At 44.2% G+C, this 72,089-nt stretch overlaps 1 protein-coding gene across 1 annotated transcript; it reads left to right on the top strand.

The window, feature by feature from the left end:
* Positions 1 to 43,733: 43,733 nt before the first annotated feature.
* Positions 43,734 to 59,649, top strand: LOC311222909 (ammonium transporter Rh type C-like). Its single transcript, XM_084307568.1, has 11 exons — positions 43,734 to 43,997; positions 45,348 to 45,540; positions 46,791 to 46,941; positions 48,454 to 48,601; positions 48,975 to 49,141; positions 50,067 to 50,204; positions 55,184 to 55,320; positions 55,458 to 55,582; positions 58,188 to 58,261; positions 58,419 to 58,507; positions 58,843 to 59,649. Exons 1-11 carry the CDS (start codon positions 43,772 to 43,774, stop codon positions 58,874 to 58,876), a joined length of 1,482 nt encoding a protein of 493 aa, XP_084163694.1. The 5' UTR covers positions 43,734 to 43,771; the 3' UTR covers positions 58,877 to 59,649.
* Positions 59,650 to 72,089: the final 12,440 nt, after the last annotated feature.

Here is a 72,089-nt window from a genome sequence, read left to right as displayed (position 1 = left end):
TCCACAAATCGGTGAATGAAAAAATTATAGGATCAAATGAAAACTACTTACTAAAAATGGATGTTTAAAAGTACTAAAAACCAACAAAAAAATACCAAACACTAACAAACATTCAGCACAGACAATGGGGATGCTGACATCTTAAAGGGGACATGCGTTGCTATTCCTAGCACTATTTGGGCAACTTTACACAATTCCTGTGAGTCTATTGAAGACATCTGTACGTTTTTTTTTTTTTTTAAATGCATTGTTTTATATTTCGAATCAAGTACTCAAAACCATAATTTTTCAGCTTCAAGATTTCAGGCTGTTATGGCCTGGCTCCGCCCATAAGCACTTTGAGTGACAGTCAGTCCACACAGTCTGCGACTGGTAGACAGAGAGAGAGAGAGAGAGAGAGAGGCCGTTATTGATAAGGCCCCCTCTCTCCCTCCCTCCCTCTCTATTCCTCTCCCTCTCTCTCTCCCTCTCGGGTGTGCCGCGCGGCAGCTTGTGGGGGGGGGGTGGGGGCCCTCCCTTCCTCCCTCTCTCTTCCTTTTTTTCCCTCCCTCACTCTCCCGTTCGGCGGTGTGTGCCGCGCGGCAGGTCCCCCCCCTCCCCAAGTGCTCCCGAATGCTCTCTATCTCTCTCTCTCTCTCTCTCTCCCTCCCTCCAGAGTGCATGCAGAGTATGAGGAAGTGGTTTCCACTCGCTGTGTACAGTCAGTCTAGGTAGATTGTGGGCGGGCATTAGCTACAACCACAGAGCCAATCACATCACTGTCTGCTACCCAGAGCCTGAGTAACGTCACGCAGGCCTTCAAATCAGGATGGCCTAATTTACTGGAGCAGGAAATGATCTGAGCAATCCGCCAATATGGTATTTAGACACTAAAACACATTGATACTAACTCCTAGTACTATAATACAATGCTAGAGACTGAAAAATGACATTTATAATGCATGTCACCTTTATGTAAACACATTTTTTTTTTCTTTTCTTTTTAAAGCTCCGGGGCTAGGAGAAAAACATCCGGGGCTAAAGCCCCGGAAGCCCAGGGCTAACGACGCCACTGCTCTAGACTAATTTAGCGCTTTTCCACTGCATGGTACAGTACCTACTCTACTCTACTCTGCCTTTTCGGTTTTCCATTGCCAACATTTTCGGATAGTAGGCCTACCTGGTACCGGGTACTTTTTTAGTACCTGCTTTTTCGAGGTTCCAAGCGGGTAGAAGTGATAACAAAAAAGTGACGTGAAACACTGCACACCACTGATTGGTCAGAAGAGAGAATCGTGACTGTTATCATTGCGCTACACAGGGGAACATCTGCACAAATGAAAACACAAAACCGCCATCTTTAAATAGACTCGCAACTACTAAACATTAGCATTCATTTTTTGTTTGCAGCAATAACTAAGTGCAATAAACAAAAAAGGATACATTCACTGTTTATTCTGCGTCATTTATTGATGAAACAAAACCAACATCAACCCAATTTACCACCAAGAACAAAGAGTTTAGTCTCTCAAAAAGATAGCAATTTTTTAGGGATGTCCGATATTATCGGCCTACCGATATTATCGGCCGATATCGGCATTAAAATGTGATATCGGTTGATATCGGTATTGGAAATTAAGAGTTGGACAATATCGGTATATCGGTATCGGTAAAAAAGCCAATATCGAGCATCCCTACTAATTTTGTTAGCTTACGTGCTAATGTGACTGGGATTTACCATTATAATAGTTAGCATTGCGGCTAGCGTACATAGCGTGCAAGAGATCGCTAATTTTGTTAGCTTACGTGTAGTTAGCTAATAAGGCACTGGTATCATAGAATAGAAATACTTTAATCATCCAAGGGAAATTTTACACTACAAATCGGGATGATTAAAGTATTTCTATTCTATTCTATGATACCAGTGCCTTATTAGCTAACTACACGTAAGACACGTTGCCATGTCTTGCCTGTATACGCTATTATTCCTAAATCAAATCTAGATTATAGCTATTATGTTCCATCATGAATGCATGAAAGGGGGGGGGGGGGCGTTTCTGATTATTTGATTGTCAGATTATTTGATTGGGTGAGTTAAACAATGATTACTCTACATACAAATGTTATCTATAGCACCTTAAATAAAAGTAGAAATACCCAGTACATTTGTATTCTGGTGAAAGTAAAACTCCTCCATTCCAAATTAATTTGATATTGAAAGTAGTTAACCGAGCTCAACCGACCTCTACAGGTTATGTTAAAGTGCTCTATGGTCCAGATATGCTGCTTCTGATCACGTCCTCTTGAATTCTGCAGACTTCAAATTTGAAAGTACATCGTCTTTATCGTCTTTTCTTGTATTCAAACCAGTAACCGATGGGTTCACATAAATGTAGTAGAGTAAAAAGTACAATATTTCCTGTCGAATGTAGTTCCATAAAATTACAATACTCAAGTAAACATTTTTATTTAAAGGTGACATGTACTATAAATGTCATTTTTCAGTCTCTAGCATTGTATTATAGTAATAGGAGTTCGTATCAATGTGTTTTAGTGTCTAAATACTATATTGGCGGATTGCTCTGATTCAGCTCAGCCCCTTTCCTTCTCCAGTAAATCAGGCCATTTTGATTTGAACGGCTGAGTCACGTCATTCGGACGCTGGGTAGCAGACAGTGATGTGATTGGCTCTAGGAGAGGACAGCAGGAGACGCACACACCACTGATGATTAACGAGGCTACCGTGGACAGGGTGAGCAGCTTCAAGTACCTGGGGGTCCACATCTCAGAGGACCTGACATGGTCAATACACATAGACACAGTAGTAAAAAAGGTGAAACAGCGTCTCTACCACCTGAGACAGTTAAGGAAGTTCAGAGTATCGGGAAAGATACTCCAGTCCTTCTACTCAGGAGCTGTAGAGAGCATCCTGACCGGAAACATCACTGCCTGGTATGGAAACAGCACGGCACAGGACAAGAAGGCCCTACAGAGAGTGGTGCGCTCAGCCGAGCGTACCACGGGTATTGCACTACCCCCCCTGCAGGTTCTATACAACAAGAGGTGCAAATCCAGAGCCTGCAGGATAATGAAAGACCCTCACCACCCCAATAACAGCCTGTTTCAGCTGCTGAGGTCAGGCAGACGCATGCAGTTTGGTAGCGATCGGTGCGAGATAAAAAATGTCAACTGGAGGTATTTCTAGAAGTTACTACGTATCATCTGATATTGACCGGATGGGAAGATACTCCAGTCCTTCTACTCCGGAGCTGTAGAGAGCATCTTGACTGGAAACATCACTGCCTGGTATGGAAACAGCACGGCACAGGACAAGAAGGCCCTACAGAGAGTGGTGCGCTCAGCCGAGCGTACCACGGGTATTGCACTACCCCCCCTGCAGGTTCTATACAACAAGAGGTGCAAATCCAGAGCCTGCAGGATAATGAAAGACCCTCACCACCCCAATAACAGCCTGTTCCAGCTGCTGAGGTCAGGCAGACGCCTGCGAACCCCAGCTACTAGGACAGAGCGGCTTAGGCTCAGCTTCTTCCCCCAGGCCATCAGAGCCATGAACAATGAACATTGAGTGCTCAGAACATTGAACTGTCCACACACAAGCACACATGAACACACACACGACACGCACACTGTGCATGCTCACACACGAGCAGCCACTTAACACTTTAACATGAGCGGGCACACACTCATGTCGCACACACGCACACTTATGGCCAAAGGAAAGGACACTTTAAATTAGAATAACAGGAACAGTGTATTGCACTACCAAAGCTAACTAGCATGTCCCATATGCTCTGTAAATAACTATGTACAGATACCGAGATGTCACTCCATGTTACCTGTTACCTGTTACTGCACAATGTTGTTTTCTTCTTTGATTCTATTATATGTACCACTGTATTGCACATCGTTGCGGGCAAGACCACCCGCATTTCATTGTATACCTGTATGCCGTGACAATTAAAACTCTTGACTTGACTTGACTTGACTCTGTGGTTGTAGCTAATGCCCGCCCACATTCTACCTAGACTGACTGTACACAGCGAGTGGAAACCACTTCCTCATACTCTGCATGGGGAGAGAGAGAGATAGAGAGCACTTGGGGGGGGGGGGGGGGGGACCTGCCGCGCGCCACACACCCGCAAACGGGAGATTGAAAGAAAGAAAGAAAAAAACCCACAAGCTGCCGCGCGGACTCTCATCACCGAGAGGGAGAGAAAGGAAGAGAGAGGGAGAGAGGGGGCCTTGTCAATAACGGCCTGTCTTTTTTTCTCTCTCTCTCTCTCTCTCTCTCTCTCTCTCTCTCTCTCTCTCTCTCTCTTCTCTCTTCTCTCTCTCTCTCTCTCTCTCTCTCTCTCTCTCTCTCTCTCTCTCTCTCTCTCTCTCTCTCTCCACCCCCTCTCCTCTCTCTCTCTCTCTCTCTCTCTCTCTCTCTCTCTCTCTCTATCTCTCTCTCTCTCTCTCTGTCTACCAGTGCAGACTGTGTGGACTGACTGTCACTCAAAGTGCTTATGGGCGGAGCCAGGCCATAACAGCCTGAAATCTTGAGGCTGAAAAATGATGGTTTTGAGTACTTGATTAGAAATATAAAACAATGATTTTTTTTGGAAAAAAAAACTTACAAATGTCTTCAATAGACTAACAGGAATTGTGTAAAGTTGCCCAAATAGTGCTAGGAATAGCAGTACATAGCCCCTTTAAATACACTTGAGTAAGGGCGGCTAAGTGCGGCAGTGGGCAAGGCACTCGCCAATAATGCAGGAGATGCTGGGCTCGGCATTGCTACCAGCTTGGCTGGTCGTTCATACTAACGCAATTGGCAGTGTTAGGGGTGGGAAGCTGGTGGGGTGGGGATCGGACGTTGTGGACAGGGACTCCTACAGGTCGGTTGGTGCGCCTGCGCAGCAGAATCAGGAAGCGACGGGGGCGGTGTGACCCTCCCACGCAGACCCTAGCCGTTGAGAGATCGCACTGTGCAGGTGAAAAGATGCGACGGCTGCCTCCTCGTGTACCGGAGGGGACACATGATGCAAGGCTTCGTCCACATTGCAGCCGGCCTGTGGGAGGCATGGCCTAACAGCGTTTGAGACAGGGGAGGGTAGAATTGGACAATACGAAATTGGGATGGGAGAAACATAGAAAATGGGAGAAAAAGTAGATAAAAAAAAAATACACTTGAGTAAAAATACTTAGTTACTTTCCTCCACGATGCTATCCATTCAGTGAATGTTTTTTCAAGCTTATCTTCGATACGAGGGACTTTTCCCCCACTGGACTATCGACATGGACTATGCATGACAAATTGTTGTCACTCAGTCACTCTCTCGCTCACCCACTCACTCTTGCTCTCTCTCACTCTTTCTCTCTCACTCACTCTCTCTCTCCGTGGACTGATGCGTGGGTATTGCTGCGGGTCTCCATGGTTTTCCTGCTTGTTTGTGTTTGCACTTATGTAATCTAACCCTTATTTGACGTCCTAATCTCATGTATGAACTAGACTCACTAGAGAACTCATTACCCAGGAATGCTTCTCACCACTGGAGTGGCCTAACAGGTGACAAGAGGGACAATATGTCTCAGATCGTATCTATTAGGCAGCATTCCAACGCTGCTCTCTGTCACATGGTGAGAATTCTGCCGGAGATGTAGCATCTTATTTTTATGAAGGGCTGTCCATCAAAAAGAGGTGAGATACAGATGAACTGTAAACTGTGCCAAGTTTACTGATCACTCACCACTATCTCTGCCAAGACTCACTATCGCACAAGTATCACTTACTTACTTATATATTACACTACACACTTACAGCAGTTTTCAACACTTGAATATGACAGAAAACTATTACCTACTATTTACATTTACATTTAATCATTTAGCTGAAGCTTTTATCCAAAGCGACAAGTCAGCAGGAGGGGTACATCTCTGGCAGCTGGTCAGTGATATTGTTAATCAAATAGTGTCGAACTTAAGTGCTACATTTGATTGCATAGTAGTATAGACATATTAGCATGATGGGTAGTAGTATAAGGATACATAGTAGATAGTAGTATAGACATATTAGCATGATAGGTAGTAGTATAAGGATAGTAACATAGTAGATAGTAGTATAGACATATTAGCATGATGGGTAGTAGTATAAGGATAGTAACATAGTACATAGTAGTATCAGGTTAGTAACATAGTACATAGTGGTATAGACATATTAGCATACAAATAAGGTTATTATTATTATAAATGAAGGTTCCGACGGCCCGACATTAACACATCCGGTGCCGTTAATGTAGAACTACGTTTCTGTCGCCCAACCGTTGAGTGCCGGAAACGTAGATCTACGTTTTTCTCACGGTATTTCTTTTAATCGCTATTGCCATTCATAATTCAGCGGGGCACCTTGTGCATACTGTTCTGAGTGTGTCTGAGCTGGCAGACGGTCTTATACCGCCCTCTAACGCCTTCTGCCATTATTACACTCCATTAGGAATGGGGTAGTTTCTTTTTTCTATCGAGCTGCGGCGTGGGGGCGGGTCCTAAACACTCCGGCAAAACACCCGCTTGTAGGGATAGTTTGGACAACTGACCCCGCCCGCCCATTATTGTGCAATGCCCAACAACGTCGGAGACAGTATCGGTGTGGATAACTGGAATGGCGATCAGATAATTGGATAATTTTTTTTGCATTACATCAGCTACAAGGTAAGAACACTATATCTAAATTTTATCGTTGGTCTGATATTTATTTCTACCCCGATCGATGCTGTCTCTGTGTGTGTGTGGCTGTGTGCCGTTGGGTGCAGGAGGGGGGGGGGGGGGGGGGAGCCGGTCTAAACCACATTGCATGCTTGCACGAGGAAGGATAATAATGATGACCTAGCGTTGATTTCAGGAAGATTCGATAATCAGGCGAAAAAGTATGTGTTTATTGAATTACACAAAAATGCTGTGTTCGCGACTTTTTCCTGGAATTAGTCAGAAGCACCCAAACTATATTCATATTCAAAACGGTATAAAACGAAAATGTACGGATGAAAAAATTATCCGTTTTTTGCACATTGACTGAAAGCAACTCACTGACACTCGACGGCGTTATTAGACCCATAGCTATTATAAAATATAGGTTTAGCTCTACAAACTACAACTACGTTTACATGGGGTTAATGGACGGCAAGGCCAGGTCACTTCCCGGAAGGGGCGTGGCACTCAATGTGTTAACAGCCGTCTGTTATAATCACCAGATGTAACCCGAGCACCCCTACTGGTTGACAAACCAGGTACCCACGCCGCAGTGCAGAGAGTCCTAAGTGCTACAACTGTAGGTACTAGGTAGTCAGTGGCGAATATTCATGGAAGCCAAGCTTCCCCAAAAATATAAACAGTAAAACATATTTAAAAAAAAATATATATATATATTAATATAAAAAAATTTATATAGTTTACAATAATAATAAAAAATCATTATTTTTCATCTGTGTTATAATAATTTTCTCCCTCTTCTCTTTCTCATTCTCTCTAACACTGTCAGACTCACTGAGGCTGGCAGTCACTGTCTGCTCAGGCAGCATTATTTTGATTGACATTGAGAATTTGAGAAAATTTGAATAGGGCGGGTTGTCTTTTTCTCGCGTCCACATTGTGGTTGGTTGTGGACTCCACAACCCATTATTAGCCAATAAGATTCGAGCTTAATAAAGGGGTTGGGTTAATGCCTACGCCTTAACACTGGGGCAGTCTGGCTGGCAAGCATTCTAGCGTCTTCAAATTTGCCGCCCTGGGCCAGAACGTTTCCACCGATTGACCAATCAAATCACATTAAAAGCCTAACGTGACAACAACAATGTCTGAACGTCATCGCCTCACGGGCACGTTCAAATTCTCTAGTAGTATCAAACTGTCAATCAAACTGTCTGTCAGTGCCATTGTAAGAAAACAACTACCACCATAATGGCAGATCTAGATGTAGTAAATTATTTAGTCACTCATGACTTCACAAAATTGCCTTTTGAAAAACAATTGGACATCAAACATAAAGGAAGGCCTACACCACAGCTGTGTATTGTTCAGCCAAGGGTTGTGAAGGGACAACGCTCATTCAATGCACAGAACTATACGCGAACCGAGTGGCTAACCGGTTCAGCTACCAGGGGACAGTTGTTCTGCTGGAGCTGCCTCCTCTTTGACAAAGCGCCAACTGCGGGTCCTGCTGGACTGAACAATCCCTGGTCCACCACAGGATATTCAGACCTCACCAATCTGTCCAGGTCCATTGACCGGCACGGAAAATCTAAATCGCACATCACTGCGAACCTGAAACTACAACTTTTTGGTAAAGTCAGGATCGACGAGGCTCTCGCCCAGGCGGCAGTGTTTAGTGTTGAAAAACACAACGCCCAAGTAACAAAGAACAGGGACGTTTTGAGGAAGCTCATAACGGCTGTTACATATTTGGGGAGGCAGGAACAGGCGTTCAGAGGACACGATGAATCGACAACAAGCCTCAACAGAGGGAATTTTGTCGAGCTAATCAATACCTTTGCGGACACTGCCATGGCAGAACATCTAGGATCCTCAACGGTGTTTACGGGTATGTCATCTACCATCCAAAATGAAATTATTAAAAGCATCGCAGACGTCATACAAAGAGAGATAGATAGTGAAATCAGTTCTGCACCATTTATATCTGTCCAAGTGGATGACACCACAGACATTTCATGCAAATGCCAGCTGTCGGTCATAGTACGCTATGTAAATGATAAGGGTGTTATCTGCGAGAGATTCTTGGGGTTTATCGATGTGAGCGCCGAGAGAAACGCAGCGGCAATCACTGCTGTTGTCATGGAAACCATAGGCAGATATAACCCAGCAGCCAAACTTATCTGTCAGACATATGATGGGGCAAGCTGTATGAGTGGGCAGCGAGGTAGTGTCCAGGCTCTTGTGAAAACCCATTGTCCATATGCCACTTTTATTCATTGTTATGCCCATAAATTAAATTTGGTTTTAGATCAGGGGGTTAGCAATATCCAAGATGTAAAGGTGTTTTTTGCCGCCGTTGACAGCTTTCATAACTTTTTTACCCGGTCATGCAAAAAAACAGCTATGCTGACCGAGGTTGACAACAGCAATTCGAGTACCACGTGGTTGTGCCACACGGTGGAATTTCAAAAGCAGAGCAGTGCATGCTATACATGAAGGCCAAAGATCACTGAATATTGTTTTTGATAGGATCATTGCTGAGCCTGGTTGGGACAACGAGTCAATCTCCCAGAGCGGTGCTCTCAAACAAAAACTGAATGAGTTTATGTTTATTTTTTTACTTGGGGTTTTCCAGGCCATTTTTGGCATAACAGAACAACTGTTTCAGGCTCTACAGAGCAAGTCTCTGGATGTGAGAAATGCCTGTGTACGAGTGGAGAGTACACAAGATGCTTTGAAGGCTATAAGAAGTACCACAAAGTTCCAAGCGATATATGATGACACTGTCCAGACAGTAGGACATGAAAACCAAAGACGGAAAAGATGTCGCCGTGGATGGGATGACTATGAGTCAGGACTCAACCATCACGCTGACAACAACCCAGGCCCCCAGGACCATTACAGGCGACTGTACTATGAAGTGATCGATGGAATCACACTTCACATGGGAGAGAGATTTGCAGACATGAAGAGCCTCCGCTTTTTCCGTCTTCTGGACCACAGCCTATTCCCCACGTACTTCCAGGAGTTTCCTGCCAGGGATTTCACACAGCTGCTCCAGGCCTACCCAAAGATTTTTGACGACCAGAGGATAAAAAATTTGTTACAGGTTGTCTATGCTGATGTCTCCTTCCACAAACCACCAGGTGAGCTGCTGCAATCACTTGTTAAAGACGAACTGGTCACCTCCTTACCCGAGGTATGCAAACTCCTGAAACTGATGCTCACCATTCCCGTGACAAGTACATCAGCTGAAAGGTCATTCTCCTGTCTGAAACGTGTCAAAACCTACCTACGCAACAGCTGTGGACAAGAGAGACTCACACATTTGGCCAAAATGTCGATGGAAGCGTCTGTGCTGCATGAACTAAAGACCTGCAAAGAGTTATTGACTGTTTTGCCAACATGAAGGAGAGAAGGATACCATTCCTCTACAAATAGGATGGGTGAGTGATTACTTTTTAAATTAAAAACGCACACACACACACACACACACACACCTGTAACAGACATATAAAATCAGTTTTTCACATTAGGATCCATAACATCCCAACAGGCCACCTTGTTTATGGTTTGATTCAGCTTTAAAAATAGACAATAATAAAAAGAGTAAGATAGAATAGACAGAGTAAAATAGTGCAATGGTGCAGTGCAATAAGTAGTAGAATAGAATAGACATGAAATGAGCACATAAAGTGCAGACATATAAAAACTGTTTTTTTTACAGTGCAAGACGGCGGAAGCAACCATGCAAGGTGCCACCCTGCTCATCGACAGCAATTAGGAGTTACGTGTCTTGCTCAAGGACACTTATTAGACACGTTGCCCGGGAGGAGCAGGAATCAAATATAGAACCTCTGGATTACCAGACGACTGATCTACCTGCTGAGCTACTGTATATATACTGTATATGTATGTAAATATCCCTGAGCCACATAGAGTGAGATGGAGGAGTGGGTGACTTCCAATGCAGTAAGATGAGACGTCTAGCCAGGAGAGTAACACGTAGAGTAGCCACCAAATACCAACATTCCACACACACCCCCGTGATAGCCAATCAGAAGCCAACCCCTAAGTGACAGCACTAAATGACAGGGAAAACAAGTGACAGTAGTCAGGTGACAGATGACAGAAATGGTGGGTGGTTCCCGACCGTAGTCAGTAACCAGAACGTAACACATGTGTATGTTTATTAAAGGATCCCCATTAGAGACACATGAAAGAGCCTCTAGTCTTCCTGGGGTCCTGCACAAAACAAATACAATACAAATGTACAACAAAAAATACAAATAAAAACAAAACACATAAATTAAAAGTTAATACAAATTCACATTATAAAATCTAACATTCCAGTCAAACAAAAAAAAAGATAAAATACACAGATAAGTTACATACTTGACAGGTTTGCATGATATCTCTTAATATTTTTTTTGAAAGTAATTTTATTATGTATTGTGGATGAGATGTTTTTCGGCAGAGAATTCCAGAGTACTATTGACCTATATGCTATATATGCGTTTGAGAACATTTTATTTTGGTGCTGTTTTTGGTCTGATGTTACCAGAAGCTGCTGTAACAATGTTCAGAAGTCATTTGTTTTGATTGTGATTTCATTGTGACTGCCGTCGTGCTGCCTGTCACTGAAATAAAGATGTTTGGAAAGTCATAAATGGTCGTTTTCATCTAAAGGAGTACAGAATTAAGGAACTGATGCGATCTGAAAAGTCAGTGTAGTAGTAAGGTTACACATCGTCTCCCTCTGGTGGTAAGCCTACAGTACTTCATAGTGCTAGTATTAGTGTGCTATTAAATTTATGTGGAACCGCGTCTATAGTTCACTGCCATAGCAAGCTACCTTCATAATACAAATTATTTAATATTTGACAGCACAGCAATGCAAATGTGACCTGGCATAGTGGCATGGCTAAATTTAGTAACTGGTGAATGACAAGAGCTACGTGACTGAAATATACACCGGTCATCGCCGGGCGGTGCTAGCTGGCTAACTAGCTAGCGTTAGAGTGTGTCAAAACGAATGGTTTGGTATGACCGTCAAGTTATTTATATTTGACAGTAGCTATTTATGGTAGAATATTCTGATTCTAGCTCACTAGATCACTCAGTCACGTTAAACTGTCCCCCGTTTATAGCTTGCTTGCTAGCTAAGGTAACATAATGTGACTGGTGCGCCGGTGCGGTGTATGTAAACAAAACGACACCTTGCTGGACTACTTCCGGTTCCGGGGCGCATTAACAAAACAGGTTGTGAAAAGAAATCTAGCCCATAGAATAGTAGCTAGCTGTATGTTTACACTTGAAATGTGTATTTTTATTTAGTGTGCATTATTTTTATTTTGTCACAATATTATTTGGCTTAAATATATAAAAAAAAAATGAAAAAAAAGAAAAATGTATTAAAAAAATATTGGCATCTTCTGTTATTTTACCCACGCGACGCCACTGTAGGTAGTAGTATCAGGATAGTACATAGTGGTACATTAGTAAAAGACAGTAAGAAGGTTTGTTTTATAAAATGTTCTACTATTGACCAGTCACAAGTGCTTTCTTGCAGTTTGTGGTTTTCATTGAGATTGTTTCCAATAGAAAACATTGGCGTTTATGTTAGGTATTCTACAATTCAAAAGCCATAACTCTGACTGACCAACCAGAAGCCTGAAAATCATCTTATGATTTCTCAAACGTTACTGGAAACAGTGGTGGGTGAGGCCTATTTTTTAAGGAATTGGAAGCAGCTTCCTGTTAGCCATGCTAGTTTCCTGTTAGCCATGCTAGCTTCCTGTTAGCCATGCTGATACAAGTAAATGTACAACCAAACAATTTATCTAAAACTACAATACAAATCCAGTTCAATTTGCATTACCTTTGTGTAGCAGGGTGGATTATCCCTGCTTCGTGGGAACGGGTGTGCACCGTCACTGGGTAGCGGGACACAGTAGAGCTCCGTCTGACTGCACCCTCGTCTTTGGGCCTGGAGCGTCAAACTGGAGGCCGGCAGTGAGAGTGGATGGGGCCCGGGATTTACCAACCTGGTCTGGTACTCTGGTCTTCCTCGCCTCTCCGGGGCGGTCAGCAGTAATCCCCAACTTGCTCTCACTTCCCCCAATACCTCCGTAACCCTCCCACACCTAGTGACTGATAGATGAATAAATAGATTCGTTCCTCCCGCAAGCAGTACCATCCCTTGATGACCACTAGAAACCTTAATGACTGTAAGGGGAAAGTTGGATAGGAAGGGGTTAATGGTATTAACGTTACCCACACCAAAAGAGTTATTCATAGGCTCAGGAATGGACACGCACACATAACTCCCATCTAATTCTTCATCGTTAATGGTACTGGTCAGTTACAAAGATTTAATGGCAATGGGTCAAATAGAATGGAGCCTTACTATTACCCAATTTGTAACTCAATACCTTCTAGACACTTATATTATACACCAATGTGCTTGACTCATCACCCACGTCTGGGTTAGTACCAGGGATAATACCTCTCTCAGGCTTTAATTATATGGTAGTGAAAATACCTCTCTAAGGCCTTACTTATCATACAACAGGTCGGTAACCTCCCCACAGAGGAAGGGTTAATTAGATGGGAAAATATTATTAAAGAACAAACACGTTATCACACTCAAAGAAAATGAAAAAGGTGGGCCCACTTTACCAAAACAAAAGTCCTATACTAATGCCGGCATGTAATGTTTATGGGGTACCCCTATGAACTGTAGTTAGCAACATTAGCTTCCCCCGTAGGCCGCATCACACTGTGTACTGTGCAATAGGATCCTGAGCACCGAAGCTCTAATGTACTCAACCAAGATGGCGGCCTCGCCGCGCCACCACTGTCCGGGTGGTAAGATGGCGTCGAACGCTCAGCACTTCAGCACTTCTGAATAATAGCCACATATTCAGGGTGCTACATTTGCATAGCATTGTTAGAGGTTGTAACCAGTTTCTCAAAAACTAAAAGGTCTTTCCTCTGTTCTGAACCCTCCCCCACCGACCTCTCAGTCACAGTGGAGAATGTAGCTGTGGCCCCGACCACCAGGAACCTAGGTGACACCTAGTAGGTGTGGTCCTTGATGAGCGGCTGGACTTCTTTGCTCACATCGCCTCGACAACCATAACCTGCAGATTCTTCCTGAGCAACGTGAGAAGGATCCACCCCTTCCTGACAAAAGAAGCAACCCAACTCCTCCTGCAATCAACAGCGGGGACGTTGAAACATTTTGGGAGGCAGGTGCTCAATCAAAAATAAAGGGCACGTCATCAAAGGCACTTTATCTCTTAATCAGCCTCTCTCTCTCTCTCTCTCTCTCTCTCTCTCTCTCTCTCTCTCTCTCTCTCCTTTGCAACTTGTCCTACATTGTTTAGCCCTCAATGCCTGAATTATGGTCAAAAGTATGACGAGGATACAACAGATCACATATTATGAGTTGCTTAAAGCGATCAATAACTCACAACACCCAATACTTCACAAACACTTATCTTATCATGTATCAGGGCACAGGCTATGACAAAATACAGTATGCAAAAAATAGCCAAGCTTACAGTGAGTGAAGTTCCTCTCCATTTCTCTCACAATCACTCGCGCACATATACATGCATGCATGCACACACACACACACACACACACACACACACACACACACACACACACACACACACACACACACACACACACACACACACACACACACACACACACACACACACACACGCAGCAAATTGGGGGGAAATCAATAGCATGCTTGTCCCCCAAACACACACAACCTGAAGCCCCTTTCACACTGGACTCCTGACAATCTGCACATTAATCGGAGGGGCTGTGTGTGTGAACGGGTTCCCAGCACCCAAGTCCTAAATCTGCATAATGACAAACTGAGCTCGTGTCGGAACACAAGCAGATCAAGCAGAGCAAGTGAATGAGCGTATTAATTGACAATGATGTTGCGTACAGATGGCCTTTTTCCTGCTGATTAAATAAAAACGTATGGCTTTGTGAGGTTCCAAACAGTGTGTAGGTGCACGCCAAGAACGAGACTGCAGGAAAGTCGTACATTTATATTAAACGTGTGCCTCCCACAGTATTGTAGCCTGTATGAAACAACTATTAACTCATTGAACGCCAAAAACTAGTATACTCGTTTTTGACTCCCATGCGTTCACCGCCAAAAACTGGTATACTTTTAATTTTTATTTCATTTTATTATACTAAACAGTCAGCCGGACCTTGTTGCGTGATCCTGGTACCTCTGAGTGAATTCGAATTGAAATGACGATCAAATCCCGATAGGTGGCAGTATCGCCTACCTTTTGAACTGGGCTAGTTTACTGTGGAGGGGGGGGGGTTGCTCACTCACTGCTGGGCACAGTAGCCACTATCCTGCGAACTGCCTATGCAATGGCGAGTGAACTATTGGAGATTATTATGAAGAGGACAAAAATGCGCATGTGCAACACAAAACACGCAATATCTCTCGTTTCAGGTAACGAGCCTGGAGTATTTTGAAACAGGACGGTTTTTAGCCTGGGATTGCGTAGGAACGAAGGTATGTAGAAATAAACGGTTTGTTCCCTGTTGGAGTATAAATATTGCCTTTCAAATGAGCCATACTATTGTCTCCATAGCTATAATATAGAATATACGATGGGTCTGCAAACATCGTGAAATTGATGGCACCAGGGAGTACAGATGAAAAACAGCGTGGCAGTCAATGAATTAAAGGGTCATGACTATTGAAATAGGTCACCTTTTGCTCAATAATGCTTTGGAACGAGAGATTTTGGAAATATCAAGTCAAGATGATATGCTGAAACCCATCCAATTTTCCGCCGTTGATTAAAAACAAAATGTTTCAATCAATATCTGAAAATAATTAAATAGTATTACAGTATGCCGATACCTACTTTTCTAATAATATGTATTATTAGAATAATACATACAATATTATTATGTACTGTACTATTCACTCAGAGTGAATCACTCAAGCTCGGCACTGCTAGACAAACCATATCACTTCCACTTGCCAGAGGTGTACCTTCCTGCTGACTTATACACAATTTGTAAATTGCATCAGCTAAATGAGTAAATGTAATATTTGAGATTGAAATACGTCAAGTTTGCTCAGAGCCGGGATTACAGTTTTTCTGCTTATTTTCCATTCATTCAAATGTTCCTGTGTCCTGATACCACCCCATTGATCACATTTGTTGATACTGATAGTGTACAAAATAACAAACAAAGAAAATAAAACGTACAGGAAAAATATTAACATTTGTTGCATGTTTGATAGTACTTGATTTAAGTCTTCATTTCTTTTTTTATGACTTGTACTTTATTGAGTATTTTTTCTTTTTGCACACAGTACTTCAGGACAATACAATGAATGACATATATTTTGCATCAACATGGGTCAGTCCTGAAGGACAACACAGACACCTAGACCACTAACTTCTAGGTTACAATGATAACCCCCATATGGGGGGGAAGACAGAGAAAAAAAAATTAACAATAAAAAGACATAAGAATAAGTAAGACTAAACAAACGAAAAATTCTACCAAAAAAAATTAATAGATAAACTAGACTAAACCGGAAAATAAAATGGGAAGTAATGCTAAAACAAAAAGAAAACAACACAAAACGAAAAAAATAAATCTACATTAAAACATAGAGCCAATCTTGTCGACATTTCTTAAGGTCTAATTTCTTGTCTCCTAGTCAACAACGGATCATGTTCCCAGGCCTGTACCTAGCATTCCACCCACCCATCTGTCACATGTGCTGTTACACCACTCCACATGTGAGCAAAATGTACTGTATGCATCCTAATGACTGCCAAGCGAGTTTTGCTCCAAACCTCCAAACGAATTGGTGTGGCCTTTAGACATCGCACTGTGATTGGCTGAGACACTCTATGCTGACCTGCACCCAGTCTCTACTGTTGGTCAGCGTCAAGCTAGACGCTAACGTTATGCTAGCCAGCCTTATTGTCGCTAGTCTTCTACAGTTGTAAATTAGTGAATAATAATTTGACAGAATGTTTGTTAAAATAGCTAACTAACTACTACATCATTGTCTCAACAGATTTACGTCAGGTTACATTAACATTAGCTCCTATCATCAGTACTGACAGGGTCCACTGACTGACAGCCTCCTGTAAAACAGCAAGGAGTCTGAAACTTGTATACGTTCCTTGTAAAATCATCATTCATCAAAAATGTGGGAATGTTTTCATATTGTGAATGACTGATGTCCTATTTAGTACTGTCGTAGGCCTAGGAATAACATAGTTACCAGGGCAACAACAATAACGTTAGCTCTGTCGTCAGCTAGGGCTTGAATAATGTAGTTACCAGGGCAACAACACTAATGTTAGCTCTGTAGTCAGCCAGAGGCTTGAGAACCAGTAAAAGCACAAACACCCATCTGCAGTTGGCGCTGTGAGGCCAGGCGTCATGACATGTAAGACAATGAACACAGGGGCAGGGTTTGGAGCTAAACTCACTTGCCGATCATTAGGACGCGTACTCTATGCCTAAGATGTTTTAGAAAAATGTATTTGTGAATGTAGGAAGCACATATAGCCTACTGTCTGTAGAGAAACTGAATGATTATTTTACTAATAATTGTGGAGCATTTATTGTTCGATAATAATTTACTGTTGTTAATGATGATGATTATTAATGAATACTTAGGAAATAATGACAACATAATGTTGAGCGGTTGATTAACCATCACTTACTCAAATCTCAGACTTGGACCCATATACACAGTAGCTGCCTATATAAATGCACCATTTACAATGTATGTATAAACCACAGTCAGTTTACCATTCACTGTCAGCTGAGAAGTGCAGAAAATATAACATACTTGCTTTTTGTCATCTGGCTTTGTAAAACAATAGTGATTGGGCCTACTCCAATATCAAAAAGGTGAATTCTATTTTGTGGTGGATTTCCTCTTTATGATGTGTGTGATTAGCAGTAGATGAGATGACATCAGTTGAAGTAATTTGTATATCTTTTGAACACATGGTGGCGCCGGCGTGTTGTCATAGTGGCACTGCGCCCCCATACCATTGTTTAGGGAAAGCCCTGCTATCAGTGTGTAGATATGGCTCTGAATAGATTCTTTCACAATCTTAGAACAACACAACGTAGGTTACTGAATATGGAACCTGATGTCTCAGTGCAAGGAAATCTTTCCAGAATGGCTTCTACTTAGCTTCCCAAAGACACATTCAGAGCCAACATTTTGACTCTAAAATCACCATGTTCTAGCTGCTTACCTCTAATTCTACAAGTTAATTCTAAAATCTGTTAACCACATATGCATCGGTCAAAAATGGGGCTAGTTTTGCGCAACATTTGTTTGTTCTACCGGACAGTCCGGTAGAGAGAGAGAGAGAGAGGAAGAACGGGAGACAGAGCGGGGGGAAGACATTCGGCAAAGGACGCCGGGTCCGGGAATCTAACCCGGGTTGGCCGCTTCGTGACACAGCTCGTTACATGGGTCGCCACTTGGGTGCCCGATTTATTATACTTTATACTTATAGCACATGCACGAGTCTGGTCTATTTTAATTTTTTTGCATTTTTACAGCTTATATTGGTCACGCATGTTAGATACCAGTGTTTCTAGCCTTTAATCATTTCTCTCACTCGTCACCTGCTGTTCCGTGACTGGCCTCCGCGTTGTGTCATTTTACTTGGATATCTCATTAGCTGTCTCACACTGTATCAACCCCTGTTAGAACATCCGTAGTCAGAAGAAACGACACTGCAACGTGATCTCTTTCCTTAGATCCTCATGTTTATTTTCATAATCATAGCTTCGTACCAGATGTAACCAATTCTGTAATGTCCTTGAACAGTCTTAATTCATTCTTCTCCATCTCTTATGCTATTAGTCCAATGGTTCTGGGCCTCGTTGTAGCCAAGAACAATTCCCTGTTAGCCGAAGCTAGCGATGATGACCTTGGCTTGCTTGAGAGCTCAGCTGATAACAGGCCCTCGTCTGCAGCCTCACTGGAGCCAGACATAGTAATAATAATAATAATAATAATACTTTGTTTTATATAGCGCCTTTCAGAGGACCCAAGGTCGCTTTACATAAGGGGGGGGGGGGGGGTGGGAGGGGAGGTAACAAATTAACAAACATAGTGGACAGACACAACATATACATATAAAGTGAGAAAGTTAGGGGTTGAAGGCCAGGTTGAAGAGGTGGGTTTTGAGCAGTTTTTTAAATGAGTCCAGAGTTGGGGTGGTGCGGAGTTCTGCGGGGAGGGAGTTCCAGAGGGTGGGAGCTGCCACACTGAAAGCTCTGTCCCCGAACGTCCGTAGTCTGGTTCGGGGGATGGAGAGCTGACCAGTGTCCGTGGATCGCAGGGACCGTGACTGAGTGTAGGGGTGGAGGAGGTCAGTGAGGTACTGAGGTGCCAGGGCGTGAAGGGATTTGTAGGTGAGCAGGAGGGTTTTGTAGGTGATGCGGGATTTGATGGGGAGCCAGTGGAGTTGGATGAGGATGGGGGTGATGTGCTGCCAGGGTTTGATGCGGGTTAGAACCCTGGCAGCTGAATTTTGAACATACTGGAGCCTGTCCAGGGTTTTGCTTGGGACCCCGGACAGGACCCCGTTGCAGTAGTCCAGGCGGGAGGTGACGAAGGCGTGGATGAGGGTCTCAGCTGTGGTGTGGGAAAGTGATGGTCGGAGTCTGGAAATGTTTCGGAGGTGAAAGAAGGCGGATTTGGTGAGGGAATTGACATGGGATTGATAGGAACGGGTGGAGTCCAGGATAACGCCCAGGTTGCGGACCTTAGGGGATGGGGAGATGGAGCAGCCGTCAATGTTGAGGGTGAGATCCCCAACCTTCCGGAGCAGGGCCTTGGGTGCCACAACCATGAGCTCGGTTTTATTGTTGTTGAGCTTGAGGAGATTAGATGACATCCAGGTTTTTATTTCGTGAAGGCAGTTGATAAGGGAGTGTGGGGGGAGATGGGTGGATGGTTTGGTGGAGAGGTAGAGTTGAGTGTCGTCGGCATAGGAGTGGAAGCTGAGGCCATGGCGGCGGATGATCTGACCGAGGGGGAGCATGTAGATGGTGAATAGGATTGGGCCAAGTACGGAGCCTTGGGGGACGCCTTGGTTGACTGGGGCCGGGGTGGAACTGGAGTCGCCGATGGTGATGAACTGTGTCCGGGTGGTGAGGTAGGATTGAAACCAGGAGAGTGCTGAGCCAGTGATGCCGAGGTTGTTGGATAGGCGGTTGAGGAGGATGGAGTGGGAGACTGTGTCGAATGCTGCAGAAAGGTCAAGGAGGATGAGGATGCTAATGTGGCCAGAGTCAGCTGCAAGGAGGAGGTCATTGGTAATTTTGATGAGGGCGGTCTCTGTGCTGTGTTGAGTTCTGAAGCCGGATTGAAAAGGCTCATAGAGCTCATGGTTGGACATGTATTGTTGGAGTTGGGCGGCCACTGCTCTTTCCAAGATTTTGCTAAGGAAAGGAAGGTTGGAGATCGGACGGAAGTTGTTTAGCTCGTCTGGGTCGAGGCCGGGTTTCTTAATGATGGGGGTGACGGAGGCTGTTTTGAAGCAGGGGGGGACGAGACCAGATTCAAATGAGGAGTTGATGATGTTGACCATGGTGGGGCAGAGAGCAGGGAGGCAGATCTTGACCAGGGTGGTAGGCATGGGGTCAAGTGAGCAGGTGGAGGCTTTGGCTAAGAGCTTGACAACTTGGGGACCATTTACCGGGGAGAAGGAGGAGAGGCTGCATTGGGGAGGGGGGCACCCAGGGGGAGGAGCAGGTGAGGGGGAGGAGGGGGGCACTGCTAGCTGCTGGTAGATGGTATTGACCTTGTCCTGGAAAAAGACATGGAACTTGGAGCAGAGGTCGTGGGCACCAGGTGGGCGGGGGGGGTCGAGGGGGCGGAGTAGCCGGTTGATGGTGGAGAAGAGTGTCCTGGGGTGGTTTTGCTGGTTGCCGATGAGGGTGGAATAGTAATTTGTTTTGGCCTTGGTGAGAGCTAGCTTGTAGGTCTGCACGTGGTCCTTGTAGGCCTCGAGGTGGACAGTGAGGCCAGATCTTCTATGGAGTCTCTCCAATTGGCGACCGACAGCCTTCAGGGAGCGGAGTTCAGGGGTGTACCAGGGGGCAGGACGGGTGTAGGTGACAGTCCGGGTTTTGATGGGGGCGAGAGAGTCCAGGCTGCGGGAAAGGGCGGAGTTGTAGTGGGCAGCCAGACCATCCACCTGGGTGCTGGGGGGAGCTGAGGCCAGGTGGATGGTTAGCAGGTTGGTCAGAGCTGGTGCACTGACTGTTTTGATGTTCCTGTAGGTGATGGTGCGTGCATTCCGAAGCTTGGGTAGGGAAGTAGGGAGGGTGAAAGGGACAGCATGGTGGTCGGACACCGCCAGGTCGAGACACTGTACATCAGATGGTATTATGCCAGTGGAACAGACCAGGTCAAGTGTATGGCCTTTGGTGTGGGTGGGACCATTTGTGTGCTGTGTGATATTGAAACAGTCCAGTAGTGAGAGGAAATCAATGGCTGTGGAGCAGCTGGTGTTGTCCACATGAATATTGAAGTCCCCAAGCAGGAGTGTGGATGAGCACATGGTGCAGACAGTGGTGAGGAGTTCAGACAGGTCAGACATAAAGTAGGTGGAGGCTTTGGGGGGGCGGTAGATGAGGACTACCTGGAGTGGTGTAGGCCCAGGTAGTGAGAAAGCCACGCACTCGAAGGAGGTGACAGTGGGTACTGGGAGCTCTTTGACTAGGAAGTCAGCCCGATGTATTACAGCCAGCCCACCACCACGACCCTGAGTACGTGGCTTTTGGATGTAAACATAGCCTGGGGGTGTGGCTTGGTTGAGTGAAATGAAGTCCTGTTGATATTGCCATGTCTCAGTAAGACATAAAAAATCAATATCTCTGTCAGTAATTATGTCATGGATGAGGAGAGATTTATTGTTAAGAGAGCGAACATTCTGGAGCATGAATGTTGCATTTTTGATGGATGCTGGGGCAGACAGTGATGGAGGGATGTCAACACAGACTAGTGGCCGCAGATTGGTCAGAGTGCGCACGTGGGGTTTGTTGTGATGACGTCGCCAGCCCGGTAGCACAGAGGGAATTCCATGGTCTGAATAGTAAACAAACTTGCAACGGGAGGCTCTGTGCATGTAGCGAGGGCGACGAAGGAGCCCCAGAGACTTAATAACATCGATGCAGTTTGGTGTGGAATGACGGAAGAGGTTGCAAAGTTGCAGCGTGGAGTATTGGAAAGTTACCATGACGGTATCAGAGAAGTGCCGGTGTTGGCTAGCTTGCGGAGCCGAAAGCCGGGGAGGAGGCGTCCATCCTCGGGTCGCAGTTCCAGCTAGCAGTATAGCCAGGAGTGAAAGGTATCCCAGTGAGAGGAGTTGTGGAAAGTCCCGATGGTGTGGCATCCGATCAGGCGGGTTGAGGAGTTTTGGATGTCCTCAGAGGACCGCAAGCACCGGAGTTGGTTGGCAAGCTACAGCAGCAGAGCTAGCGTTATGGGGCTAACAGCTGACCGGGCAGCTATGAGTTTGGGTGAGTACTCCAAAGTATTGCGATATTCCGACTGTTTGTAGAATTCAAGGGTTATTGTTGTGGTTTATATGAGAATTAGACAACGAATCCTTGCTACTTGCGGTAATAATAGGCAATGATTACATACAAAAAGAACAAACTTTTCCACATAGTGACTGATACTGTCCTCTTACAACTAATATATAATAGCAGGTGCTGTCACCCACCGATATATACATTATATACACATTGAAAAACATAGATTCCTTCATTCCTCCCTTTGATTCTTAATCAACCTTCAGAATCAACAAACTACCTGTTTTTTTCAATTTACTTGGCTGTCGTTTTTAACGTACACAGTCCCCCTCCCTCGTGCCCGAGGAAAGAAGACAGCATCTCGTCAAAACTGTGATCTCGTTGGTCGATGCCTACCGTGCCTCCCCCGGGGCACCAGGGAACACACAGCAGGCCATCAACATAACGACACCCAGAGAAACCCACAGCCACTTAGCGCTCCCTGGGAGAGCTCCTTTTTGTCTTTGGGATCCCTCCCCAAAATAAACTCACCTCTCCCCTCCCTTGATCCTGCTAGAGAAATGGTTTATCTGTCCCGAGAGGACTATATTAACATACTACAGGAAATTGTCATAAATCCCCCCCCCCCCTATATATACCTTATATATCTATATCTTATATATCTATATATAAATCCTCAATAAGGTTTTCAACCTATCTCATACTTCAGTAAATTATTATCAATGAACACACAGGACGTCACGCTGTCGTCTTGTCTCTCGATCTCTTGATTGACTCTGGAAGGAAGTCCCTGTTTGTCCATGATTCAACAATAAACCCGCCCATGATCTCTGTTTTAAATGCCTCAAAACAGTGGCTCTGTAGGAAAGCCCCGTCCCGCCTGCCTCGTCCTTCCCGGAGCAACACCGCCTGAGATTGCTGGACTCTGCCTCGTTGGTCGTCTCCACCACTGTCGGTGGTCTCCCTTCAATCCAATCCAATCCACTTTATTTATATAGCACATTTAAAACAACAAAGTTGACCAAAGTGCTGTACAAGTCCACAAACATATAGGATAAAACATAAAACATAAAAATGTAATAAAAACACATAATAAAACAGTACAATGTGTCACATAAAAAGGCCAATCTCTCAAAAAATTGTTTAAAAAACAAAAGCCAGAGCAAATAAGTGTGTTTTTAGGCGTGATTTAAACACCTGCAGAGTGGGGGCCTGCCTAACATGCAGTGGCAGCTCATTCCAGAGCTTTGGGGCTGCCACTGCAAAAGCACGGTCCCCCCTAAGCTTCAGCCTGGAGTTTGGAACGGCCAAGAGGAGCTGGTCAGAGGACCTGAGGGACCTTAGAGGAACATAGGGTTCCAGCAGGTCTGAGAGGTAACCCGGTGCCAAGCCGTTCAAACATTTAAAAACAAACAGTAAAACCTTAAAATCAATCCTAAAACGCACAGGAAGCCAGTGGAGGGCAGCCAGCACAGGGGAAATGTGCTCCCTCTTTCGCGTTCCCGTCAGCAGACGGGCAGCAGCGTTTTGCACCAACTGCAAACGAGAGAGGGAGGCCTGACTGACGCCCACGTACAGGGCATTACAATAATCAAGGCGAGAGGTCATAAAAGCATGGATAACCTTGCTCGCTGTCGGCGGTCTCCGGACTCTGAAAGCAGAAAAGGAATCACACGAGTCTTCTGTACACAACTTTTCCCTTGTGTTTTCCCGAAAGCTCATTCCCCTCAGGTTTTGGGCATTTTTATATTATAACTATGGCATTGGACTTGCAGTTCATTCCATACTGTCATTTCAGGTTCGCTATATATATTTTTCCTGCAAGCCCCTCCCATGCCAACACCCTTTATGCTGTGTAGACGTTGTGATCTTACAGCACATGGCGCTATCATTATCACTATTCCACCACCTTCTCAACACCCATGTCTGTCCCTACAGGGCGGTTCCCTGTAAAAAAATTTCCTCGCGACACTCAGCCTTCCGATACCATCTCCGTGCAACTCTTCGTACCAGTTTGGCCCCCAGCGCCTGCACGCTAGTTCTGCTGGTGACTGTGTACTCCCTGGCCCTACCTGTGAGAAGGAGCAGCTGGAAATTAAATCCCTCTTTATTTCAAACTATGTCTCCGATGACATAGTGAAAATATTATTTATTCCATTCTATAATTAAACTCTTTAATTAACTGCACCTTATCTCTCTGTGAAGTTCTTATTTAATCCATTGTATAATTAAACTCAATTTAATTAACCGGTATATCAATATTATTCAATATTATTATTATAATAATTCCCTCTCTACCTGCTCCAGTATCACCACTGGAATATCCCTCTATTATTATTTATTAATAATTCCCTCTCTACCTGCTCCAGTATCACCACTGGAATATCCCTCTGCATCACTGACCTACGCCACTAGATGGCAGCAGAGACCTACAAAACTAGGGGTAAGGGAGACTTCCCAGCACTACCCCACTCCGCCACTAGGTGGCAACCTACTCATCCTCTAGAGGGAAACTTTTCATGCAATACCCCCTCCCACCACTAGAGGGCGGCAGACTCATTCTCTAAGGCTGGAGTCATCTTCAGCCAACGTCAATGCATTTTTGGAGTTAACTCCCCTGCTACCAAAAGCATCCGTTTAAAGTGAACTGTCTTTTAAAAGCGTCCTTTTTAAAGTTGAATTCTACATACATGACCTTTAACTTCTTACACACGCAAACAGTTTCCTAGTTCCCTGTTCCTAACCCCTGTACACACACACTGTGTTGTCTCTCTGGTTGCACTCGTAGACCGTGTATGCACATGATAAACCACACACAGTGTCCCCCATGACTCCATTGTCTCCATTGACTTTCCCATATCTAATTTTCCTTATCTCTCCCTGTTAGCCTCCTCGCTCACCCAACTCACTCCTTGCCGCCATTTTGTCTGTCACTGTCATTCTCTCATACCCTCTCACTCACAGCCTCACTGCAACCATTGTTTTTCTCTCTGTGGCTGTCTGTGGCTTTGTTGACATTCTTTCTCTAAAGCTCCGCTCCGAAGCCCCGAAAATCACAGCTGTTTTCTCTCATCTATCTACCTAAAGGGGACGCTATCTCGGACTAAATATTCATTTATAACCCAAATCGTTCAGTATGCCATCCTCCTGCCTGACAGCACATCGCACACTTTTAAGGCAAGCCCAATCAGACTAAAGCTCTCCTGTCTTTGTTCCAGTCAGGCCACTTTCTAAGTGGGGGTCCCCCACCAGGAATAATTTTGTTACAAAGACTTAATTTCCTGCATTCATTTAATTTTTTATCTGACATTACAAAAAAATGTAAAAATAAAAATGGTTATGATCAGGGCTGAAGTTGAATAAAAGATTTATGACTGTTTAGACTGCATTACTCTCTGTCACAGTGATCTCCTGGTTGTTCCCCACTTAGGTTATCTAACTATCGCACCGCCGCAACTAGAAACACTGGCCTGCTTCTAAGTTCAGTGGCCTGACTGCAAAAAATATATAAAAAGTGTAATATATATATATATATATATATATATATATATATATATATTTATTTTATTTTTTTATTTTTTTTCAAGTACCAGCAGCAGTACCACCAAGTACCACTAGTGGTACGCATACCACAGGTTGAGAACCACTGATCTAGACGATCTCTAAATATGCATTCTATGTGTACGGCATGGGTGGCCAGAGCATCTAACTGTTCATGTTCAAGTTCAAGTTTCTTTAATAGTTGTCATACAGAAGTACAGAATACTTTTATACAAAATGCTTCTTACTGTTACGCTCCAGAGACTGTGCTAGACAAGATAAGTATGAAATAAAATAGTATAGCATGTCAAATAGAAGTAAAAATAGAAGTCACAGTGTTCAGTATAGACATATGTACAATGTTCGATGCAGAATAGAAGTAACTGAGTTACCATACAATATACAATATACTATGCAATGTACTAATATACAATACTATATAGTGCAAAGCAGAAATGGGATGAGGTGCAATTTCGGTACAATTTACAGTAAGGTGTATGGGTTGTAGTGCAAATCCTTTACCAATAAATATAAAGTGTGTTTAGGTGTTCTAAAGTGTGGAGAGTGGGTGCTGCAGTGTGTTGTTTGTTTAAAGTGAGTGTGTGCGTGTGGATGTGTGTGCTGTGTGCATTTGATGGTTGTTGCATAGTGTTTATTGTTCGTTGAGCAGCCTGATGGCCTGGGGATAGAAGCTTCTTCTGAGTCTTTATGTGCTCGCCATGAGACTCCGGTATCGCTTGCCTGACCGCAGCAGTTCAAAGAGGCAGTTGTTTGGGTGGCTGGAGTCCTTGATGATTCTCTTAGCCTTACCCCTGCACTGCTTGTTGTAAATGTTCTGGAGGGTGGGAAGCCCCCCTCCAATTGTGTGTCCGGCTGAACGTGTCACTCTCTGTAGTCTGCTTCGGTCTTGTGCAGTGCTATTCCCAAACCAGGAGGTGATATTGCCAGTCAGGATGCTCTCTATTGTACATGAGTAGAAGTTCTTAAGGATCTTCTGACTGACTTGGAACTTCCTTAGGCGCCTGAGGAAGTAGAGGCGTTGTCGTGCCTTCTTCACAACACTGTCAATGTGTGTGGTCCATGTCAAGTCCTCGGATATGTGGGCTCCGAGGTACTTAAAACTGTTCACTCTCTCAACCGGTGCCCCGTCGATGCTGAGGGGGCTGTAGTCCCTGACCCCCGACCTCCTAAAATCCACAATCAGCTCCTTTGTTTTGCTGACGTTCAGGGAGAGGCTGTTCTCCTGGCACCATCCCGCCAGGACCTTGACCTCTTCCAGGTAGGCCCTCTCGTCGTTTGCAGAGATCAGGCCCACCACTACTGTGTCGTCAGCAAATTTGATGATTGTGTTGTTATTCCGCTGAGCCACATATCCATGTACCATGTGTGTACAGGGAGTAGAGGAGGAGACTCAGAACACAGCCCTGGGGAGCCCCTATGTTGAGGGTGATGGATGAGGAGGTGCAGTTGCCTGCTCTCACCACCTGGGGTCTGCCCGTTAGGAAGTCCAAGACCCACTGGCAGAGGTCATAGTTCAAGCCCAGGTCCCTGAGCTTGGCTATGAGTTTTGGAGGGGACTATGGTATTGAATGCTGAGCTGTAGTCGATGAATAGCATTCTCACATAGTTCCCCTTCCTCTTGTCCAGGTGTGATGCTGCTGTGTGCAGCACATGGGCTATGACGTCCTCTGTGGACCTGTTGGGGCGGTATGCAAATTGCAGGGGGTCCAGGTTGATGGGGAGGGAGGAGCAGATGTAGCCCTTTACTAGCTTCTCAAAGCACTTCATGGCTATGGAGGTGAGAGCTACAGGGCGGTAGTCGTTGAGGCAAGCAGGCTTGGATTTTTTAGGTACAGGGATGATAGTGGACTTCTTCAGGCAGGTGGGGATGACAGCCTGTTCTAAGGACAGGTTAAATATGTCAGTGAATATCGGGGCCAGTTGGTCGGCACAGACTTTTAGGACGCGGCCGGGGATGCCGTCCGGTCCTGCTGCCTTCCTGATATTAACTTTTTTAAAGGTCCACCTCACCTCATGCTCTGTTACCCTGAACACTGAGTCTCCATCAGCAGACCCCCCCCCCCCATTGCCGTGGCTTGTAGGCTGGTGTTGTTATTCCCAGCCTCAAACCTCGCATAGAAGGTATTGAGATCATTTGCTAAGGAGATGTCACTGTTCAGTTTGAGGGAGGTGCCTTTGTAGTCTGTCATCGTTTTGAGGCCCTGCCACATAGCTCTGGAGTCAGCCTGTTCAAACTGAAGTTCAATTTTATCGCTGTAGCGCCGTTTTTCCTCTATTACTGTCCTCCTTACGTTGTATCGCGCCACCTTGTGGTCATTCATGTTGCCTGCCACCAGGCCGGCGTTGTATGCTGTGGTGCGCGCTTTCAGAGCTTCACGGACGGATTTGTCTACCCATGGCTTTTGATTTGGGTAAACTCTAATTATGGTAGTGGAGATTGTTTCTTCCACCAAAGTACGAACAAAGTCCAGCACTGTCTCCGTGTAGTCATTAATGTTATCTGTGTTGTAACGGAACACGCTCCAGTCTGTGCACTCAAGCGCAGCCTGTAGCGTCTCCTCTGACTCCACATCCCATTTCTGCACCTCTCGCGAGACTACCGGAGTGCTCTTGATTCTTTGTTTATATTTTGGTGAAAGAAAGATGGCCGCATGATCAGGGCCCTATTCCCCGTACCTGGCTAACTGAGTTAGCCGGATAATTTTCAGCATAGCTTGACTTAAGCCAGACATTTCCGTTCCCCGACGTCGGATTTTCTAAGTCGCTATGGCAACAGATCAAAAAGTTTGAACCTGCTCCAGAGCAGGTTTAGTTGAGTTAGCTGGATATAAGCAAAGCTGGCCACTCCCTCGGAACAAAATGGCAGCTCCCTTCCTCAGAGATTGATTGATTGGAAACTTACAGATTGCAGAATGGGGTACAATACAGTACGGCTCAATACACACAATTGTTAAGGGGATGCAGACCCAGAGAAAGACTTTCGTCTTGTTTACATCACGGTCCCCCATTTTCAATTCATAATGACATTTATGACATACATGACATACAGATATACAGATATATCATGACATTTATGACATACATGACATACAGATATACAGTACTGTTACATTTGTGACATACAAGATATGCAAATATACAGTACTGTTAAACATAGATCCTAACAGAAAATATATATATACGAGGGGGAGGAAACTGTACATTGGGAGGGGGTGGGTGGGTGGGAGGGGGTGTTTGGACATTTACGGGGGCCAGTTTCAAATTGCAGCCTCCCGTAGGTGCTCTTTGATCCCATTATACCATTAGTCAGGTTCATTATAAAGTGATTTAAACTTTCGTTGGACTTTTTTGGGGATTAGCAAAACTATACATTTTTGGAAAGGGAATTGTATAAGGAATCAGAAAAACCATGTTTACATTTGCCCAGATGTCTATAAGGCGGCCATATTGGAATTTCCAAAATGGCCACCATAAAATGTAGGTTTTGTAATATCTCGGCTTCTAAATGAGCTAGAACATTGATTTGAACTTCTAAACCTACATTTTCAGGATCAAGGAATCCAATGGTGGTAGTTACAAAGCTGCTACATTTTACATTAACCCTTCAATGCATGAGTGGGTAAACAATTACTGTAGTCAGGTTCACTATATACTTTCGTCAGATTTTCTTGGGGATTTGCAATACTATACATTTTTGGAAAGGATATTGTATAAGGATTCAGAAAATCCATGTTTCCATTTGCCCGGGTGAATTTTCAAAATGGCCGCAGAAAATGTAGGTTTTGTAATATTTCGGCTTCTAAATGAGCTAGAACATTGATTTGAACTGCTAAACCCACATTTTCAGGGTCAATGAATCCAATGGTGCCAACAAAAACGAGGTAGAACTCACCAAAGTGCATGTTAACATAACTTTTATTGAGGACTTAACAGATAATTGACATCAACTTCAGTATCATGACCACAGAAAAGAAGTAACCTTCTTCATTAGACTATTATGTGATAGATTATGTGAATGTATACACATCTATACACCATCATCATCACTTTCATCCATCACGGCATAGGAATCATCGTCATTCTGGCACTGGCTACTAAGTCTTTAGCTCTGCAGGTGTTATGGTTTGTAACCGACCCCAATCGCACAACACAAGACAGGTATGAGAGTAAGCCAAGAACTGGGCATTTATTGAAACACACAGAAAACGGCACTGTCCCTTTAAGGGAGAACACAAATTACAGGAAAAACAAGAAATGGAAAAATAGGCACAGTGCCTTTAAGAGGCGAGCTGGCTAAGGGGAAGGCTAGGGAAGGCTAACGGACTGGGCCAGGGCAGGGGAACAGGCAGGAACAGGGAGGACTAGGAGGACTGGACAGGGAGGACTAGGAGGACTAGGAGGACTGGACAGGGAGGACTAGGATGACTAGGAGGACTGGACAGGGAGGACTAGAGAGGGGAAACAGGGACAGAGGCCCGCGGAGGCGGGCAGGGGAGAGGGAGGACTGGAAGGACTAGAGAGGGAGGACTAGGATGACTAGGAGGACTAGACGGACTGGACGGACTCGACAGGGAGGACGGAACAGGGCGAAGGCTGGAGCTGCTTACAGGGACAGAGAAAACAGACAAAGCCTGGGATACAAGCATTAAATGAATGTTGCTGCTCTGCAGCTTCTCCCGGGATGGTTCGTCTGGGGAAGCAGACGGTGACGTCAGAGCCGCTCTGCAGATTCCTCTCGGCAGCTCTCCGAGGTGGTAAACGGGACCGAGAGGGAGAGAGGGAGCGGGTTAGCTCAGAGTACAGTTGGGAACAGAGCAGGTGACAGGAGAAGTGACTTGTCCCAAAACAGAGTAATCCAAGTGACTGAATCTTCGGTGTAAATACACACTGTGAGTAATGTCCCAACACAAATCCACGTGATAGAATCTTCGGTGCTAATAAACACTGTGAGCGAAGTCCCAATAATAATCCAAGTGACAGTATCTTCGGTGTGAATACACACAGTGTGCGAAGTCCCAATAATAATCCAAGTGATAATATCTTCGGTGTGAATACACACAGTGAGCGATGTTCAAGCAAATATGATCCCAAATGAACAATCCAAAAAGCTGACACTGGGTGAGTGACAGTCTGACAAAAAGCAGGATCTCTTCAGTGTCTAAAACACACGAAAAACGAATAGGGTCAAAGACAGTCTTGCAAAACTCACCCAGGCGCTGTGCGTAAAGAGAGCAGGATCAAACAGGGCGAGCGCGTCGCCACGGGGAACGGGTTGTCCAAGTGGAGGTCAGAGTGGTGCGCGTCTAGAGTGCGTCAGGATGCGCGTCTGGATGCGCGTCTGGAGTGAAGAGCGCGTCAGGCTCGGAGGTCTGGATGAGCGTCTGGATGCGCGCCTGGAGTGAAGAGCGCGTCAGGCTCGGAGGTCTGGATGAGCGTCTGGAGTGAAGAGCGCGTCAGGCTCGGAGGTCTGGATGGTGCGCGCCTGCTTGGAGTACGCGCCGGTACGGAGAACGCATCTGCTGCGCGGAGGTCTGGATGCGCGTCTGCTTGGAGTACGCGCTGGTACGGAGAACGCATCTGCTGCGCGGAGGTCTGGAGTGGAACACCGGAATACCTCCCGTAGAGGTTTAGAGAGCGCAGTACGGTGTCTCCTTCCAGGCAAACGGCAACAGGTGGCGAAGGCTTGAGCGCATCTGGCGCGGAGGTCTGGGGTGAAACACTGGAATACCTCCCGTAGAGAATTAGAGAGCGCAGTAGAATGTCTCTCTCCAGGCAACGGCGACAGGTGGCCAAAGCCTGCACCTCGTCTCACGCCGGAGATAAGACAGCATGCAGACAGAAACAGAAACTCCCGTAGGAGCCTATAGACAGAGAACCTCCCGAAGGAGTTAGGTGATAGAGATATGATACGGAACGACCCGACAAGGCCAGAGGGGAAGAGCGAGGTACTTAAAGCCCAAAGGGGAACTAATTAGAATACACGTCAGGTGCGTGAAGGTAATTGATACTTGAAACTAGAAGTGTGTGTTCGGCACCAGACCAATCAAACACATAATGACAGGTAGTCCAAGGGTGTGGCTGCTGAAGAGCAAACGAACACGAGGGTGGGGGCTAGTGAAGTGAGGAGACAGGGAATTAAAGTACAGGGAACAGGAATTAAAGGTCCAGGGAGAGGAGAACCTCACAGCAGGAACATCTTCCAGAAGAACAGTTCGTTTTACATCTGCATTGGACCATCTCAATGATGGCCTTCGGGGCTGGGAGGACCTCTGTGGTTGTTGGGCTTCATGCCATCTGAATCTTTGAAGTACCCATTGTGCAGGGGGTCCAGCTGCGGATCTGGCAGAGCAATGGCTGCCTGTGCCCATACCCTGGTTTGTACATGGACCCTCAAGATATGCTGCTTCAGAGCTCCATGTGTTTGAGGGAGCTTGTCACTCTCTGCCCTGTGTTTACAGAAGAGATGCCATCGCAGTTCAGGGATTGTCTTAATGTTGATACCCTTGGGTGAGTAGGCTGCACATACAAAGGAAGCCAGTGTGGACAGCATTCCTTCTGTCACTTCTGCTTCATTCAAAAGCATCTGAAAACCATTGATAATGTCTTCATCTGCTTTGAGATAGATCTGCAGCCAGGTTGCCTTGCCTATACGTTATCGGCCCCAGTGAATGCATGGAAAGCTGGCAAAGCCTTTGCTCTTTCTTTTCCTAGAGCGCGCCACAGTGGTTCAATCTGCACAACACCAGAGGTCATCGAAATCAATGTGTTCTTCAGCAAGAGATCATAGTTTGCTGTGACTAGGACTAGAACGTCTGTATCTGGTGAGAAGAACATCAACTGTGCATCAGCTGGGTTCCGGTGTGTTGCCAGCACAGCTTGGTGGATCAGCAGTGCGTCTGCTTCTTCATGGTTATTTCCTTCAAAGAGTAGGTCTTTGTTGCTCCTAGTGTGCCCAGAAGCTGACGTGATAATCAGCTTGGAGGATCCCCTGTTGTATTCTAGCATTTTGGCTGCAAGATAGTCAGTCAGATCGGCCTTTGTTTGGTCATGAGAGAGGAACCTGCTCAGTGGGATGTGTTTGATGTGTCATCTCTGACTTGGTATTGGATAGCTTTTCCTTGTCTTCGTTTATCTCTGGTTGCACTCTTCAGAGAATCTGTCCTGTATGTGTCGAATACAAGGATTATTTCATCATAATCTCGTGTTAGTGACATCAGTCTGTCATTGAAGCAGCCACTTGACTGTCACTACAGTGGCTAGTTTTGTGCTCAGCCTCTGCACAAGCACCATGCCATCCACCAGTGCTATCTTTCGAATTGGCTGATCGGTAGATGTGGGGTCTGTGAATCCTGTATCCATTGCATCCTGGTGGGTAGTACTTCGAGCTTGAGGAAGCTGAGGATCTTCATGGGGCATATCTTCTCTTGTCAATTTCTCAAGGAGATGGATTAACTTGGACTTGTCATAGCATGGCAGGATTGTTCCATCAGGAGCGAACAATGCCCTTGGTGTCAGAGTGAATTCATAGTTTCCTATGGCCTCTTTCTGGTTGATGTCTCGGTTTGACCTGGCAAGTACCATCAGCCTTGCAAACAGGTCCTTGGTCTCCTTCAAATCCACAGTATTGTCTCTGAGTTTCACTGTAATCTTCTTGTTCCCAGACAGGAACATCTTATTGTTCTCTTTTTTTACAGGGGCCCAGAGGCTGACATCTCCATTGATCCGCTCTGACACATAGTCTTCATACAACTTCTGGCCAGTGACATCAGCATTCAAGATATGTGGTACATACTCATCTGGGATGTAGGCGTGCGTGATTACATTGTCAGCCTGTCACCTTCAGTAGTAAAGGGGTTTCCATGACTGAGTATGGCTGCCTTGATCTTGTCGATTGTACCATGTGCCCTCTTGACTGCACTTGGCCCAAGCTCATGGTGCTGCGTGGTTCTGTCAGCTTCCATGTCAAATTGACTCTTGAACTCTTTCGACAGATGTGAAAGTTCTGGTGTGACCAAGAAAAATCTCTGCCTGGCATTGGCATTGTTAGAGATGCCAATAATCCCAGAGCGAATCTTCATCAGTTTATTCAGATGTTCGCATGCATGGTCTGCCCCAACAGACACAAAGGGAATGACACTCTTGGTGACTGATATATTACCTGCCCGTAGTTCCTCCCAGGTCTGAGGGTGATTGAGCCTCAAGTCATGCATGTCTGCATTGCAATGTATCTTGGCCAGAGTCTTTTCTTTTGTACTTGATGCGATCCATTGCAAAGAACAGCTTGCTTAGTGCTTCTCCAGCCTGCAGATGGAGTTCAAGGTCAGCATTCCGAGTTGCTGCTCCGAAGAACAGGATTGTTTCCACCCGATGTAGGTAGCTCATCATGGCCTTGAACATTGCATGCCTGGATTTTTGTTCCTCCCATTCTTGGAATGCTGTGATGAATTCAGCAGTGGTCAAGGCTTCCATGAGGGTGCTGTTGACTTGCTTCACAGATTCAGCCTTGATGTCTATACCTACCGAGCAGGCAGCTTCTACTCCCTCTGTTGTCTTCAGGCACACACGTTTCAGTTGTGGGTTGTCCTTGAAGAATTCCTCTAGAGCCATTTCATAGAGTGCTACATATGAGTAGATGTGGGCATGGAGAGCTCGCTTGTAGTGTGTGCATTTCAGGATTTGCCTTGTTGTGGCAGGACCATACACATCTGCTTCCATCCAGGCATCATCTATACCCGAATTCTCCATGGAGGCACCAAGAGCTCTGAGGGAAGCCATGACGACATGCAGCTCACCCAGTTGTGGACCACACATACAGTAGGCTATGTGTGGTCCACAACAAATATTAGGAGAATATCTGAAGAGAAGTCTGAAGAACTAGGCCATTGCTATAGGGTGTGGCCTTGCACCTTTGAGGGCGGGGCTCGCATCAGATTATAATTGTATTGGCCTTTTGCTGAATTTATAGATATTTTACATGTATATATGATAATGATTTATTATAGACTATTTGATGAAAGATAATCAAATCTATTTGTTTTTGTATACTTAAAAAGAAATCATGCATTTTGCATTTCTCCCAGTAATTTTCGACCCACTCATGCATCGAAGGGTTAATGTAAAATGTAGAAGCTTTGTAACTACCACCATTTGATTCCTTGATCCTGAAAATGTAGGTTTAGAAGTTCAAATCAATGTTCTAGCTCATTTAGAAGCCAAGATATTACAAAACCTACATTTTACGGTGGCCATTTTGGAAATTCCAATATGGCCGCCTTATAGACATCTGGGCAAATGTAAACATGGATTTTCTGATTCCTTATACAATTCCCTTTCCAAAAATGTATAGTATTGCAAATCCCCAAGAAAATCCGACGAAAGTATATAGTGAACCTGACTACATTCTGAATAATGTTTTCGCGAGATGATTTCCAGAATGTATTGATTTCATAGAATGTGTGAAATATGCTTATAATTAAAAACAATTAAAATACATTAAACTGGTAAAATAAATGCTTTTGAAATGTAAAATAATAGACCTAAAATTCTGATAATAAATCATATTCAGCCTATGGATTTCCTATACTACACGACACCTGTTTGAGCTGCGGGATGAGGCGCGCTTGTTTCTGATGGAGAATGCGTCCCAGATCGCTGCCCACCTCCGATGCCGACTAGATATCAATTGAGGGGGAATACGCACAGCTATACCTACCTATTCGAAAAAAACATTATCTGCACTGACTTATATAAAAAATAAGTACAGATCACGTCTGAATGAATGTGGAGGATGATCTCCGAGTCGCTGTCTCCCAAATTAAACCCAGACTATTGCCCATCCATCTCATTAGGTGAGTTGAACATTATAGCCTTCTAAATGAAACACGCTATATGTATTCATTTTATGGTTGTTTGATTATTGTGTTATTTTGTGTAGTTATTGTGCGTGTTAAAAGCCTCCAATGCATATGTGTGCGTGTGAACGTTTACATGTTTCAACCACCTCTATATAATAGTGGGGGTCGCGGCTCTCTGACACCGTTATTTCGGGGGTCGCGGCCTGAAAACTTTAGGAACGATGTATTTATTATATTAGGGCTCGGTTTTAGGACCCCTTCTCTTCTCCCTCTACACTAAATCACTGGGTAACATTATCACGTCTCATGGCTTCTCCTACCACTGTTATGCCGACGATACTCAACTCTTCCTCTCCTTCCCTCCCTCAGATATCCACGTCTCTGAGCGGATCTCGGCCTGTCTGTCCGACATCTCCGCCTGGATGACGACCAACCACCTCAAACTGAACCTAAGCAAAACAGAATTGCTCCACCTGCCGGCCAAATCCTCCCCCCTGACCGACCTTTCCATCACAGTCGAGAATGCAGCTGTGACCGCGTCCCCGACCGCCAAGAACCTTGGTGTTGTCCTCGACGACCAGTTGAACTTCTCTGCTCACATCGCAGCGACAACCAGAACCTGCCGATTCCTCCTGAGCAACGTCAGAAGGATCCACCCCTTCCTGACAAAAGAATCCACCCAACTCCTCGTCCAATCAACAGTAATCTCCCGCCTCGACTACTGCAACGCACTGCTCGCTGGCCTCCCGGCCACTGCCACTAAGCCTCTTCAACTCATTCAGAACGCAGCGGCCCGCCTGATCTCAAACTTACCGAAGTCGGCCCATGTCACCCCACTTCTTAGGGACCTGCACTGGCTCCCCATTGCTGCATGAATCCGCTTCAAGGCCCTCGACCTAGCATACCGTGCGGCAAAGGGAACTGCTCCCGCCTACCTCCGGTCAATGGTCTCTAACTACACACCCTCAAGACCCCTACGCTCTGCTTCTTCTGGCCGCCTCAGACCTACTCCTATCCAAGCTCCGGGAGGGTCATCAAAGAGAAGTCGCCTATTCTCAGTCCTTGCCCCACAATGGTGGAATGAACTACCCACCCCAGTTAGGACAGCCGAAACACGTCCAATCTTTCGCCGTCGACTAAAGACGCACTTCTTCAACCATTATCTGAATTAAAAAAAAAAATTAAAAAGATTATCTAACCCTAACTAACCATACTGTCATGCACTTGTCCTAATAAACTAACCTACACTGTACTGTAGCACTCAACACTTTGACGAACATTGTTACTCAGCTGATAGAGTTGTGCCCTTCCTGATGGCTTGTCATACAGAACTTGTAAGTCGCTTTGGATAAAAGCGTCAGCTAAATGACTAAATGTAAACATGATACCTAAGCGCATACAGTACAGATATCCTCATAAGTATCTATTCATTCGTATCAATTAGATATACTCTTTATCTTTGGGCTTGTTTTTGTATACTTATTCTGAAAGAGTTGAAATAATTATTTTCGCTAGCAAGATCTCATTCGATTATTCATTCCATTAAGCCTATTGCCAGCAGTTACATTTAAATAAATATAATCTGATTGGTTGGGGTAATAAGGGACTTAAAATGTGCCTATAGATTATGCATTTAACTTGTCGGCGAGGCTATTGAGCCGTACTGTATTGTACCCATTCTGCAATCTTGTTAATAAAGTTTTAAATTAATCAATCAATCAATGCCGTTAGGAAATCAGGATTTCTGCGATCGACACCTGCTGTCTTTTCAACTGAAGCGGCCGCGCGCACTTATCCTGAGTATCAAGTCTGGTTCAAATGAACTAGACTGAATCAGCGTTCGAGGAACAGGGAAATCCCGGATTCAATCATCGGGTTAATTGAATCTGGATAATGGGACTTTTGATCGACTTAGTTGAACCAGGTACGGGGAATAGGGCCCAGATTTACCGAAGCCACTAGCAGAATGAGCCTTGTACCCACCCTTGAATTGCGAGTAACAGTGGTCTAAAATGTTACCGCCTCTGGTGTTACAAGTCACATGCTGATAGAAGTCCGGCAATACCTTTCTCAGAGTGGCGCTATTGAAATCACCCACAACCACAATAGCAGCATCAACGTTAGCTGCCTGGAGTTTGTTTACCTCGTCGTGGAGCCTGGAGAGCGCGTCACCAGTGTTTGCTTGCGGTGGAATATACACTCCGACCAGGATGATCGACGTTAACTCAATATATAATCCATTTCAGAAGCAGAATGCACGCAATAAGTTATAATAATAATTATTATTATGAGGGCGGTCGGGTGGCGTAGCGGAGATTGCGCTCGTCACCAATGCAAGAGGCTGCGGTCTCGACTCCCGGAGTCAGCATTGCCTGGGGCTTGGGCCGATCGTCATTCTAACTCGTTTGGCTGGGTTAGGGGGAGGTCAGCCGTGGGTGGTAATCTGGCGTTGTGGACAGCGACACCTACAGGTCAGGTCTGGGCGCCTGCTCAGCGAAAGGCAGGAAGTGGTGAAGGCAGCGTGACCTCCCATGCGTTACACTTCACCAATGAGAGTCCTAGTGCTGGGAAGTTTCCCTTACCCCTAGGTTTGTAGGTCTCTGCTGCCATCTAGTGGCGTAGGTCAGTGATGCAGAGGGATATTCCAGTGGTGATAACTGGAGCAGGTAGAGATGGAATTATTAATAAATAATAATAGAGGGTTATTCCAGTGGTGATACTGGAGCAGGTAGAGAGGGAATTATTATAATAATAATATTGAATAGAGGTGAAAAGAGAGCCACTGGCTATCTCCGCATGTGTCAGAGGAAGCATGCGGTAGACTTCAGGGTTCCCTTGTACAGACCAGTAGGGGGAACATGCGCACAGCGACCAGGTAGGGGAGGGGGGGAATTGGCATAACGACTAAATTGGGGGGGAAAGCACAGAAAATCAGGGGGAGAAAAAGAGGATTAAAAAAAAATATTATTATTATTATTATTATTATAGAAAAGTTCTGGATTTTTAAAGTCATATTTGGGGGCAATTGACCAATGGTCGGCTTTTTTTTATTATTATATTTTTTTTGTAAGAGTTTCTTATCTGGGTAAGAGTGCTCTCAACCACTCTTAGAATTTGGTCTTGCCTAAGAGAAAAGCAAAAATAAGAAAACATTGCTGAATCCCAGGTAAAAACAAAATAAGAAGAAATGCTAGTTAAGAACTAAATCTGTTCTTATATCGCTTCGTGAATTAGGCCCAATGGGTAGTGATGATGAGAGACATGACTTTGTACATAAACACTCCTGTCTGATATATTTGCATTTACATTTAATAATTTAGCTATAATAAATATAGACATATTAGCATAATAGGTAGTAATATAGGCATATTAGCATAGTAGGTAGCATTATAGACATATTAGCATAGTAGGTAGTAGTATAGACATATTAGCATAGTAGGTAGTAGTATAGACATATTAGCATAGTATGTAGTAGTATTGGCACTGTATATTACTTATTAGCAAAGTGCATAATAGTAAAAGACAGTACAAAGGTTATTTATTAACTTCATACAATAAATAGATTCTTCATTATTGTTAATAACGGCAGTTATTGAAATAAGGGCTTAGTTAGAGTTAGAGATGTGGAGCTAGTGGCAGGATGTCTGGAGTCTATGAACAGATTGTAGATAAGATGTATTAGTGCTAGCCCAAATATAATTACAGTAAGGGATATACAGATTAACTAAACTGAGTTAGTAATGTACTTTTTTTTGTAAGTTTAAATGTTTTAAGCAAAGTTTAACTTTGTTTTAGGATGCTCAAAGATTTTAAGACCTTCTTACAGACAGATTCACAACAATTCTTAGAGCAATGTTTCTCATAAACTTTTACACCTAAAGATGTTGCTGATGATATTTCATTGCTGTTAATAGGCAACTGTATACAGTCATTACTATAACTTATCTACCTCATCATGTGAGATTTGACTATCCCCTCCAAATTCCTCATAGACTCAGCAGCCGCCATCACCCCAGTCATCACACACAAATAAACCTCTCCATAAAACAGGGACACGTCCCCAAGGACTTCAAAATGGCAAGAGTAACACCCCTGCACAAAAGGGCAGCAAATTAGACCCAGGCAACTACCGCCCTGTTTCTATCCTTACCTCCATCATGAAAGTCATGGAAAAAATAGTATACGAACAGGTCAAAAAGAACATCCCACTCCACTGACACATGCCTTCTCTATTTGAATGACCACATCAAACAAGTTGTGGACGCGGGCAAATACTGCGGCATGGTCACTCCATTCTGATTGACAAGCTAAAAGCAATTGGTGTTGATAGTTTATCAGTGAGCTGGATGCAATCCTACCTGGAGGGGAGAGAACAGATGGTAGAGGTAAACGGTACCCTACCCCCCCCCCCCCCCCCCTCCCACTGAGCTGTGGTGTTCCACAAGGAAGAATACTAGGACCGTTACTGTTCCTAATTTATGTACCTGACATGTCATCAGCTTGTGACTGCAACTTGTTCTTGTTCGCGGACGACTCAGCCCTGCTGGTCTCTGACAAGAACAAGTTACAGGTTGAAAAAACCCTCAGCTCGGAACTAGGCAAAATCTGCTTATGGCTCGCTGATAACAAATCATTACACATGGGCAAAACATAGTCCATTCTCTTCGGTTCAAATAACAAACTCAGCAAGACCGACGGTTTCTCAGTTACAGTGGGTGACAATATTGTCACAAGGAAAGATGAAATTACCTACCTGGGTTCCATCCTAAAGGCTAATCTTTCCTGTGACAAAATGGCATCCAATGTAATAAAAAAAGTCGGTAACACTTTATAATAACACTCAGTTATAAGACCTTTATAAGGTATTTGTAGGTAATGAACTAATCATGAACAAATCATTTATATACATTCGTAAATTATTATTAAATCATTTATAGCTCTATTTGTATAACATTTACAAATGAGTTCTACATTATTTATAACTCATTATCAACATTGTTTGTACTTGATTTGTTCATTAAATAATGTTGTTTAATGTGTAGTAACACATTTGTAGATGCTTTGAAAATGGATATGAAAAAACTACTATACTGTACCTCCATTTATTTGTTCATGTTCAACAAATGATTTGTTAAGACATTCATAAAACATCTATAAATCATTTGCAGATGCTATTGTGTGCCCTAATCTGAAGTGAAGCCTATTCATCATTAACAAATGTCTAATACAGTTAATTATTTGTTTCCGTTTTCATCAAATGTTGTAGACAGCTTTCGGATACACCGTTCTTTGTGACATCAAACAGTTACAGAATTAGGACTATAGATAAATTCAATTGTATTAACATATAAAATACATGTGCATGACATATACTGTAGCGTACAATGGGGCACTAGGACCCAGGAGTACCCTGGCCAGGGATTGACAGAGTATGTAGACGGAAGTATCACGCAAGTGAGACGTGACTTCACGTGTGTTGCCGTCTGTTTGAATGGAAGCACGATACTAGCAGAGCCAAGTTATTCATGCTGCCCCACGCTTTTATTAAGGTATGATGAGCAGGCTAAACACCTTTTTTGTCTGTAAATCTATTCCATCATTTCCGACCTACAACTCGTATATGTTGTGTAGACGTACTTGATGTGGTGGGCGCTAACGTTACATTTGAATTATGTGTTTGTTCCTAATGAATGTGTGCTCAGTATATTGCGGTATGTGATGATGACATGACACACGAGGCGGGTAATAATTATTTGTATTTTCAGGCTGTATAGGCGCCGATCAGGCACGCGGGAAGCCAGTCAGACTTGGGGGTGCGGTTGGAGTCGGAGATAAATAATAATAATAACGTCATATTAAAAGTATGCGCGAAGCGCATCATTCGTGATTTTCCATTAATTTGAAAGATCAATATTTTACACTACAACAGACAAACTTGAACACCAACATGTGGACAGTTCACACACGAAATGCAGCAGTTTTTTCTCTAATCAGAAGACGATTTATTGTCGATTTAGACGCAAGCGGCAACAACTAGCGTTTGGACTTTCGTTTCGCACACCGCACAGGATCTGTGTGTGTGTGTGTGTGTGTGTGTGTGTGTGTGTGTGTGTGTGTGTGTGTGTGTGTGTGTGTGTGTGTGTGTGTGTGTGTGTGTGTGTGTGTGTGTGTGTGTGTGTGTGTGTGTGTGTGTGTGTGTGTGTGTGTGTGTGTGTGTGTGTGTCACTGTCAAAACAACAACCGCTGCAGGAGCGATAATAAACACACATTACCTATTCCGAAGACGGTAGAACACCGAAGGTGGTCTTGCGTTCAGGAGTGGTGGAAATAAACTCCTTCATGACAACATGAATGTCCAGTGAGTCCAGAATATCCTGATGCATATGCAGCAAGGCCAGGTTATTATTATTAAAGAAATCAGATATTCGTTTTTGAGACGAATATCAGGCAACTACCGCCCTGTTTCTATTCTCACCTCCATCTCGAAAGTCATGGAAAAAATTGTCTACGAACAGGTCGAAAAGTACCTAGCGGAAAAAAATCTAATCTACGAATTCCAATCTGGCTTCAGAACATCCCACTCCACTGACACATGCCTTCTCTATTTGAACGACCACATCAAACAAGAGGTGGACGCGGGCAAATACTGCGGCATGGTCATGCTGGACCTACAAAAGGCCTTCGACACTGTCAATCACTCCATTCTGATTGACAAGCTAAAAGCAAGTGAGCTGGATGCAATCATACCTTGAGGGGAGGGAACAGATGGTGGAGGTAAACGGTACCCTATCCCCCCCCCCTCACAGTGAGCTGTGGTGTTCCACAAGGAAGCATACTAGGACCACTACTGTTCCTAATTTATGCAAATGACATGTCGTCATCTTGTGACTGCAACTTGTTCCTGTTTGCGGACGACTCAGCCCTGCTGGTCTCTGAGAAGAACAAGTTACAGGTTGAAAAAACCCTCAGCTCGGAACTAGGCAGAATCTGCATATGGCTCGCTGATAACAAACTATCATTACACATGGGCAAAACAGAGTCCATTCTCTTCGGTTCAAATAACAAACTCAGCAAGACCGACGGCTTCTCAGTTACAGTGGGTGACAATATTGTCACAAGGAAAGATGAAATTACCTACCTGGGTTCCATCCTAGAGTCTAATCTCTCCTGTGACAAAATGGCATCCAATGTAATAAAAAAAAGTCAATCAACAAACTCGATTCTTGTACCGGATCTCCTCTCTGGTAAACAGGAATACCCTGAAGACTCTGGCAGGAGCACTCATTCAAGGGTACTACGACTATGCTTGCACCTCATGGTACCAAAGCACCTCAAAGGCGCTAAAAACAAAATTACAAACATCTCAAAACAAACTGGTCAGACTACTGCTTGACCTTACTCCTAAAACCCACCTCACTCCTGCCCACTTTGACAACCTAGGATGGCTTAGAGTAGACGACAGAGTAAACAGTACAAACAAATGTACCTAACAACATCTAATTTTATGGAACTAGAGAAATTATTTGAGAATCAGTGCAGCTGGTATATATTTCCACGTACATTTCTTTGCATATTGTTGTATTTTCCTCTTGAAGAGAGTGATGCATCCAATATGCACATAAACTACTCCTTATGATCAAAGCATAGGTGATTATGATTTAATTAATATTATTATCTTTTTCATTTTGTATTATTAATATAACTAATATCAGAAAGATGTCATAGTTACATATCAAAACCATTATTATCATATCAAGACCACTAACATACATATACATTAGACCACTAATGTATTTTAGTGGTGTTGAAAGGAACACAGACAGCTGGTGACTCTAAAAACATTGTGTTCAATGAATATTAAACAAACACACATTTGTCACACACGCTATCATCATCACATGTTGTTGAGGAATGCAAGCCGGTAAGGAGGGGCCACTGAAGGGGGACACACCTCTCTGAACACCCTTAAATAGCTGTGCCAGATACTGCTTCAAGTCTCAAGGACACAGCTGGACTTGAAACTGATCAGAGCATCCTCAACCAGTGAGTCAGTCATGGGGAACTCTGCCCAGGGCATCAAGGACTTCTTCTGTCCGCCCAAAAACACCAATGTGCGTGTTAGTCTTCCCATGGTCTGCTTCGTCTGGCAGATAGCCATGATCATTCTGTTTGGTGTCTTCATACGGTATGACGAGGAGTCAGACGCACACTGGATAGAAACCAAGAGGGAGCATCACATCACCAGTGACGCTGAGAATGACTTCTACTTCAGATACCCCAGTAAGTACAACAAAAAAGCTGAATGTAATACAAGAGGAAACCCATCGCAACATTTTATTTACCTTTGCTATTCCAATATTTGTGAGTAGGCCTATTGTTTTACAAGACAAAACAAGTATTTAATCTTTTCTGCACGTCTTACTGTAGCTGATGGTGAATGGTAAACAGTAGTCAGTAATACATGTCAATTGAGAGGAGGGTACAGACACAGGAAGGTTCTGGATTATTCAATACCTTTGAATCAGCAGATTGGAAAACCAACTGGGATACTGTCACAGTTCATACTCATTGTGTAGCAATGTGCTGCTATGACAACCGAAATCCCTAAGAGGATCAATAAAGGAATATCTTCATATCATATATCATCTTATCTTAATTTATTTGATCTTATCTTAACATGATCTTATCTTGTCTAGTCTAAATTCCACAAAGTGAGAAATCACAGATCAGAGTCTTGGTTCCCATAGCTTTGATGTTCTTGTTCACAAATCCAGATGGAATTGTTCTAAGGTTACAGAAATAATATATATTCACATTTATCACATGTAAACAACAAACACATTTTTTTTCTGTATATGAATTTTTATGTCCGATTGTTATGCAGCTAGTTGAACTGTAGATGGCTAATGACATTGTGTCCATTTAAAAAGCTACAAGGTTCTCACTCCTTTAGCGAACACTGACATGCCAGAAACAAATACAGAACCTTGAACAACCTACCCCTAACTCTATATATGTATTAACATTTTTAATTAAATATTTGCTTTCAGAGAGGGATCCATTCAAGTAGTTATTGTGGTTAAGGTGTGGTCCTTGCCTGCTTAATTTGAAAATCACGCTGCTATGGAAGGTGACTCATCTGGCATAGAATACAATGCAGTACAATACAATATAACTTGCAGCCCAAAGTGCTTCATAGCAGTGAAAATAGACATAGGCATGCGTCCTTGACGAAGACGGACAGGAGCACTTGGATTGGTCCCCTGGCGCGGCTCACGTTGACGCCTGTCTGCTCCCGGCTGCCCATGGGGGGGAAGGACGACGGGATGGGTTAATCGCAGATACGAATCGCATGCATGCATTGCATGCGTGCCGATTGATGACCTCTGAGCAGGTCCTAAATTATTATTATTATTTATAAAATGAGCATACGAATAACAGAATAAAAGCAATGCATGAAGTGCAGATATAAAATTCTGTAAAAATAGACGTAAAATGTGCATTTGTTATGCATTTGTTGTCTTCGACTCTGAACAACAGTGTTTTTAAACTGTCTCCTGGCTTCCAGGAAGTCCATGTCATATTTGTTGGATTTGACTCTGAATGACACTCTTTTGAACCTGTCTCCAGGCTTCCAGGATGTCCACGTCATGATATTTGTTGGATTTGGCTTCCTGATGACCTTCCTGAAGCGTTACAGCTTTGGTGGCGTGGGCTTCAACTTCCTCATTGCCTCCTTCGGTCTCCAGTGGGCTCTTCTCATGCAGGGCTGGTTCCATTCCCTCGACCACAGCACAGGAAAGATCTACATAGGGGTTGAGAGGTGAGATACTGCACCACAGACACAATCACATACAGAATCACAGGTAGAATCACAGACACAATCACATACAGAACCACAGGTAGAATCACAGACACAATCACAGGCAGAACCACAGACACAATCACATACAGAACCACAGGTAGAATCACAGGCAGAACCACAGGCAGAACCACAGACACAATCACATACAGAACCACAGGTAGAATCACAGGCAGAACCACAGACACAATCACAGGCAGAACCACAGACACAATCACATACAGAATCACAGACACAATCACAGGCAGAACCACAGGCAGAATCAATAGCTTTTCATGCATCAAGTCTCTTAGTCTCTGAGCACAGAGATATATTACCTCACCTGGGACACAGTCAAAAGGAAGTCCCTGCAACTGAGTCTCTATAACTCACCTTTGACAAAGTGAAGCACATTATCTAGAAACAAAAGCCCCAGGTCCAGCCTGGTTACATAAGATAACTTGTTCATTTGATTATTTTGTCACTCCTACAAAACATATACTTTATCTTCCATGTCATGTTGTCATGGGACCTCTCGAAGGGCACAACAGACATTCTTCTCATAGCTAAGTCAGATCTTAAAAACAAAACAAGGCAATCATGTTTTTCAAGTGAACACTTGGCTGACTCTGGCTTACTCACATCTCTCTCATACACACTACAGTATGTACAGTATCTCAAAACCCATCTGTCGGTCCTTCCATCCATCCATCCATTGATTGATTGATTGATTTTTATTGTGGAGTAAAAGACAGCATCCAAGAGATAAAAACATGAAAAAGTGCAAGCACTTATTTCCATCATGGTCCCTGATTTTGGACATGGACAGACATCATAAAACATAGAGCATCATAATAAAACATAGAGCATCATAATACAACATAGTGAGCATCCTAATAAAACATAGAGCATCATAATAAAAACATAGAGCATCATAATAAAACATATATTCCATATATCCTTCCATCCATTCATCCATCCATCCATTAATCCATCCACATTCACTCCACCTCATTCCTTCAGAAGCTTTATACAATTATTTTATTTAGTAGAAATAGCTTTGATGGAATTGTGCTCTGCATTTTACATTATATTTTAGTATTACCATGAACATGTTATTTTTTATTTTGAATGTACATAAAGTATTCAAAGTGAAAGCACATATACATGATGTTATTTTATTTCAGTACTTAAGTATGAATACTTACTTACCACCCCTGCCATCCTTGCAGTATGATCAATGCAGACTTCTGTGTGGCGGGCTGTCTGATAGCCTACGGTGCGTGTCTGGGGAAAGTCAGCCCAGTCCAGCTCATGGTCCTCACCTTGTTTGGTATCACGCTATTCGCTGTTGAGGAGTACATCATCCTCAGCCTCATTCATGTAAGTCCTGTCAATCACATATCCTCAACCTCATTCATGTTAGTCCTGTCAATCACATCATCCTCAACCTCATTCATGTAAGTCCTGTCAATCACATCATCCTCAACCTCATTCATGTAAGTTCTGTCAATCACATCATCCTCAACCTCATTCATGTAAGTCCTGTCAATCACATATCCTCAACCTCATTCATGTTAGTCCTGTCAATCACATCATCCTCAACCTCATTCATGTAAGTCCTGTCAATCACATCATCCTCAACCTCATTCATGTTAGTCCTGTCAATCACATCATCCTCAACCTCATTCATGTTAGTCCTGTCAATCACATCATCCTCAACCTCATTCATGTAAGTCCTGTCAATCACATCATCCTCAACCTCATTCATGTAAGTCCTGTCAATCACATCATCCTCAACCTCATTCATGTAAGTCCTGTCAACCACATCATCCTCAACCTCATTAATTTATGTCCTGTCAATCACATCATCCTCAACCTCATTAATTTATGTCCTGTCAATCACACCATCCTCAACCTCATTCATGTAAGTCCTGTCAATCACATCATCCTCAGCCTCATTCATGTTAGTCCTGTCAATCACATCAAACCCACAGCCATGGTTCTGACTTGGAGTATTTAATATGGAGTATTAAAGCATCGTACAGGTAATTGTTAGACTAGAAGTCTTTATTTGTCATGCAGTTTTAACACACACACGCGAGATGGCCGACCCACAGGAACACACACACACACATCATGGAAACCTGGTCCCCAAGCGGGAATCGAACCCTGGACCTTCTTGCTGTGAGCCGACAGTGTTAACCACTACACCACCGTGTGCCGTTCCTGCGGGTGCAGGAAGGAGTCCGAGCGTATGTGATGTTGAAGCGATATAGAGCATACAGCTAATGGATACAGGATTAACAACTTTTTAATTCATAGCGTATTATTGATTGAGTCACAGCGTGTGAATGCATGGTGTTGGGATGGTAGCTGACTATAGCAGAGAGTTATAGTCAGGGTACACGTCTGTCATAAAGAGCCAGAGACTCAGAAGGCTGTGGTGATTTATTACATTGAGTCCTTCTTGGTCTATCTTATGCTAAAACATGATTATTGTACTGTAAATGAGAGATATTTACTTTTATTTAGTCAATTCTATGCTCATGTTATGCCTATTTTACAGTTATGAAGCACTTTGAAATCCTTATATAAAAGGTATAGAAATAAAGTTTATTATTATTATTATTACTTACTTACCGGTAATTACTCAGGCCCGTCCCTCCCAGCACATCCTGTAAAACAACCCTGAGCTGTAGAATCCTCAACAACAGAGAACCATTGATGACCATCTTGGTCAAAACCTCAGACCAATGATTCTGTAAACACTCTTGGAATGGCTACACTATACCCTCTCTGGTCTCTGGTAACTGTATCCACTATGTATAACTACATGTAGGATGCTCTTACAGAGGCCTCCTATCTGACTCAAGTCCTGGTGCTCCTCTCTAGGCTAAGGATGCTGGTGGCTCCATGGTTATCCACACCTTCGGAGGGTATTATGGTCTGGCCATCTCCTGGGTTCTCTACCGGCCAAAATTGCATCTAAGCAAACACCTCAACGGCTCAGTCTACCATTCTGATGTGTTCGCTATGATCGGTGAGTTTAGACCTCGGTTTTGAGCAGTTCATTGCATTTTATGTTTGTTTTTCAGTGTATGACTTAACAGGTTTCTCCTGTTTTTAGTTTGTATTGGCACATTTAATAATCAAATGTTATTTCTAATCGTATCTAATCTTGTAGTACTATCAATGCTGTGTTTGTCTGTAATACTCCTTTATGCATGTGTGAGGGTGTGCGTGTGCGTGTGTGTGTGTGTGTGTGTGTGTGTGTGTGTGTGTGTGTGTGTGTGTGTGTGTGTGTGTGTGTGTGTGTGTGTGTGTGTGTGTGTGTGTGTGTGTGTGTGTGTGTGTGTGTGTGTGTGTGTGTGTGTGTGTGTATTAATGGACTGTAAATGTGAATCTCTCTTCAGGAACACTGTTTCTGTGGATGTTCTGGCCCAGTTTCAACGGAGCCATCACTGACCATGGAGACGGTCAGCACAGGGCTGCCATCAACACCTACCTGGCCCTGGCCTCCTCCGTTCTCACCACCGTGGCCATATCTAGCATGTCTCAGAAGGGAGGCAAGCTTGACATGGTAACACTCTTTCACTGTGCACGTGTTTGTGTGTGAGTTGCATCACCAGCCTTTGAAAAAGCTGAAAGCCAGGTGATTCTAGGTCGTGTGTGTGTGTGTGTGTGTGTGTGTGTGTGTGTGTGTGTGTGTGTGTGTGTGTGTGTGTGTGTGTGTGTGTGTGTGTGTGTGTGTGTGTGTGTGTGTGTGTGTGTGTGTGTGTGTGTGTGTGTGTGTGTGTGTGTGTGTGTGTGTGTGTGTGTGTGTGTGTGTGCGCGCGCATGCGTGTGTGTGTCTCGCCGGGATCACCACCTTATTGTGGTGAGGCACTTTGCGTGTCTCCATGACCCCTAGAGCTATGTCGGCGGGAGTCTCGCACTCCTGGCAGGGTCACCCAAGCCGAACAGGTCGAAGGGTAGAGGCCAGACTAAGAGTGATCCTCCTGCTACGTCAGTGATCACTCAAGTGGATGACATGTTGTTTAGAAATGCACAAACACGAACTGCTGTTTTTACCTTTTAGATAAGGCTAAGCTGTGCAACAAACGTTCCGCTGTAGCGCTAGCAAAGAGGCTGGATATAGGAGGACGTTAGCTCTAATAAAATCAAATGCATTTGTATAGCCCGAGATCACATGGTATTGCCCCCATGGGCTGTACAAGTCGAAGCTCTCCATGCTCCACTGCTTCCAGGGGTTGTCTTCCTGCAACAACTCATGCTTTGCAGGATTTCAGAGCGAGATTTCTGTTTCAGTGGCAAAAACATCATGTTTTTTTTTGCATCCTCAAAAAATACTTGAATAATGGATTACTCACACTCATCCCTGATGACTAGACGTCTGGGTGTGTCTTCATGACCCTGCTGCTACATCAGTGGTCAGACAGACTGATGACTAGACGTCTGGGTGTCTTTGTGTTCCTCATAACTGACTGTGTTGATGTTTCTTACAGGTTCATATCCAGAACTCCACCTTGGCAGGTGGTGTTGCTATGGGAACAGCAGCAGAGTTCATGATCCAACCCTACGGATCCTTGATCGTGGGCTTCTGCTGTGGGATCCTCTCCACGTTCGGCTACCTCTACATCTCTGTGAGCCTACTTTCATTACCTTTACCTATTTACCATTACCTACCACAAACCAGTGTTCAGTGAGGGTTCTGGGGATCCGTTGTGACAAAGACAAACTATATTGCACCCAGAACCCAACCTGAGCATAACGTAAGAGCAAAATGGCGGCCTTGTGAATATCATGGTCAATTGAGGAAGAAGACTCCCACCCTGAGAAGACTTAGAGAAGACATGCTTAACACTTTCAGCACCAGCCGTGTAAGCCATCCTTGTACTCATTGCGCCACCGCTGTAAGAAATAGGGATTTTCACTGTGTGTTGCGGTGTTTGCAAGGCTATATCTATATTCTATAGGGCTGTCCTAGTCTGGTCAGTTTAGGCAAAATGGCTGCAAAAGATTATTAACATGTTTTTCTGTTCATTTAGAGCCTGATAAACAAAAAAATGCAAGGAGCCCAAAAAATCTGCTAGGCGAAGTCCCTGAAACGGCCACGCCCACTTTTTAGGCCTGGAATTTTGTATCTCGGCTCCTGAAGGTTGCTGAGAGTTGATTTTGAGCTCAAAAGCTGCGGAAACACCACATGTATATTAGTGTTATGAACAAACATAGACTCTAAAACCTTTACTTTTTCAGATATTTGAGTTTTCTCATTCATACTTCGCTTGTGGGCTGCACCTTGAGAAGGTTTCTCTGGTCTGTGTTGGCCAGTTGATAAAAGGAACTGGCCTGGATACCATCTTAACCTTAGCTAACACGAACATCTGAACATCACTGGTCTGACAACTGCTGTATGTGATGTGAATTCCATAAAGAAGGCTAGATACTGCATTCAAATCCTGGCTGTGGTCCTGGCCAAGAAGAGAGACGAGGCATTCCAGGCAAAACATCTAGAGGACAACAGTTTGATTTGGAGCAATTGTGTGGCCAATGAAAACAGCCCCATGTTTCACTACTGGACCAATGTCCTTGAAGCAATCAAGAAGGATCTTATCTTCATCAGATACTTTCGGGAGGCCAACTTCATCATGATGATCAGTGCACTTGAGCAGCTCATTCCTCCTTACTTTGCACTTGATCATACACACTATGCCAGATGGACATCAGTGTTTCTTCAGGATCTCAAAGAGCTAAAATGGAGACACCCAGAGTTGTTCAAGGAATTTCTATCAGGCTCTTTCGCAGTAAACACCAGAGGTAAACGATTATCAAATATTGCATGTGATCAAAAGCAGGAGTATAATATAAAGGTCATCAAGTCTGACACTGGATACGTCGATATCATCAATCGGGAAGATCAGGAATTCTTCAGGAAACTCGAACTTGCCCTACCCAAAATCCAGCACTACCTAGCTGAGGTCGAAGGTCAAGATCTAGCACACAGACACAAAGAAATGCTGGACTCCTTCAAGGAAAAGTTTTCAAGCCACACTCTCAAGGTGTACCAGGGGATCCTTACCAACCCCTTCAACCAAGCTCAGTTCATGAGGTTGAACTCATCCATTCCCTTCCCAGATGTGGTAACTAAAGATGCCAGCCTTGTTTTTACAGTTGGCAAAACACAGCATGATCCGTTTGTGCAGGAGCGATTTGTATATGCTCAGAAGGATGTTAGTGCGAAAATCTCCCGAAATGCCCTGAAACTCCCAAGTTCAGGTGCAAAAGTCCAGCTTGCTAGCCCTGCAATCAAGCCGCCTAAAGGAACCTTTGTAAAGCTGAAGGAGGCCTGCATATCAAGAGAATAAGAGACAAGGAGGCTCTTTGGTGGTGAATTCACAGGTGATATAATTTCAAAGTTATTCAATGTTTTAGACGCAGGCAACTTTCGTCTTACCAGATTCTCGATACAGTGACGTTCAATTATTCATTTTATAAGTGAATTGATTTGACAGTGCTAATTTTGTTTTGGTAAAACTATTCATTTTAATCACAGGTTTACCAGAAGCCCTGTCAACAAAGGAAGGAGACATTTATCACAACCAAAAGTCTCAAATCCTGAAGGACATCGGAGTACAAGTTCAATCTACAGCCTCAGAGGGACTTGTGATAGATCTATCTGTGCAAGTACGAATCCTGGTGAAGTCTCTCACCAAAGGCATGACATTCTGGGACGTTATCATCAAGGTGTTGAACAGCATTGCCAAGATTGGTCATGAGAAGGGAGCAAATCGTATTGACATTGTGGCTGACCTCTACCAGACTATGAGCATTAAGACTGCGACTAGGAAGAATCGGGGGTCAGCAGGTAGTTCACAGATGGCCTTCAGCGAGAATGACACTGTGCCGGAATCTAAGCAATTCTTTGAAGGTTTTCTGTCTAATCAAGACAACAAGGTAGCCCTGAATTTAATGTTCGCCAGGATTGCTAAGGAACATGCATGGAACTGGCGCAAGGAGTTCAGCATCAACTATGGCAGGAAGATCCTTGCAAACTTTGGCGAAAATTTTGAGATCCAGCTTTATGACCGCATAGAGATGCTTGAGAAGGCTAACAACCGCATCATTTACCATGTGATGGACATGCTAAAGGGGATCAAGTCAGTTACGGTTAGAACAGTCGACTCCGATGTAGTTGTCATCCTACTAGGGTTCACTACAAAGTTCCTGTCAGTATGTTGTGATTTGCAACTTATCGTCAACATTGCTGTTCCAGACAAACGCCAGTTATACTCGATCACAGAAGCACACAAGAAGCTTGGTGGAGATGTGGCTGATGCCATGCCTGTGTTCCATTCTTTCAGTGGCTGTGATTCTGTGAGCACCTTCTTTGGCCACTCAAAGAATGCTCAATTCAAAGCCTGGATGAACCACAGTACGTTGACAGAGCTCACTGCTGCATTGAGAGGACTAAGTTTCTGCCCTAGTATCGAGACTGTTAAGAACAGCATGGAAGTTATTGAACCCTGGGTAATGAGCTGGTACAACAAGGCTGGACTGTACGACTATGCAAGTATAGATGGAACAGATTCCAGCTGTTCAAGCACTCAGTTAAAGATGAGCTGCGAGACCTGCCCCCAAGCCAGGATGCACTTCTACTTGTTGAATGTTGAATGGGGATGGACAACCGATGGGGAGGAACTCTTCGTCAAGTGGAGCACAGTTTCCGCAGGAGACACATTGTCTCAGGTAACAGGGGTGTGTAGCTGCAGATCTAATAAATGCACCTCATGTTCTTGTGCTGGCAGGGGGATGAAAATAATGTCTAATTTTTTGCAGCAAGTGTTATGTGATGTGTTCAAATAAAGTTTTTTTGGACTTCAAGTGGTTTGCTTTGTTTCTTGGGTGGTTGTTGGGGTCCTCATCTTCTAACTCAACCTAAACACTAGTATGCCCCATGAGTAGATTTAGAACTTTGGCCTAAACTAACTGCATGGCCTTCATGGGCAGATTTGGCTGAAGTGGCTTGGGCGCTGATCAATTCAGAGATAAAAAAAAAGGTTTTTCATGAATATCTCAAAAAGTAAAGGTTTTAGCGCATATGTTTGTTCATAACACTAATATTTTGAGCCCAAAATCAACTCTGTGCGACCTTCAGGAGCTGAGATACAGAGACTTCGCCTACCTAATTTTTGGGGCTCCTTGTATTTTTTTATTTATTGGACCCTAAATGAACAGAAGAACATTGGCTCAAATGTTAATCATGATTTGCAGCCTTGACCCCATATTTGCCCCAAACTGACCAGACTATAAGGATTTGGATAGTCAACTATGATTGGCCAAAATTTGCCGTTAATGTCTGAAGGAGTCGACTGAAGGCTTCTTGTCCTCTGCAAAAGCATGCAATTGGTCCACTGATGGAAACATCTTGATATTTGTCTAGTCTAGCGTGTTCATTAGATGGGTGAAATCCTCTTTCAGTGCCTCTGTGCCTGTTTTCTTAGGCAGTTAGCCTCTGGTATGCATGCCATTAGCGTTAGCCACGCTTCTAGGCCTCTTTTCTTTTGGAAAGAATGATAAAAAAATATATATATATATATATTTTTTTGTATTCGACTAAGATGTTGGCAGTCGACTACGGCTCCTTTCGACCGATTAGTCGACTAATCGACTAATAGGGGTCAGCCCAAATATTCTATATTATAGCTATGGAGACAATACTATGGCTCATTTGACATTAACTATCCCTCGTTCAACATGTGAAAAAGAATAATTTTTTTCATGTATACGTTTGCGTGTTATACCGTGGTGAATATTGTATAGTTTCAGAGTGATCCTGGCGAATTCCTGGTAACTGTGCTATGGAGCGATATGTGAATTTTGCTAAAGACGTTAGATTTTCTCGCCTGGACATGCTACTATTTCCAAATTTTTTTTATGCTTTGATCGTCAGCAACGGCATACATTTTGGAGTACGTTACATATGATCGAGGCATACAATACTATACATACATACTGTACAATACAATACTATGTATTTTAGCCAAAACATGTGGTCAGAACACAACATTGCAGTGCATTTTGTCCATTATCTCTCATTCTCTCTCTGCCTCTCTCTCCCTTTTGTCGAGTGTGGAGCTCGTCGCCAATGAACAGAGAGCAGTCACCAGCTGCCCAAAAATATACACTTTGACTGCTGATTTTGACAGGTTCTAACTGTTTAGTTCTTTAATTGAGCAACATTGCGTGTTTAGTTATGAGCCTCCTTGAAGTTAACAGCCGCCTGTCGGGCCGTTGTTGACTTTGCGCCTCCTGGCGGGCATATAACAGAACAGCAACCTGATTTCCTAATTAATTTCCATGATGTGAGATCTCTGTGCGCCCGTCGTAAGGCTTCATCTGTATGTTTGCGCAATTATTCTGATGACTGAAGTCTGGTTCGAATTAACGAGATTGTTTGAGCCCGAATGAGCCTTTGAGAAACCAGGATAGCCTGACTTCAATCATCGGGTTAATTTAAGCTGGCTAATAGGACTTTTGATCGACTTAGTTGAACCAGGTACGAGGAAGAGGGCCCAGGTTGGTAACTTGAACACTTGTCTATTGTTGTTTCTTTCCAACTCAGCCCTTCTTGGAGAAGTACCTGAAGATCCAGGATACATGTGGTGTCCACAACCTGCACGCCATGCCTGGAGTGATTGGTGGCATCGTAGGAGCCATTACTGCAGCTGCTGCCAGTCAGTCTGTCTACGGGACGGAGGGGTGAGTGATGCAACTTGAGTTAATTGACAGCTCTGGTTAGAAGCACAGCATTGAAGATGCAACTTGAGTTGATTGACAGCTCTGGTTAGAAGCACAGTGTTAAAGATGCAACTAACTTTTGCCATTTTTCTTCCCAGGTTGATCAATGTATTTGACTTTACAGACCAGTTTACAAACAGAACTGTAGGAACACAGGGAGGCCACCAGGCTGCTGGCTTGTGTGTGTCCATCGTGTTTGGAATCGGTGGAGGAGCTATTGTTGGTGAGTTGTTGGTGTAACTGACCCAGGAGATATTACTATCTCCTACTACTATGAACATTCTGTAGGCTGAACCTGATAAAGACATGGCATTCTGTAGGCTGACACTGATAAAGACATGTTAGTCTTTTGTTTGTTTTCTCTCAAACAAAGCTTTAAATAGAAGCTTAATTCTGCTTTTTGATCAATAAAAGCAGTCAATATATCACTGTTTTAGTTTATCTTCAGAACCTCTGAATGTAAGTGACTTGGTGAACTACTTTAGAAAGCAGTGAAGACATTGGATTTGTTTGGATTTGGATTTATTTATTGTCCGGCAGCGTGGCTACATGAGTAGAGCTCCAGACTCATGATCGGAAGATCACCGGTTCGAGCCCCGGTCAAGGTTGCTGTCGGAAAGTGGTGTTGTTGTCCAGCAGGGGGCACTCTGTCCTCTGGACTTGTCAGTAACAATGCCCCTGTTACAGTGATAGGGACACCGTACAGCTGCGAGTGCAGTCCTTTGGATGAGACGCTAAACCGAGGTCCTGACTGAATTTGGTCGTTAAAGAACCCAGGACGCCTATCGTAAAGAGTAGGGGGTTCCCTGACGTTCCTGGCGAAATTCCCAATCAGGTCTCTGACATCAAGGCCACCTAATCATCCCTTCCCCTTAATTGACTGATATCAATCCCTGTCTCCTGAGCCGTTCAACCATTGTGTAGTGTGATGTGTGCCTGGTGCCAGTGTATGGCAGCCATTGAGCCTGCGTAGCCCAAGGTTGGGTGCTACCACTGGTGGTGAAGTAGTAGGCAATATCCACCCTATATTGTAAAGCGATTTGAGTGTCTAGAAAAGCGCTATATAAATGCAAGTAATTATTATTATTATTTATCCCAAAAATATACAAATAAAACATATAAAACATAAAAAAGCTAGATTTTCTTATTTTTTTTTGCAAAAAAAAATGTTTGGGACAGGACAGTAGGTAGTAAAACAAGAATGTAGTCCTACCCCTTCCTTAGAATATATTACATATAAAGAAGATAGTCTTTCTTAATCTAAATATAATATAAATCTACAAATGCCAAAAAAGAAAATATATGTGGGACTCCAGTCACCTTACTACATATCTTTTGTACATGTCTTACATGTTCACATGTCTCTCTCTTGTAAATTTATTTATTTTATACTTTATTTCAACTCTAGAATTCATTGAGCCCTCATTTTCAATGACGTCGAGCATCATATACATAATATATTATTGTATAATAAATATACAATACATATACAAACAAATGCAAAACATAACAAACTATTATACAATCAATGGTCCTCATTCTCGAACATGTACGTAAGTAAGTACCTTTGTAAAAAAAAAAAGTGCGTACTAACGCATTTACAAAAATCCTCCTCCGGATTCCTGAACGCGTGAAACAGTCTCCGTAAGTGGCCAACATCTTCGCAGTTGGGTTCCCATGAATGAAAAACGTCACTCATTCTTAAACTGGAAGCGCATTCTCATACACCTGAATTTGCATACATAAACACCCAGCCAGCTCCTTATAAGGAGAGGCTATCCATTGCGTCTACTCCACGCTGACCCTTATGGAGGAAATGTTCAACAGGTAGCGCAAAAACAATTTGCGACTGATTGAAGTTAGACTAGATTAGATTCAAATGTATTGTTATTATACAGCACAAGTACAGTACACCATCCAACCAAAGTGCAAATGTAACAGTAAGTGCAATAGTAACATACAATGCACAGGTGATGAAACTGGTATAAAGCCTAATTTTGGATAAATAGTTAGTGATTGCGTTCACGTCGATTCTACAGACATCATCGGAATTAAATAATTATAATAAAGATAAATACGACAATATTTGTATCATTAACAATTACGTTTTGCATTTATAGTCATGACTCAATGAGGCATCGTGAGCATTACACGCACACACACACACAAGCAGCACAAGTACAATACAGCGAAAACTGGTTAAAGGCTTGATTTCGGATACATCATGGTGATTGTGGTCACTTCGATTCTACAGACATCCTCGGAATTAAATAATTCTAACAATAATAATACGACAATATTTGTATCATTAACAATTACGTTTTACATTTATAGTCATGACTCAACGAACCATGTCCGAGAAACGGCTGTGTGTGTGCACTGAGTGCATCTGCCTTATGCATCATCACAAAGCCGTTTCTCAGACATGGTTCGTTGAGTCATGACTATAAATGTAAAACATAATTGTTAATGATACAAATATTGTTGTATTTATTATCATTTTAATTATGTAATTCCATGGATGTCTGTAGGATCGAAGTGATGGCAATCCCCAAGGATTTCTCACAAAGAAAGCCGTTAAAAACACGGGCGCACACCGGTCTGTCCGACTTACGACTGCCTTTTCGAGTTTGTAAATCCTACATAAATTGTACAAGGAATTTACAAAATGAAGCCGTTCGAGAATGCAGAATAAATTCGTAAATCGAGTTGCGAAGGAATTCCTTGGTAACCTTCACGTATGTCCGTTCTAGAATGAAGACCAATGAAGGTAAAGCACTTAGAATAGAATATAATCTAAATTAACTTGCATTCTCTTCTCTTCACAGGTACCATTCTGAGAATTCCCATTTGGGGAGACCCTGCTGATGACAACTGCTTTGAGGATGAGGTTTACTGGGAGGTGAGAGTGCTCTTCACTATACCACCAGTAGACTATTTTGCACTGTGACCATGTAAATTTATCCTGGGGGGGGGGGTAATAAAGTTGACCATGACCTTTTGACATTGACCGTGTTTCTTTTGGGATCATGGTCTGACTAAACGTGTCTTCCTCGCAGGTTCCTGAAGACGAGGATACCATCCCTCCAGTTCTGGAGTACAACAACCACATGGTCCTCAAGGAACCATGGAACAAGGAACCAGAGTTGTAAGTCTGACATCCACTACCCAGAATGTTTAAAACTTTTGTGCAACAGATTTGATAATCAATGGACTACGGTCAGTTCTTCTTGGTGCATTATTTGATGCTCATAACAGACTGGGATAGAATAGGTAACATCCTAATAAAATTATAGCAACTCACATAATCACTCTCTTGACAGACTGAAAACATGAGCAAAAATCTTATTTTTTCTCTACATAATGACAGTGACAATAAACTGTGAAATATAGTTGTCATAGTATCCATCTATATTCATACATCTCTATATTCCTCCAATCATTAAGTCTAATGAATAGTAAATGTCCTCTTTCTCCTCATAGATCTGAGTCCAACTTCTCCATGGAGGAGACATAGATCATTTGAGGACAGCAGATGTCACAGAACACTAATACATGAAGGACCCACCAGCAGAACAAGGCATAAAGCCTAGAGGACAGAGCCATTGTATTTGCCATGTCGGTCCCATGTTATTCAGTTGGTTGATGTTATTGGAAGCTTGTGGAATTGAATGAACACAAATTAGCAACCAAGTAGCTCAAACAAAATTACAAAGCAAGGATGACATTGGACCTACATCAAAAGCAGGTTCAAGCCAGGTTCTGAATCCAAGTAGAATACTGATAAGGTGCTTTGGCACTTTTTAAATGTATTATAATCTGTGATTACAACTATATAATAGAGAAGAATAAAGAGTTGTTGAGAGTTATTCCACATGCCGTGATATACTCTCTCGCATTTTTGTACAGTGTAGTAGTGCTTTTTGAGTTCCCATTCTGAACATATTTCCAATTGAATGTTTTCTGTTTTGGATAAATAGTGAATAAATACGTAATTTTAATGAGTGGTGAAGTGGTACAACTCTTAAGATTTCTTACAAAATGTGTAAAAAGTGTACAGAACATTATAAACTGCCTGTATTTATACTGTATTTGTTTGTATATACTTTAATACTTGAGCTAAAGGTGGAATCTTTGAGTAACCATGATGTATTTTTATTCCAGCAATGTATTTGTTGTACTGTTGAATGTTGCATCCAGTATTTTATTATTGTATGTGACTGTATGTATCTGTTTGTATACTTGATGTATTTAAATGTTCAGTTGTTCACAAAATGAATTGTACCTGTATCTGAAATAAAACGTTGAAACTATGTCTTCCTCTGTATTTTCCTGTCAGGTGTGATGGCTCTCTGACTCTGTTTGCCAGGGTTTCATGTGTTTTGCTCTCGTTTTGTCTCTACAAAACTAGCTGCCACACTGTTATTTTACATTATAAAGATTGTAATTATAATAACACTGCCATGGTTGGGGGTTCCAATAATAATTATAATAACACTGCCATGGTTGGGGGTTCTGTATCACACTAGCTCCCGCTCTGCGTCTGTTGCATATATCTCGCTTCAGCATATATACACTGAATAATTTCACAAATGTACCTTTAAATGCCAGCATTCATCTGGCCACACCCCCATCCGCTTACCTATATAAGCAGGGATGGTGCCACACACTCATCTCCTTCTCAAATGTCATCACAAGCAACGTGTTGCTCATATGCCCACTTGACGTGGAGAAAAATATTTGCTGGAAAAGCGAGGTTTACGAGGAAAGGAAGAACAAGGAGATACGTTGACATCATATCTTTATTTTCTCTCTCACTATTTTCGAGAAAATACGGCGATGTTGTCTTCGTCACTGGAGTGTCTGGAAGATGGTGATCATTCTAAAACCCTCCACCGGTTTTCGTATTGGGAGCACACCGCTGCATGCTTCTCAACTGCAGTTCCTTGCTGTGTTGGTTGGGGTGAAACCTTTCAGGCCACAGCTGAACTGTAGGACGCGCCGCTGTTGTGAGAAGCGGTGGGTTTCAGGTTGGGTGAGTACTGTTGCTGGCAGGCTTCACTTGTCTGTTAGTGCTATGGGGGCTAATTTACAATGTTTATGAAAACCGGCCCCAGGCTAGGGTCCTTTGTTCAGCCTCCTAGGCGACAGAAGACCTTGGTCTGAAGCCCATTGTAGTTTTAACTAGTGGGCCGCGACCATTAACACTGGTGATCCCTGTGTTTTCTGGACGAGTGGGTATCTCTCTGTCACCGTGTAGCCCCTTCTTTCATATCCAAATGAGAGTATTCCTTCACGAGGAGATACTGTATGGGCATAGATGTTCGATAGCGGAAGATCTATGTTCAAGTCAGCTACACAGGCCTGTTTGGGTATTGGGCTGGCTCCGTCGGGTGTTGTAAAGCTGTGTTGACATCTTGTTTCTCTTTTCTCTTAAAAAGTGAGGAGGGGTGCAGAACGGCGGCCTGTCTGGGTGAGTGTTATATCATTGTGTACAAGTTCAGGTGATAGCTGCTTAGCTTACGGTTAGCCAGTCAGCTGTTAGCTGCGGCGTTAGCCTGCTGGGATCACTGCATGGCCTACATAGGTTGGGCCTACTGTTAGCCAGTCAGCTGTTAGCTGCGGTGCTAGCCTGTTGTGATCACTAGGAAACGTTAGCTTGCTGCTATCGGCCAAGGCCTGGCGCGGGGTAGCTCCGGCTCCTCGCGCGCCGCCGCGAGCTCCCCTCTGGTCGCGTGCGGCGTTCGCTCTGCGTCTCGCGAGCAGGGGCAGTAGCGCCCGAACGGTTGGAGCGGCCGTTAGCTTAATGCTACTCTGTTGAACGTGCTTTGATTATAACATGTTTTAAACACTCTTGACTACGACGTCATCTTTGACAGGGGATGTTCGTCGACCCTGCCCTGAGCCAGGACGGCAAGGATTGCGTCAACAAAGAGGACTGTAGCGACGGGTTGGAGCGACGACGCTGCCCAGTTCGAACAACACAGGACGGCTGTGTTATCTACGGGGTCTTGAGACTGCACTTCGCTGATCTACGCTCCGGGTAGGACAAAGGTTTGGCCAGACCTTATACGCGTCTTCTGGCTTTACCTTCTACATGTTTTGTAAATAACGCTGTTTTCCAAAAACGTGTGTTGCTGCAATACATTTAGGATACGACGCGAGTTTTGTGTGAATTGTCTTGTCACTGGTATTAGCTTCTCCGGGCAAATCGGGTTGTTGTTACAGATGTGAAAATGATCTGGTTGTTGTGTGAGAAACATGTGTACCGTGTACTCACAACTAAGGTAACTAACCTATGAAGCTATGCTTAGTGACAAATGAGTGAAAGAATATTCTTTTCTCAGCCTGTGATGACAATGAACAGTGTGTTCACATATTAACAGGTTTTCCTGTTTTAACTGGCCGTATTAAGGGTAAAGTAGGAGGATTGTGTTTTCCCCCGGTTCCCTGGGGACTTTTTCATCCTCCTATCAGACATGTTGTTGCACTACATTGTGTCTTTGTGTGGTAGGGATGCGATGTAACCCTTAGCTTGATTGCTGAGGTTGTGCTAAGACTGCTGGAGAAACTTTATTTTCCTAAAAGAAAAGATTGTTTGGTCGCTGTCGTGTGTGCTTAGCAAGGCCTGTGGCCGATACTAATCGAGAATTATGTATTCTCTCATTATGAAAAACGGCGTTCCTCTGTAGAGTGTTTTTGCCATTTTTTGTAGGTGATGATGGGTTGTGTGTGTCATGTGACCTACAACTGGGTTGGACTGGCCACAGAAGCACATGTGTATGTTGGACCGGGGCTCTTAGAGAGCCCTCTCTATTCTGTGTTTTTTCCTTAGTAAAAATCAGATAGCAGGTTAGCTCATGCGCTGTGTGAAGCTGTCAAACGCTTCATAGAGCTGACTATGACTGTGTCATATTCTCTTTTTGTCATTACATCGTATCATGGGTGTGGGGTCGTAAAGGGGTGAACTGGTAACCTTTCCTCTCCCCCTTGTTTCTGTTGGTCAGGGGTACACCCCCTGTACTTCAAGGTTCCTGTCACGTTGCGGTTCGGCACGTTACGGGGTGAGGGGGGGGGGGGGGGGGGGGAGTTTCCTGGTCCCACGGCCTGGAATATTGGGCGTGTGCACCGCAGAAATTCCCCCGCCATAGAGTACGTCACCGTGCGCGTCTCTGTTGGTAGGACTTCCGTGTGCTGTTCAGGTCCATGTGATGGATCTGTTTCGGGGGGGTGGTCAGGGCTCCTCCTCACCAAGCGCCTATTCGGGCCTTCTGTGAGTTCGGACTCCTCCTTCCATGTGAGGGAGCCTCCATCAGAGTACAGAGCCTTCCTCCTCATATTGTCAAAGTGAGTGGACCCTCTAGAAGGTGTCCTATTCTATTGTGTATGTATTCGATTCAATTCGATTATTGAGTGTGTATGGGTTCAGTGCCTCTTCCCCGGAGAGCCCTAAAAACCAATTTTTTACATGGCTCAAGGTGCAATATATTCTTTTCAATCTGTACAGCTCGCGTGGGAAGTCTCTCTGGGGATTCCCGTCTCCTTCCTATGGGAGGGTGGTGGGATGTAAAAATGTGAAATTTTTTTACCCCCGGCTGTGTAGACTGGGATACATACTGTTGGTGCTTCCTTCTTTTAAATTAAAAAAATAGTTGGAGTTAGGAAGTGTCACACCCCTCTTGTCGTTCCCCTGGGCGCCTTGGGGATTCAATGACAGGTCTAAATAGCCTGTTCATTGATGTGGGTGTGTCCCGACGCACGTATAGTGCTAGCTCGCTATAAACAGGCGACTGACTGGCACGCCTTGGTTGCTTGAGGTTAAAACGGCGTTTTTATAGAGCAACTGAGATGGAGGTTTTTCCTCTTCCGACGACCACATCCCATGACCTGGGTTGGTTATCGACGGATTCTCGTTCATGTCTGGGGGATGATGACGGAATGGATCTGAACATATGTAGAGGGGTCTCACGCCCTGGGGGTGGGCCACCGGGCGCGGTTCGCCCGAACGTCTGGGTGGCGCCTTCTTTTCATGTTAAGATCAACACGCATATCTGCCCTTTCTCCTGGAGTAGGCATGTCGGCGTGGTTAGGGCACGGGACTGGTTCTGGTCACGCTGGTCCGGATCAGTTGAACCCGTTGTCCGCCGGGGATGCAGATCTGCTGTTCTGGTACCCTGAGGGACTTGGGCTTTTTTCAGGGGGAAAAATGGCAGGTCGGTCTGGGTGTCACAGGGTTAAGCGCTATGGAGACCCTGGTTGGGTACGTTTTTTCTCAGCACTGTCGTAATGGCTTACGGCCATGCCAACCTGTACACGCTCGATCTCGTCAGATCTCGGCCGCTACACAGGTTGGTCCTGGTTAGTACTTGGTTGGGAGACCGCCTGGGAATACCAAGTACGGTGTGCTTAGGGGCGGGTTCTCCATTCTTTTTCGCTCCTCTCTCACGCATGGCGAAGAGGGGCCTGTTGGGGTGGTCTTTGACCTCCTCTGGTGACCCTGTGCTTCCCGTATCGCCAGACCCGGTCCGAAGTAATGTTTCATCGACCCGTAGGCCTGGGTTAACCCTTTTTTGAAAACTGAAACACTTGTACTGCGGTATAGCCGGTGTATACCCGCAGGTGTGTTTTGGAGTTTTTTCTTGAGGGGTTATAGGAACAACCACCGCATTGGGTAACACCAAGGTGGTTGATTCCCTGGTGTGTTGGAGCAGTGTCAACTCCCGGGTTCACCGGTTGAGGGTGCCCCTGCACGTTCATGACGTCTGCCAATCGTGTCAGCCTTCTCTGCCTCAACCCCTCTGGGTGGGGGTTTTTAAATGGAGGCTTGGTCATGCAACAACGCCAGCATACGCCCCTTCCGCTGGGGCGGCTGTGTTCAGCTGTCCCCTCTGGCGCCTGTCTCGTCCGCAGTCTCCAGCCTAGGGTTAACAGCCTGTTGCCTGGTTTTTCCCCGGTGCGCTGCCTGCTTCCGTTGGTTGACCTTTTTGTGTGCTTACGGCCATGCTGACTGCCTGTTCTGCAGGGTCAGTGTGCCAGGCGGTGTACTATTGGGGGGACAGGGCCCGCTCGGCTGAGGGGCCTTTGTCCGAATACGCTGGCGATGTGGGGGGCGGGGTCACTAAGTGCCCACCTGGTGGGGTCTTGATGCTGGCATCATGGACTTATCCGGGCCCCCGTTCCAGGGGGTCCAGTCCCTTTGGTGGGTCTGGGTCTTCCTTCGCGCTCCGCTGCTACGGCCTTGCCACGGGGTTGGGTTTGCCCTTGACCCCGTGATTCTGGGGGCAGTAACGAGGTTGTTTCCTCCGTTCGTTCCCGGGTGGCATGCGGGTTGTGCGTGTGTGTAGTCGTGGGGTCAAGCCACGGTCTGCTCACCCTGTGCGTTGAGTTGCTTGAGTGCCTCTTCGCACGCTCTGCGTCTAGACGCCGCTGCGGCCCTTGATTTTTCATTGTGGTGAAATTTGTTGGGAAGGAGATGAGTGTGTGGCACCATCCCTGCTTATATAGGTAAGCGGATGGGGGTGTGGCCAGATGAATGCTGGCATTTAAAGGTACATTTGTGAAATTATTCAGTGTATATATGCTGAAGCGAGATATATGCAACAGACGCAGAGCGTCCACTAGTGTTAACAGAACTTGGTTATATTCATAACCTAACGTTCCATTCCCTGTGCAGCTCAAGGGGTAGAACAAGGCATTAACACTGCCAGGGTTGGGGGTTCCATTCCCTGTGCAGCTCAATGGTTAGAGCAAGGCACACACGCACACACTGACAGGGTTGGGGGTTCCATTCTCCATGTAGCTAAATAATTAGGGCAAGGCACTAATATAATTATAATATATAATATAATTATAACTATGCAACTTAAGAACCATAGTGAATAACTCAAAGTCAGGGAATTTAACCCCCAAACCATTCCAGTGTTAGATTAGATTAGAGTAGATTCAAATGTATTGTCATTATACAGCACAACAAAAAATATGTTGGCATCCAACCAGCATGCAAATGTAGCTGTAAAGTGGCACAGCAATATACTAATTAATATATAATAATACTAATATAATATAACACTGCAATGGTTGAGGATTAAATTCTTTGAGTTCTTAAATGGTTCTTAAATGTGTACAAGTTGCATAGTAATAACATAGTACTCCAAGTATTGAACTTGCTGATGAATAGAATGTGACAGGTGTACAGAAAGGGAACTTGGTCCAGGAAGAGATGCTGAGTTCCAAAGGGGAAAGGTATTTTGATAGATAGATATTTTTATTTGTCCACTTTCATGGACATTTGTCTTTGGCTTCACCATGGTTGCAATCAAGCAAGACAACACAGTACAAACACCATACAGGCACAAAAGACATTGGCCCAAAACAGCCCAATACATAGACAAAAGAAAAACAACAACAATACAAACACAGACAGAGCTTCAGGTACCTAACCAGTAAAGACCAGAAAGCAAAAGCTAAGAATTCATCAGAACAATGGCATGTGGGATGAAAGACTTCGACGTAGAGTAGTATTGGCAAGACAGGTTTATAATTTAATTACATCTTGATCAGATTTATATAATAAAAGAAGGCATGATGCCAAAATGTGGGATAGGCCTTGTTATGAACCTTGATCTACCCAGTGACATTCCATGATCTACCCAGTGACTGCTGTGCTTGGCAATGGTTTTTATAGCTGACAGATTGTCAGAAAACCTGTTCTGCAGGCCTTACCTCCTCTACCTGTGTCAATAGGGGATATCTGCAGAGCCGCAAGCCCAATGTCTGGGCGGGGCTTCGTGGCTTGTACTCGGTTTGAGGCGGGACTTCGGGGCTTGTACTCGGTTTGCCTGTGCATTCGGGCTTGTACTCGGTTTGACTGTGCAGTAGTGATGTGACGATTCATCGATTTGCATCGGTGCGCCGGCATACACGTTCACGATGCGCGTGCACCGGTGGAATACGTGCGCACCGGCTAGAACTCAGGTTGAACTCGCGATGCATCTTGTTGTAGCGTCTTTGCGTCGGTCAAAACCGATGCATTAATATAATTTCCTCTCATCCACTTCTGTCAGCAGTGCACTGTGACTGCACACAGCTGATACTATACTACTAATACAGAAGGCGAGAGCCGCGTCACAGTTAACAACAACAAACAGTGGAAGTCGAGGACATGAATAGAATTGGGCTTCCTCTGGCTAACGCCAGTTAGCCGTTCAGCTAACGCTAAACTAAACTACAGTGTCTAACTAACTAACTAACGCAACACCAGTTCCATTAGTGAGGAGGGGGGGGGGGGGTATATTGAAGACACTTGACAACAGGTTCAAAGATAACTTCACATTTATTGGCTATTGGTTTCTTTATATCGCTTCATGCAGCAGGCTATCCAGGCTGGCTCCGTGTGTGTTCTGTTGACATCCGATCCTAGCCTAGTGTGTGACATCATCAACTACGCGACTCAGACGGGCTCTCTCTCTCTCTCTCTCTCTCTCTCTCTGTTCAATGATTTAACGTGGCCAAACGTTACAATATAAATACTAATTGGATAGTTGATGATAAACATTTAATTTCATTATCTGAAATTTTATAAAATCATTTAAGTCTGCTATAAGATACAGATATACCCTACTCACCTGTGTATATAAGATCATCATTTAAACACTTTCTTTTTTTTTCTTTTTTTTATCTACTTTTTTATCTACTTTTTCTGTGATTTTCTCCCCATCCCAATTTACCTCTCGTGCCAATTCTCCCTCCCCTGTCCTGATCTTGCTCGCATATGCCCCCCACTGGCCGGTTGTAGGGAGGATAGAAGCCTTGCATCACATGTCCCCTCCGATACATGTGGAGGCAGCCTGTCACATCTTTTCACCTGCCAGCGCGGACTCTCATTTGGCGAGGAGTAACGTGTAGGAGGCTCACACTGCCCCCGCCATTTTCCTGACTTTGCTGTGCAGGCACCCCAACCGACCTGTAGGAGTCGCTGTTCACAACGACCAGACTACCACCCTTCGACTTCCCACCCGCTAACTCTGCCAATTGAGTTAGTATGACGGCCGGCCCAAGCCGGAGACAACGCCGACAGCCGGATTCGAACCCGGTGTCTCTTGCGTTGGTGACGAGCGCAATGTCCGCTGCGCCACCCAGCCGCCCTATCTAATTTTAACACTTTCTGCGCCAACCCGAGATCTCTGGGGTTATCATCGTTTAAATTTGTTTTCGATTTTAATATTCTATATACTCTCACGTACCTCAGTGTTATCATTGGATCTCATTTTTTTTTTTTTTTTCTTTTTTTTGTATCTCTCTTTCTCAGATTTTTTTCTGTTTTCTCCCCGTCCCAATTTAGTCATTGTGCCAATTCGCCCCCCTCCCCTACCTGGTTGTTGTGCGCATGTTCTCCTACTGGTCGGTACAAGGGAACCCTGAAGTATCTGCACGCTTCCTCCGACACGTGCGGCGACAGCCAGTGGCTCTCTTCTCACCTGGCAGCGAGGGCTCTCATTGGTGAAGTGTAACGTGTGGGAGGTCACGCTGCCTTCCTCAAATCCTGCCTCCGCTGAGCAAGCGCCCAGACCTGACCTGTAGGCGTCGCTCTCCACAACGCCAGTTTCCCACCTTCGGCTTCCCTCCCCCTAACCCAGCCAAACGAGTTAGTATAGCGATCAGCCCAAGCCAAGGCAATGCTGACTCCGGGAGTCGAGACCGCAGCCTCTTGCATTGGTGACGAGCGCAATCTCCGCTACGCCACCTGACTGCCTTATCATTGGATCTCATTCTGAGACCTTGAGAGTGCAATGCCGGCCGAATCCTGCTAGGTGGCAGTATCGCCTTACCCTTTGAAACCTTATTTCACACTGTGTGTTACATTTTATATGGTCTGGGGCGGAGAATTTGGACCCGCAAGTGAAACGCGTCATTCAAGCAACTTGGAACGCGTCCCGCACACTTGATGCATATTTTGTGCCATTTCATGTCAGGGACCCGATGGACATCAATACTGGAAATCGCGATCAGACAATTGGAATATTCATTTTGGAATAACTCCTAGCAACGGTAAGGACTATATGACATAAATCCTACTTTGATCCTACAATGATTTCACATCGATCGCAACGATCAACGTATGTAGTATTCAAAACGTATGCCGTTGCTGATGATCAGAGCATCACAAAACGACCCCCCCCCCTTTGATGCCTTCATGATGAAACATAATACCTATTATATACCTTTGATTTGGAAATAATATCGTGTGCAACGCGAACGACTTTTGCAAAATGCACATAGCGCTCCATAACTCAGCTTCCAGGAATTAGCCTGGATCACTCTGAAACTATACAATATTTACCACGGGATAACACGCAAATGTATACATGAACAAATTTACTATTTTTTACATGTTGGACGAGAGATAGTGACTGTCAAATGAGCCATAGTATTGTCTCCATAGCTATAATATAGAATATAGATATAGCTCTGCAAACATTGTGACACAGTGAAAATCCCTATCTTTTAAAGCATGGCCCATTGACTACAGGGATGAGGATAATCGCTGGCGCTGAATGAGTTAAATATGTATGGCATGTACTCAACATCTTGCAAATGAGGGCAACCTTAACTTTTTTTCAAAAAAGGTTTGAAATTAAAGAGTCAGTGTATTCAGAGTCAAATAAATGACTAACGGGTGTTCTGTACAGTACTAAAAACAGGAGGAACCTATATATAAATAGTTTACAATCATTCCAAAATGTTTGTATTACACAAACTGTTATGTAAATGTAGACACCTGAATGTGTCTAGCGATAATTCAATGTGCCTAACCTAATTCCTTTTGCTCTACTGTACTCACTGACCCCTCTTGATCCTCCATATTCTAACATTGACAGTGAATAGTGGAGCATGCACTGGAGTGCCGCCGGGGGGAGCTGATGTGACGTGGGGCAGGAAGGACATCAGGTGAAGAAGGATAGGAGGAAGGCGGAGCTCCGACAGCGGAGCAGCCTCTTCATCGTTTTCCAGAGAGGGAAGAGGACGCACGGAGCTGGAGCTCCGGACATCAGGCACGCGGGATATAAACCCAGTTACGAGGCGGATTATATATAGAATACGCGATAGCTTAGCTTTCAGTTAAAGTTAAAGAGACTGTGTGAACGAAGAAGCAGACTAACTACTGCCAAGGAGTGCGGTAGATATTGCACACATTGCGTTTTAGCTAAAGTATAAACGTCAGAGACAGGGGGTCGCCGTAGCCCACAGGTTAGCTTCAGTTAGGCCTAGGGCACAGTTTAGTCCGCGTGTCACTTCACCTCTCCAGCCGAGCAGTGGACTACTCAACGGACGTCGCGGCACGGCACGCACCTCCAGCAGTCACCTGCCCCACGTCTACCCAGCCCCGCCGCTTGCTATCACGGGACCTCTCGACAGCCATCTCACCACACGGACGGTCGGTGGTGGGAGCGGGCCAAGCTTTGGTTAAGTACTCTCCAGCCTGTTACCGTGAGCGCTCCGAGTGCTGGAATTGTATCGGTAGACTTTCTCTTTGTGCGGCGCAGGCCCTTTAAGGGCGAAGAGAAGCAGTACTTTGAACCGACACTGGTAGCAGTGCTCAGGGGCGCCCCGACGTTTATTATTTTGGGGAGCCGGCTATAGATAGGACTTTTCTTTTCAACATGGGCCCACTGTCTTTTGGTTAAATGTGCACACTAAAAACAGATGGGTCAATTCTATAACCCAATTTCTTGGTTAATCGTGTTGGGTTAAAATTATGGGTTAATTCTCTGAGCATAACCATTATTTGGGTTATTGAGATTTAATTTTGACCCAATTTTGACCCAATTTGTGAGTTATAATAATTATGGGTCAATTTTCTGAGACATAACCCATGTGTTGGGTCAGAGAGCTGGGTGTTTCCGCCGGGATCTGCAAAGCTACACCCCTCCCCCACTGGGAACTATATGTTCCAGTCAGTCAGACGGTCATGTTCACAGTCAACACGGTCCCACTTTCACAGTCAACACGATCCAACAAACCCTCTTCACGATCACGGAAAAGACTTCACTGACTCAAGGTAAGATCTCGTTTCGTTAGCACAGTATTTATATCTCAACCCATCCATTGTACATATTGCGTCGTGTTAACCATGCACTGTGAACGTTGTGGAACTAAATTAGCTAGCTCTTCACAGCTATCTGTCGCGTCATCAGCTAGCTAGCTATCCACCGCAAGTTGCAACTTAGCTACTCATTTCTATAATCGGTACATCTCTAACCTTGTAAAAATATGTGGTAACCTCTATTAATAAATAAGCCACACGACACGACACAACACATAAATCATTACCGTTCAAGCATGCTACCGAAAGTGACCAAGTCTATGAGTATTACAAAGGTTCTGGCTAGTAGCTAGGCCTAGTTAACCAGTACTAGTAACGTTACTGTTATTGCAAATTTTACCGTGTTTTGGGTTGTAATGATACCAGATTAACTGGAGATTATCTATAGCTGTGTAACGTTATATGATTGATATCTTTATTAACCATATGTGTGTAATAAAGCTGTTGTCCTCTCAATGCGGTGACATAGCTGGTTGGCTAGCTAGCTACATACTGTGATTTAGAGCCATTTTGCGCCATTTTGAGGTCTACATTTTCCATCATCTCTCTAATGTCCCGCGATTCGGGCATCAATTTACAACATCCTATACTAAATTAAGCAGTAGACTGCGGAAGCCAGACATGTGGTGAGGCTTTTTACACCTGAATTCAGTGCTAAATATTCTAGGCTGCTATGTCAGCTAGTACTTGGCCTATCGTGCACACGTGGCTGAGTACTTGGGCATGAGGCATTAATTAATTGCAGATGTGTTCATTTCCACATTGCTTTCTTTTGTTTCAGGCCAGTCTTGATGGACAGCTTTGTCACAGAAAAATTAATTGAGTGGCAATTGCCAGAGCTCACACAGTTTTAAAGGTGAGCATTTTTACTTTCTTGACCATGAAAATGTTTCCATGACTAAGCAGTATAGGGTTTCAACACACATGCACACACATTATTCTGTTCTTCATCTTGGTTCTCATCCTGTTCTTGTTCTGGTCTCTGGTCCTGTGTTGGAGTTTGCTGCCTGGACTGTAAAAGTCTTTCTTTGTTTTCTGTCTTTTGTCTTTCAGATAAAGATATTGATGAGGAGGCGTTTCAACTTTTAGATGACGAAACAATCCGGAACCTCATCCCCAAAATAGGCCCCCGGCTCAAGTTCTCAAAACTTTACAGAGAATTTGTAAGTGATCACTAAGTTAAGAGTTCTAACATATCAAGGCAGATGGCGTATACATGCTTTAAATGCAAAAGGCTAATTCCTGGTGATGCCAAGTCTCTCTTTTCACATTTACGAGTAGCACACAATATAAACGCTTCATCCACTTATATCCAATGTTGTGAGGGAGTTTGTAGCAGAACATTTTCTTTCATTCGGTCTTACAGAAAGCACTTGCAAGGAGAACATAACGACAACCAGGCCCTGGCCCAGCCACCTAATGTACCAAATCAGGCTGCTAATATTTTCAATGCTGAAGAGCTAGTACTTTCTTGACCATGAAAATGTTTCCATGACTAAGCAGTATTGTTCAGTAGGGTTTCACCACACATGCATGCACACACAAATTATTCTGTTCTTCATCTTGGTTATCATCCTGTTCTTGTCCTGGTCTCTGGTCCTGCCAGCCTGGTCCTGTGTTGAAGTTT

This window comes from Notolepis coatsorum (assembly GCF_963971535.1).
Source record: "Notolepis coatsorum genome assembly, chromosome: 2".
Classification (NCBI taxonomy): domain Eukaryota; kingdom Metazoa; phylum Chordata; class Actinopteri; order Aulopiformes; family Paralepididae; genus Notolepis; species Notolepis coatsorum.
This window is presented reverse-complemented; position numbering and strand designations above follow the sequence as displayed.

Coding starts and splice junctions, on each gene's coding strand:
- LOC311222909 (XM_084307568.1), top strand. CDS start 43,772: ATGGGGAACTCTGCCCAGGGCATCAAGGACTTCTTCTGTCCGCCCAAA. Junction 46,942..48,453: donor TCATCCTCAGCCTCATTCAT/GTAAGTCCTGTC, acceptor GCTCCTCTCTAG/GCTAAGGATGCTGGTGGCTC. Junction 49,142..50,066: donor AGGGAGGCAAGCTTGACATG/GTAACACTCTTT, acceptor TGTTTCTTACAG/GTTCATATCCAGAACTCCAC.